General features: G+C 42.4%; 4 protein-coding genes across 4 annotated transcripts; all 4 read left to right on the plus strand.

Moving 5' to 3' along the window:
* Positions 1 to 4,567: 4,567 nt before the first annotated feature.
* On the plus strand, positions 4,568 to 6,032 carry LOC125277670 (trace amine-associated receptor 13c-like). The gene has a single exon (XM_048206133.1). The coding sequence runs from the start codon at positions 4,587 to 4,589 to the stop codon at positions 5,577 to 5,579; it is 993 nt and encodes a 330-aa protein (XP_048062090.1). The 5' UTR covers positions 4,568 to 4,586; the 3' UTR covers positions 5,580 to 6,032.
* A 19,999-nt stretch (positions 6,033 to 26,031) lies between these two features.
* Positions 26,032 to 28,080, plus strand: LOC125277671 (trace amine-associated receptor 13c-like). Its single transcript, XM_048206134.1, has one exon. The coding sequence runs from the start codon at positions 26,114 to 26,116 to the stop codon at positions 27,101 to 27,103; it is 990 nt and encodes a 329-aa protein (XP_048062091.1). The 5' UTR covers positions 26,032 to 26,113; the 3' UTR covers positions 27,104 to 28,080.
* Positions 28,081 to 44,582: 16,502 nt separating this feature from the next.
* LOC125277672 (trace amine-associated receptor 13c-like) lies at positions 44,583 to 46,733 on the plus strand. Its single transcript, XM_048206135.1, has one exon. The coding sequence runs from the start codon at positions 44,660 to 44,662 to the stop codon at positions 45,653 to 45,655; it is 996 nt and encodes a 331-aa protein (XP_048062092.1). The 5' UTR covers positions 44,583 to 44,659; the 3' UTR covers positions 45,656 to 46,733.
* A 15,136-nt stretch (positions 46,734 to 61,869) lies between these two features.
* LOC125277576 (trace amine-associated receptor 13c-like) lies at positions 61,870 to 64,146 on the plus strand. Its single transcript, XM_048206054.1, has one exon. It carries the CDS (start codon positions 62,442 to 62,444, stop codon positions 63,441 to 63,443), a length of 1,002 nt encoding a protein of 333 aa, XP_048062011.1. The 5' UTR covers positions 61,870 to 62,441; the 3' UTR covers positions 63,444 to 64,146.
* Positions 64,147 to 72,089: the final 7,943 nt, after the last annotated feature.

Raw genomic sequence — 72,089 nt, forward strand, 5'->3', positions numbered from 1 at the left:
ACAAAGATAGAAGTGTCATTGATAGAGCTGACAATAAATCATTTGTTGCAAGACTTTTCATAGAGTTAAAGTCCAGTTATACTTCAATTTCCACATCTGAACATGTCTCATGCTATTACAAGTGAGGCTCCTGCACTTCCTCCCTTGCACCACCGGAGGGAGCTATCACCTGAATATTGACTTGTGGCAAGGGGGGCGTGGTTTAGCGGAATCTGCAACGGGAGAGAGAGGGAGGAGACGCGCGGTGTCTGAGTGGATTGGACGCAAATGATAAACACCTGTTTTTTGTTTCAGTAATTGGCGTGGAGAGAGTATTTAACGCCAGGAGAAACAGGAGCCTGGGAGAGAGAGAAGGACTACTGGCTGTTTCCCCACTCCTGGATATCTGCTGCTGGAGTGAACTGTGAATTTGCTTTGATTGTTTTGTGCCTATCTGCACGCTGTTTTGTTATTATTTGTTTTTGCTTAAAATAAACAGCCAGTAGTCACCGCTGACCCTGTCCTCTTCCCTCCTTATTTACGAACTTTGTTACACTTCCGTTCGGGCTGTTTGGGGCACCGGCTACCTTTCAGCGGCTGATGGACAGGGTTTTACGGCCCCATGCTGCATATGCGGCTGCCTATCTAGATGATATCATCATATTTAGTAATGACTGGCAGCGGCATATGCAGCATTTGAGGGCGGTCTTGAAGTCGCTGAGGGGAGCCGGGCTCACGGCCAACCCGAAGAAGTGTGCAATTGGGCGCGTGGAAGTAAAGTATCTGGGCTTCCACTTGGGGCATGGACAGGTGCATCCCCAAATTGATAAGACGGCAGCAGTTGCGACCTGTCCACGCCCTAAGACCAAAAAGAGAGAGAGAGAAGGACTACTGGCTGTTTCCCCACTCCTGGATATCTGCTGCTGGAGTGAACTGTGAATTTGCTTTGATTGTTTTGTACCTATCTGCACGCTGTTTTGCTTAAAATAAACAGCCAGTAGTCACCGCTGACCCTGTCCTCTTCCCTCCTTATTTACGAACTTTGTTACATGACTGTTTTCGATTCAGACTTTATTTCCCATAGGCCCTCATTCCTGGAACTGATTGCACGCACCTGCACCACATGACACACTCACACTTCATAAGCAGCACACACACACGCACGTTGCGAAGTCTTGATTTGCTCAGGTGATCATTTCTGAGCGTTTATTGTGGATTGTTATACCTGTGTTGGATTGGACTGTTCCTCGTGTTTGATTCTCTGCTGCCTTCCCTGACCTTTGCCTGTTCCTGGACTTTGTTTGTTTGCCGCCTGCCCTGATCCCTGCTTGTCCCTGTTGGGGGCAGTCGTGACCTAATGGATAGAGAGTCAGACTTGTAACCCAAAGGTCATGGGTTCGAGTCTCAGGTGAGAGGAGTGAATTTCCAGCGCTCTCCCCTCCTTCAATACCACGACCAAGGTGAGATCCTTGAACAAGGCACCGTACCCCCATTTGCTCCCCGGGCGCCGCAGCAATGGCTGCCCACTGCTCCGGGTGTGTGTTCACGGTGTGTGTGTTCACTGCTGTGTGTGTGCACTTGGATGGGTTAAATGCAAAGCACAAACACTTCACTTCACTTCACTTCACTTCACTTCACTTACTGCCTCGTCCTTGCCATTGTTGTGATTGCATCCTTAATAAAACTGTAAATGGATCCTCACTCTGCTGAATCATCATTACAGAAGACTTTGCCAAACAGTGATCCAGCAGCCATTATGCATCTACCAATGGAGTTATCTGCCCAAGCCAACCAGCTCGCGATACACCAACACTAGCTCAACCGGCTGACTTCACTTACTGAGGAGCTCGTCAAGACGCTACAGAGCCTCTGTCTAACACCCACTGAGGCTGCCACTGCTTAAGCGACCACTCCAGCAAGCCATGCAGTCACACCCGCCTCTTTGGTGAACCCGTGGCTCACGTTCCCCGAAAAATTTGGTGGTGACCCAGCTAAATATAAGGTGTTTCTGCTGCAATGTTCTTTTCATCAATCAACAGCCCACTTTGAATCCCACGGACTCAAGCAGAATCTCATTTGTGTGTTCACTGTTGATCGGAAGAGCTTTAGACTGGGCTACTGCTGTGTGGAGAGAGGATGGCTCAACATTCCATTCTTTCCCCCTATTTCTACAACGCTTCAAAGAAGTTTTCGAGCATCATGCTGGAGGTAAGAGTGCGGGTGACCAATTACTCTCTCTATGTCAGGGAAAAAACACTGCAGCAGAATATGCTTTGAATTTTCACACTCTCACGGCACAAACAGAGTGGATTGATGACATGTTAGAACTGCTGTTTAGAAAAGGACTGAATCTTGAAATCCAAGCTGAGCTAGCTTGTTGTGACGAGGGAAGAACACTCAATGAATTCATCGAGCTAACCATACAGGGGTGCGTTTCCCAAAAGCATCCTTAGCCAACTAACATCGCAAGTTCCGTTGTTACTTATATAGTTCAACGATTTGGTGTTTCCTGAAACCACAGTTCAAACGAACATTCGCAAACTGCATCGCAAACTTATGTGGTTGGAACAACAGCTCTCGAGCTGTCGTTAGAAGCATAGTTTCTTGTTTTTATGACACTTGGACTTAATAAATCATTATCTTGAGCAAAATAAGCAAGTAGACATTAAGTACAATGTATATCTTTTATTTCGAATATATACAAATGTCATTCATATATTTTAGTTTGTCAAGAGATTTAAAGTACCGTTTTTGAAGAGTGCGCATGTGCGTACGTGCTATAGTACGTCAGAACAAGCATTTGATGTAATCTGGAAATAAAGCAAAATAACTTAGGAAAATGAGAATTAGTCCTCTAATGCCATGTCTGTAATTTATAGCAGAAATTCTAGCAATAATTCGATCTCAAACGGATTCATTTAAAGAAGTTATTACTCCACCACCTGCATGACGTCATTCACCAACGTGGTTGAACGACAGGTTTGCGACAATGGGAGGATTATGGGAATTGGAGTCCGGAATGAACGGGAACGTGTCAGAATGTCCCCCTCCCGGAAGGCGCGTCCTCGTGCCGTGGATGGTACAATCGAGGAGGGGGGGTGGGTGCCCTGGAGACCTACTGGCAGGTGTTGCTGGATATGCAGATGGGTATGGAGGTCTCCAGGGCAGGTCCAGGAACTCTAGGCACCATGGCGGGTCAGGAACCTCGGGTAGCCACGGCGGGTCAGGAGCCTCGGGCAGCCACAGTGGGTCAGGAACCTCGGGTAGCCACGACGGGTCAGGAGCCTCGGGCAGCCACGGCAGGTCAGGTGGCTCGGGCGGCCACAGCAATTCAGGGGCCATTGGTGACCATGGCAGTTCGGGGTCCATAGATGGCCCTAGCGGGCCTCTAAACCCATCCACAGGTACCCCACCCACAGGTACCCCACCCACAAGTTCCCCAGCCACCAGTTCCCCACCCACAGGTATATGCCCCCCCCCCCCCCCCTAAAAAAAAATTTTTTGTCACAGTTCCAGTCATTCCCGGACTCCATTTCCCATAATCCTCCCTGGCAATCACCTGCACTCACTCCACCAATCAGTAATCACCACACCCAGCTGCCGCTCATTACCAGGACTATATAAGCTGCTCTCAACCTCAACAGCATGGGCGAGGTCTTGTACTACTACAGTTTGCATTTCTGAGCATTTCTTATTGTGATTGTCTGCCTGTTATTGACTCAGTCTGTTATCCGTATTCGATTCTCTGCTGCTTGCCCATTGGACTATTTGCTTGTGATTGATATCTGCCTGCCCTGACTTACTGCCTGTTATACGACCATGATTCTGTCTATTCCCTGTTATACCTGTTTGCCACTGTTTGACCATTGCCTGTGTGACCACGAGATCTGCTCAATAAAGCATGCGGATGGATCCCACGTCATGTCCCGTGTCGTTACACGTGACTAGCTAGTTGATTTGTTCAACAATGCATTGTACTATGGTAGTTCAGCAGCGAGTTACATCGTTGTTTGGGAAATGCACCCCAGATAGATTATGTGATACCGCCTCTGCCTCATTCTTGCCATTGTTGTGTTTGCTTCCTCAATAAAACTGCAAATGGATCCTCACTCTGCTGAATTGTCATTACACATGTGCAGTTGTGTCCGTACATCTTCTCAAGTATATTCAACCCCAGATGGCAGAGTTCGACACATTTATATTCGACACAGATACATTTGTTGTCTCTTCTATCTTTCTTGTGCATGCACTGTTGTACACGCACCGGTGCACGGATACGGACGGCCAAAGTATACTCGCTCAGTGAACTTATATAGTCTTGTACTGGGATAATATTTTTTAAAAATCCAACTTCAATCTTTAATTGGTATCATGTATATAGCAATATAAAAGATTTCATGTGAAGTCTTTTACGAAAGGTTTATTAGAATATAGATCAGATTAGATCTGAGAGGTCTATGAATATTGAACTAGTGGGTAGGCTGATAGCTGAATATTCAAACATCATGGTAAAATGAGGTGGTTGCTGAGCTTCCATGGGTATAAAACTGAGTCATATTAGGGGCAAGCATTCTCACATAGAGTCTACTCTCCAGGATAGATTTATCATGGAAATGTCTAACTGGGGAGTGCCAAACGCAAATTATAAAACCATCCAATACTGCTTTATGAACAACAATTTGTCTTGTATCAGAAGTATCCGACCTGAAGCGGAGAACATTATTGTCTACATTTTCGTGGCTGTAACATCAGTGTTCACCGTATTTCTGAACCTGTTGGTGATCATCTCCATCTCGCACTTCAAGCAGCTCCACACTCCCACAAATGTGCTGATCCTCTCTCTGGCAGTGGCTGATCTGATTGTAGGACTGATTCTCATGCCAGTGCAGGGAATGAAACTGATTGAGTCATGCTGGTACTTTGGAGAAATATTTTGCTCTATATTTCTTCTTATTTTTTATGTGGTTGTCACAGCATCTCTTGGTAATTTGATTATTATATCTGTGGATCGATACATTGCTGTGAATGATCCTTTGCGATATCCAATGAAGGTCAATAATATCAGAGCTGTTTTTACCATTGTGGTAAACTGGTTATTCTCCTTCTTATATTCATTGTATTTTTTGTATGATGTTTTACTGTATCCTGAGAGGAACCACACATGTACTGGAGAATGCATACTTGTTATTACACTGGAAAATTTACTAATAGATGTTTTTCTTTGTTTAGTGGCACCTTGTTGTGTAATTATTCCTTTATATGTGAAAATCTGCTTTGTAGCAAAACGGCATTTAAATTCAGTCATGGAAAAAAAGGCCAGATCAGAAAAAAAGGCTGCAAGAACCTTGGGGATTGTAGTACTGGTTTATCTTCTTTTTTGGATGCCATACTATTTATATTCTCTTTCTGGTGGGCATGATGAAAATGACACTCTTATAATTAAAGTAATGGATTGGATTGTGTGCATGAATTCCTGTATGAACCCACTTATATATGCAATGTTTTATCGATGGTTCAGACTGTCAGCAAAATACATTTTGACACAGAAAATATTTGAACCTTCATCGGCATACTTAAATCTGTTCCCAGAAGAGACATGATCACTTACACTCACATGCAAATGTAAATGAAATAATGTGTCTCCAAATGAAATAGAGTTCTGGTTTTAAGCACCTCCTTATAGAACATTAGATGGCATGTAACAGCTTGTGCACTTTATTGATGCATGGCCATGGTAACTGTACACTTACAGTAAAACAATTGAGGCAAATTTCCCAACATGAGCTTAAATGATTGATGAAGGACAAGAGTGATGTTTAATCATTATAATGACAATTATTATTAAGCTCTTCAGATCTCCTGTTTTCTTCCTGTTTTTTGCCTTATAAAATGAACCAATTAACCAGTATGCCATTCAATTAGTAATACACTCATTTTGTATTTCTACATGTACATTTTTAAAATGCATTTACTTAAGTTTAAAAAATGCAAGGCACTAATTTATAATATTTAATTTCAAACGTGCAGAATTTTTGATTATGACCTTTGATATGTAGTGCATTCAGTTCCTGAATAATAAAAATATATTTTGGAATAATATTTTCAGTTTAATTTTATACATTTATGAGGGGAAAGATGTTATGATTCATTAACAGTCAAACAATCCCAACTGTGTTTAGGCTCACAGCTTTCATTGATGTGTCGGGTCCTCACAATAGAAGCAGTACTGACCATTTTTGCAGGAATAAGAGGGAACCCAGTGTGCCTGTAGCTTTCTTTATTTCTGTTTTGATGAGTGGCAGAAAAAAGTAAGGCCTGTGGCACATATGGCTATCTAATCTGCTCCATATTACACACCGAATCAAGCTGTGATATGAGGTCAACATATATATTATAAATGCAGAGGGCACTTTCACAGGTCAAAACGGCACTTCTTACATCATTCCATATGATGCCCCTCCCCACTGACAAAATCATTTGTCTGTGGATGAGTATGAAACAAGGACTGGTGCGATGTTGTCCTGCTCCACTTCACAGATGATGGGTGAAAAGAGAATTTTAGAATGACATGAAAGAAATTTCTAAAACTATATTCAACAGGAAGAACAGCTCGTTGCACACGTCATACGTCATCAGTGTTGGGGGAAGTTACTTTTAAAAATAAAATGCATTACAATTAGGGGTGTAACAATACATCGATATAGATCGATACATCAATCTAATGTCTAATGATACAATGCATCTGTAACGAAGCGGGACTCAGGCAGGATACAAATGCTCAGAATTGTCACAGGAGTAAACAAGACCCCTCGCCATGTGGTAGTGTGTGAGTGAGTCTTAAATAGTGCAGAGAATGTGCTTAGTTGTATGTGGCAATTGGTGATTGGTGTAGAGTGTGCATGTGACTGGCAGGGAGGATTATGGGAATTGGAGTCCGGAATGAACGGGAACGTGTCAGAATGTCCCCCTCCCGGAAGGCGCGTCCTCGTGCCGTGGATGGTACAATCGGGGAGGGGGGGTGGGTGCCCTGGAGACCTACTGGCAGGTGATGCTGGATATGCAGATGGGTATGGAGGTCTCCAGGGCAGGTCCAGGAACTCTAGGCACCATGGCAGGTCAGGAACCTCGGGTAGCCACGGCGGGTCAGGAGCCTCGGGCAGCCACGGTGGGTCAGGAGCCTCGGGCAGCCACGGTGGGTCAGGAACCTCGGGTAGCCACGACGGGTCAGGAGCCTTGGGCAGCCACGGCAGGTTGGGAACCTCGGGCAGCCATGGCGGGTCAGGAGAGTCGGGTAGCCATGGCGGGTCAGGAGTGTCGGCCAGCCACGGTGGGTCAGGAGAGTCGGGAAGCCACGGCGGGTCAGGTAGCTTGGGCAGCCACAGCAGGTCAGGTGGCTTGGGCAGCCACGGTAGGTCAGGTGGCTCAGGCGGCCATGGCAGGTCAGGTGGCTTGGGCGGCCATGGCAGGTCAGGTGGCTTGGGCGGCCACAGCAATTCAGGGGCCATTGGTGCCAGCTTGGTTGGTGCCAGCAGGGCAAGGAGCTTGAGCGGCGCTGGCAGGGCACAGAGCTTGGGTTCTGGAGCGGACTCAATGGCTGGAACGACCTCTGGTCACAGACACCGAAGGGGCGGCCATCTTGTCCATTGCATCCAGAGAGCTTGAGTGCGTAGCAACCGGCGAGCTTGAGTGCGTTGCAACTGGCGAGCTTGAGCGCGTTGCAACCGGCGAACTTGCGTGCGAAACATCCAGCGAGCTTGAGTGTGAAGCGGCCAGCAGGCTTGAGTGCGAAGCGTCCGGCGGGCTTGAATGCGAGGCGGCCGGCGGAGGCTTAGGAATGCCAGCCGCAGCCATTACGTGACTAGACGAGGTGTCGCATTCCTCCGCGACACCCACAGTAAACGGAGAGCCAACAGTCAATAAAGCATAATCCAGAAACTAACTTGGAGATGAACGGGGTCCCTCACAAATGAGTTGTGATTTGAGTGGCTGATTAATGCCCTCGCACAGAAAAAGTCTATCAGCGCACAGTCCGGCAAATCTGAATAATAAGCAATGTCCAAATATTCCTCAACATATTCCTCCAGCGATCGTGAGCCCTGCTTGAGCCCTAATAACAATAAAGCAAAGTTCCTACCAGACCAGTGTTCATCAGAAAAGCTGCTGGATCGTTGTTTTGGGTGAGGTCTTCTGTAATGAAGTGGGACTCCGACAGAGATCCATTTGCAAGCTTTATTTAAAGTAAGCGTGGTAGTACAGGCAGGGTCTAAGCAGGGGCAAACAGGAACAGCAAGGGCTAGGCAGAATCATGGTCTGGATACAGGCAGTAGATCAGGGCAGGCAGATATCATTCACAGTCCAGATAACAATAAACAGTCCAAAGGCAGAAGGCAGAGAATCATAAACAGGAAACAGGCAGGATCAATAACAGGCAGGCAGGCAGGCAGGCAGGCAGACAGGCAGACAGGCAGACAGGCAGATAGGCAGACAGGATACAAACCCTCAGAATTGTCACAGGAGTAAACAAGACCTCACCATGAGGTAGTGTGTGAGTGAGTCTTAAATAGTCCAGAGAATGTGCTTAGCTGTATGTGGCAATGGGTGATTGGTGTAGAGTGTGCATGTGACTGGTAGGGAGGATTATGGGAATTAGAGTCCGGAATGAATGGGAACGTGACAGCATTGATGCAATGCATAAAAAATCGATACCTGTGGGCTATTTATAGAGGCACTTTTGTTTTATATGGAGGTAGATTTGTTGCTAAATTCCAAATAAAATTAGATAGATTATATAGATTATGATCCACAAATAAATGTAAAGATATTCACAAAAAATAATTGCATACACAAATGAATAGAATGAGATCCACAAATATATGTTAAGAGTTTCACAATAAAATTATTGAATTCACAAATAAATAAAATGAGATTTGCTAATAAAAACATATTCACTAATATGTTTTCATGTCAAAAATCACCACCTGTACATTTGTGAATTGCTGTCTGTGCATTTGTGGATTGCTACACGCATTTGTGGATCTCTTCCTGCACATTTGTGAATCACCTCACGCATTTGTGGATTCTGAAACAATTCTAACGTCACAACTGTAGACAAATCCACAAATAGGTCGACTCTACCCACCGACTACTCAAGCCAATCAGATCCTCCGGAAAGACCACACTTGGAATTGGGGGCTGGAACAACAATCAGCATTAGACAAGTTAGAATCTCAACTAATTCAGAATTCTACAATGGCATATTTCAATCCAAAGAAGAGATCCACCCTGCTTGTTGATGCAAGTCCGGTTGGTCTTAGTGTGATTCTAAGTCAGCCGAGCACAGACAATCCCGGTGACAAGTAATTGTGTATGCCAATAGAGCGCTCACAGCGGTAGAACGATGCTTGCAAACAGAAAGGGAAAGTGTCCGCTTTCCCTTTCTATCAGTTCCCTTTCTGTCAGTTGCAAACCAAATAATGTCTCTAAACAAGCATGCCGTGTGCGACCATTCAGATTCTGATGAAGAATTCATCCCACCATCTCCTCATCCTCTGCGTCGTAGTACGCATATTCAGTGCCGCCACTCCTCATGGGCTCAGAGGACTTCGGATAAAATTATCAGCACTCTTAAAGCTGTTGGTATACCTGTCAGCCAAGGATTATCTAGAGAAGATCTGCTTCTCATGGCCCAAAACACCCTGGGTAGTCCACCTCTTACTGGTGGTACTGCTGCATCAACTTCAGCACTGTCAGGCCAGACCAAACAAGCTGGTAAGAAGAGGTGTGCCAAGTCGTCTTCTCCTCATCCAGCCAAAAGATCTATGCAGTCTGCATGGATATCATCTCCTCTGATTGTCTCCGAACCTGTGGATATAAATTCTTAGCTCATCCAGGTTGTTCAAAGCCTTTCAGACACCGTCAAAGGTTTAGAATCGAATGTGATGAAATTCGAAAATTCCTTCGCTAACTTTAACCTTTCAGCTAATCCTCCTATGAACTCTCTGGATCACTGCTGAAAAAGTAAGAGCTCCTTTTGACTGCAGAGGTCATCCTATTTTAGATTTCAGCAGCATTACCCTATGCAATAATTTAAACAAATCTGTCTGTTCTTTTCCTAAATGTAAATTTGCTAATGTTTGTAGCTTTTGAAAGGATCCACACCCGAAATCAGTCTGCCCACGCCAATACAGGCCCGCAACCCGAGGGAAGGCCCCAATTCAGAAAAAGTTCTAAATAGACACCCATCAACTCCTATTAACGTCCCAGTTCTCTCTAGCTTTCTCTCTTCTCACCCTGATCCTACTTTTATTGATTACTTAATCACAGGTTTGTCTCAAGGGTTTCGGGTGGGCATCATTTCCCATCTTACTACTTCCTATGTGACAAAAAACCTACAATCAGCCTTATCAGATGTGGTTTCAGCTCTGCTAGAGAAAGAAGTAAATAAAGGATATGTTATCAGCCCTTTTGCTTCTCCTCCTTTTTCTCCTTTTCGAATCAATTCCATTGGCGTTGCAACCCGTAAATATTCTGTTAAAAACGCCTCATATTTGACATTCCGCAAGCGTTAACGAACTTATCCCCTTAGCTCCTTTTTCTCTGCATTAGGCTTTAGTCAATAATGCTATCCAGCTAATTAAGTTAGCTGGTCAAGGCGATTGGCTAGCTTAAGCTGACATTACTGATGTATCTAAGCGCGATATGCTTTCTCTGCTCTGTCACCTAAATTTCACAATAAGTATTATTCCAGGACATTTATTTCTTGCCTGTTAACCCTGGCTCACACCATGCCAAAATTAAACGACCCAATTCGGGTAGACGAAGGGTGTTTGTCCGATCTCAGATTTTGGACTCGCTTATTAAACAGTTGGAACGGCATTTTTTTTCTCTACAATGATGTTCCTGATTCGTCTGTAGAATTGCAATTATTCACTGATGCTGCCCCTTCTATTGGCTTTGGGGGGTTCTTTCAAGGGCAATGGTTTGCTGAGAAATGGCCAAATGCATTTCCCAAGCCTGAATTAGGTTCCATCTCGTCCGCTCTTCATGAAATCTATCCTTTAGTGGTAGCCAGTGTTCTTTGGGGCTCGGAGTGGTCACGGAAACGTATTATGATGTTTTGTGATAACGAATCCATGGTTGCTATTATCAACAATGGTAGATCTTCTAGTCTGACGATCATGCCAATTTTGAGACATTGAATTTGGCAATCTGTTGTTCATAATTTTATGATTATGGCCGCACACATTCCTGGTCACTGCAATATCATAGCTGATTCACTTTCTCATTTTCATTTTCAGGCTTTCAGACGGCTCTGTCCTTCAGCCAATCAGGATCCAACACCCTGCCCCCCATTAGCAGAGATAATATTAAATTAGACAAATTGCTTAATTCGGCTAGACATTATATCTCAAAAGGCGTGGCTCCCTCCACACTTAACGCTTATACTTCAGCATGACCTTAATTTCTAATGTTTTTCTTTTCCTATCAGATTCCGTTATTTCCCATTTTGATCTCGACTGTTTGTTCCTTTCTAGTTCACAAAATCGCGATCTAAAAATCTTTTCCATTCGTAGGTTGCTCGCAGGCATTCAATTTTATGCAATGTATTTTAATCCTAATTGTCCACATCTTTTCACCGTACCATTGTCCGATCACCACCTGGGCTGATTGCACACACACCTGATACCCATCACCCGAATTATTTAAGCTCACACACACACTCACTCTTCACGAAGTCTTGTTTTGCCATGGTTGACACTACTGAGCGTTTTTACCTCTTTTCTGTATTCCTGTGCATGACCTTGGACTGTTTATTACCATCGTGTTTGTTTGCTGCCTGCCCTGTGATTTACCTGCCTGTTTACTGGATTACTCTGCCTTGTCTTCTGCCTCCCCTGACCCTTTTCCTGTCCCCGTTTACGATTCATCTTTGCTTTGGACGTTGTTATTGCCGGTATTTGACCCCTGCCTGTATGACTACGATTGTTTATAATAAAGCTGCATATGGATCCCATCGAGTCTGTCGCCTCATTACAACCATCTATTCGCTTGTTACTCAAAAGCATTGCTAATTCTTCCATTAAACCTTCAGATCACTGCCTACCAATCACTTTGTCTATTTTGCAAAGATTAATAATTTCCATCCGCAATGGTCTCTTTTCCCCATATATTAACATTCTGCTAGAAGCTGTGTTTTTATCAGCTTTTTATGGTTTATGCGCCATGGGGAATTTACTTCAGATTCTAAACATTTCAATCCTGCCCGCAGTCTTTCTTTTTCTAATTTATGCTTTTCACCCAGTTTCTTTACTCTTTTCCTGAAGCATTATAAGAATGACTCTCAAGGATCTGGTGTCACTCTAACATTTTCTAAACTTAATAAAATCTTTTGTCCCTTCAACTCCATGATTAAATATCTCAAAGTTCGGCCTAGAACTCCTGATCACACCCCCATTTTTCTCTTATCTAATAGAGTACCCCTCACTAAAGCTTGGTTTAGGTCTCACTTAGCTACTGTCTTAGAAAGCTGCGACCTATCCCCCCTGCTATATATCAGACATTCATTTAGGATCGGGGCAGCCAAACTGCAGCTGAAAGAGGTGTTCCATCATCAACTATCAAGCTCCTGGGCAGATGGTCCTCCTCTGCATTTGAATCATATATAAGACCAGATTCCAAAACCATCCTTGAAGCTCAGCAAGCTCTCAAGTCACGATTAAGGTAATTTCATGCAAATACTGGTGGTGGTGTTATGTTTTCTTATTTTCATCGTGATTCTATTTTCAGCTTCTATAGCCTTTATGAATTTTCTGTGGCTCGTTGTGGCCTTGTCTCATGTGGCCTATCGTGGCCTTGTTTTCATGTGGCCTATCGTGGCCTTGTCTCCATGTGGCTTATCGTGGCCTCGTCTTCATGTGGCCTATCGAGGCTTTGTCCCCATGTGGCCATGTGGAGGATTAGCCTTTGTCTTTGACATCGTCAGATCCAGGAGCCAGTGCTCTTCTGGCAGCTAGCCCCAAAGAGCAGGAAATGGCGGTGGAGGAAGAAGCAGACGAGCCCATCGCTTCCTCCTGGCCTCCCTGCCCAGTGTATGCAGAGTTGCTGGAGGTTATGGACCATGCTTCTGGCAGGCTGCAGCTGCCATGAGGGTGTGTGAGGAAAAAAAACACACGTGGAAGGCTCAACGGATCAGGATCAGGGGCAGGGTTTGTCCCCTGAAGCGGTAGAAGAGCTGTGCCGTACCACAGATCTCCCTCTCCGGGCCACCAAGCAGATGGCATCATCGATTGGAAGATCAATGGTGGCGATGGTGGCCACAGAGAGACATCTGCAGTTAAACCTGGCAGACATCAGGGAGAAAGAGAAAAGCTTTTTCCTCGATGCCCCAGTTTCACCCTCTGAACTGTTTGGCACCTCCGTGGAAATGGTGGTCAAAAATTTCAGAGAGGCGAAGGCGTGCTCTGCAGCGTTTAAAACCTGCATACCACTTTGATCCGGTCCTGGGCCCAGACAACTGGGAGGCCCTGGCCCGTCTCGAGCCGAGGCTCAGAGACAGGGCCAGAGATCCAGCATCGGCACTTGAGCACCTCCTCCCCAGCAGAGTAAGTCGCAAAAGCGATGGGATAATAGGAAGAAGAAGCTGGACTTGAGACAGGTGATTGAGCACAGGCGCCAGCAGCACCAGTGCCACCTCTCTGGCGAGGGCTAAATACACCTGCCCTCGCCCTTCTTCCTCTGCCTGCCGGCGTATGTTTTAACACTCTGGAGTCTGAGGTATCGCCGGTGATACCACCTCAGTTTTTTTCTTACCAGTGTGAAAGAGACTCAAAATACTCCGTCAATGTTGCACATACCATTAAGATTTATACACCATTTTAATCTGTTGAATATCTTCTTTTATTTGTGTACACTCAGAGTAAAAACAAAATGTTGTGCTTTTTGTAAAATAAAGAAAACACACATGATGCATGATCTTTCGTCTCCCTCTGAACGAAATCCAATCTGATAGTTCTCAGAAAATGAACTGTAACTTAGTGAATACTAATCACAAAAAATTTGACTTCTGTCTAAAGAAACATTGAAATGTCAGGTTTTAAATCGTGTAAGTGAAATCGAAAACAAAAATTCTCTTTTTATGTAATCTGTTTATGTAATCTGTATGAAAAGAGACACAAGTCAGACGCCCGTGATTCAGCTCATTATCCTCTATTGAGGCCACGCCCACAGAGGGAGCGCTATTCAGACGCAAATTCTGAGGCAATACATGTATACATCGTCACAATCGTGTATTTATTGTCTTGAAAAGTGTTTATCTGGATGTTATAGCGATCTCTGGCCTCTGTTAGTTCCTGGAATGTCACATGGCCTGTTCTTCTTTAGGAGGCATTTGTGGACTAAATGTGCACAGAGCACCCTCTGGCTGCAAGTATGAATTGAAAACACGGTATCCAGCGCTCACAGTGATGACAATAAATATTGAATAAATATTACTCCTCTGTATAGAAAATTGACATTAACATATGAGAATCCATCAATATTTCTCCAAACGTGCATGCTTTTAAGCATATTAAGAAATTACGGTCAATATAAGATTTTAAGAGTCAAAATGTGAAGCTTGAGTCTTAGATCTTTTTAATGATGTATAGTTTGTCAACTGCACATTAACATTTAGGCTATATAATATAACAAATATAGTAGCCTATATGAAATGCCATAGAGGTAGGAATGTTCAGATGCTTTGCATAAAGGCTGGTTCACACTGTGCGATTTTGGCCACGATTTGGTCGTCTGAGACTAATTTTGCAAATCCTAAAAGATTCCTATAATCCTAGTGTTATTATCACCGTCTGTCCTGTCACTTCCCGGACTACATTCCCCATAATCCTCTCTGCCAATCACCTGCATTCACTCCACCAATCACTTCACTAATCACCACACCCAGCTGCAGCACATTAACAGGACTATAAAGGACTTTCACTCACACCACCTCACCGCGAAGTCTTGTTTTCACTTGTGTTACATTTCTGAGCATTTCCTTGTATCCTGTTTGCCTGTCTGTGATTGATCTTGCCTGATTCCCGTTTACGACCCATTGCTGCCTGCCTCGATCTACTGCCTGTACCCTGGCTACGACTCTGCCTATTCCTTACTGTTCCCGTTTGTTCCTGTTTTGACCCTGCCTGTACGACCATGCTCACTCTAAATAAAAGCTTGCATTTGGATCTTACCTGTGAGTTCCGCCTTCGTTACACCTAGCCTAAAATCCGTTGTCTTTGATCGCTAGTTTGACATGTTCACCGACAGCCGATTAATGACCGTTGCAATCAAAGTTTACCTCTGACAAAATTCTGGCAGTGTCAGAAGATTTGGCGCACAATCCTCCAGTATGACTTCTCCTACGACAAACGTCAAATTGTCTTCATTTTTCAAGACAAGCCATGATCAAAATTAATGATGGAGATGTCCTTCTTAGCCACCATTTCAGTCCCATGTGTAACGCAGCTCACTGTCATCGAATGTGTATGTTTTGATGATGTAAAACTCCGGACAAGTTTTCATGCGCACGTCCGTTTTTAACGCGTCTTGACTGTCGTGCAGTCTGACATAAATGACAGCTGAGATCCCACAGTGTGAAATGAAGATCATGTTTGTACAGTCTGACAAGTAACCATCGTAAAGGACTATTATAAATCGCACAGTGTGAACCCGGCTTTACAGAAATAAATTATATTTTAAAGTATATTGAAATAGAAAATCATTATTTGGTTAGAGACTTGAGACTTCTTTTTAAAAAATGTGTCCAGTCTTTTGACTGGTACTGTAATTTAACATAGGCCTATACAAAATTTTCTTCATATCATGTAAAATAATAAGTGCATGCATGAGATCACAAAAATCATGTTTTTTTTTTTTTTGTCCAGAGTGGACATTAATCCTGTTATCAGCATGGTCACAGAGGGTTTTTTCACAGCCTACCTGACTGAAAGAGCTCATTATTATGCATGTCATTACAGGCCGTTATGCAAATCTTTTGTCTTCTCAGGTGTGAATTACAGGAATATTCATGATGATTCACGCCTCCACGCATATTGTGTTTCTTGACCAAAAATGTCTTCGAAAATTTAAATCCCTCTATTGTTTTATATGAACGAGTAGGCAGGATAATCTTTACATTATTTTGAAGCAAAAACTCTAGTCTACAACCTCCAATACCAAGAAGTCTTGTGAACACAGATTTCATTTTTTTTTTTTTTGTCCTTATTTCAGTGACTTAGGTTTTTTGTTTTTTCAATAACCACGCATAAACGTTATTCCTTCAAAAACATAAACATGTACATACATGTTCCTCACATATTATGGTAGCCTAGTTTGTGCTGAATACAGTGTAATGACACATTTGTCATTAATATGTTTATGAACAACTGAAAAAAGCACAAATGTCAGGGCATGTCCAAACTTCTCCAGGGCCCCAAAAATCCTCAGACCCCAGAGGGTTAACAAAAACTGTTGGTGGATCCAAAATGGTTGATATTCATATTCATGCATTTTTATTCATATTTATGTTAATCGTTTATGACTTATGATTTATCAGTTTTACTTTTGATTTCATATATTTATGTACTTCTACTTTATATATATTAATTTTTATCATATTTTCAAATATTTACTTGTTATTGTACCCTTATGGTTATTCTTATTTTATATTTAAGAGTATGTATGCTTGTTATGTTCAATTGTTCTTCAAGTGTTCCGGTGTGACAGGTCACACTGACACGTTTGTGGTTAGATATTGGTTATAGATATTGAATCTGATCAAAATATGTCTGCTGACATTTAATAGTGTAAGATTTGCAAAATTCCCTAAGGGTTAAAACAACTATTTTTGACACTGGACCAGTTGATGACGTAATGGGTGAAATAATTTAACCTTCTCTGATCAGAACAAAAAACATCAGTTTGAGTGGGTTGGGAATTTCCTTATATGCTTATGGTATAATATGGACTGAGTCGTTGATAATTTAGCTTTTTCCCTCCTTTGCTCTTTGGGCTTCTGCTTCTTCTCTCTTATCTGCAAATGTTTTAATTCTTTTTGATCTTCATCTATTAGATACAATAGTCTGGATTTTACAATACTCTAAATTTATTATTAACTATTGACTACTCCTTTATGATGGTTATTTTAGCTTTTGGTTTTAAGTATTTTCATTATCGATTAAAGTTTGCGTGTGAGGCTAAATTTAATTGTAATGAATAAATAATTTTTCATCAACGTTATCATCAGCCTGGATCTCATTTTCCCAAGTTTATGCATCACTGTTAACATGCTTGGGCACTTTTAACGGTCAGGCTGACGAAGAGATTTTTCTTCTGAAGGCCCGCCTTCTGGCTTGATAGTGAAAAAGGATGCTTTTAGTCTGTTAAAACCATGGATTTCATCCTGCCTAAATAAGCAAGGGGGAAGAGTCTTTGGTCTTCGAGTCGCAGGGAGGTAAGCAAGGTCTATATTCATGTATTCAATATGTTGACCTTGTTTTTTCCTTGTAGTTTTCCTGAGCATGTAGCAGTAAAAGGAAAGGGGTTTTAATGGGTTAAAACTAAAGTATTAGGTTGGCTAGAGCGATTCAGCAGGCCACAAAATGGCCGCCTTTGTTGTATAGAGTAGCTTCTCAGCTAGCATGTTTTGTATAGTATGAGTTAGCACTCGTCACTTCAGTGTGTTTTGTTCAGGTCGGCCTTAACCGGCCGCCTGACATTACTTTGCTTGTGAGCTTCGTTTTCTTTCTCTTTCCATGAGATTTGGAGATGGAGCCCAGACTTATTTATGGTTAGACTAGAGCTAGGTGTGTTTGTTTTAAAACTAACCTTATGTATTGACTATCCTTTGTCAGGTTGTATAGTTCCTAGTTCTGTCCTCCTGAGGGAGTTGTCAGGCCATATGCCCATTTTCCCTTGTTCATGTAGGTTCAATTGTTGAGTTTAACAGCTAAGGTTGTAGACTGTTGTTAGCTTCCCGGGTGCTGTTTTTCTCAGGTGGTAGGCCCTTATCTTTGATAGATAAGTAGATAAGTTATGCAGTGTAGCTAGGTCCAACTCTCTAGAACTCTAGATTTTTAGCCTTCGTCCTCTAGGGCTCAGTACAGATTTGCTAAATCTGTTTTGATGAGAGCATTTATCCTATAATAAGGATGGCATGTATTTCAAAGGATTGTGTTTGCTTTAAAGGTGCCCAAGAACGTTCTTTCACAAGATGTAATATAAGTCTAAGGTGTCTCCTGAATGTGTCTGTGAAGTTTCAGCTCAAAATACCCCATAGATTTTTTTTAATTAATTTTTTTAACTGCCTATTTTGGGGCATCATTAACTGCCATTGGTCATGCCCATCTTTTGAGTAGGCCCTATTAGGCCTCTTGTAGAGTATGGAGCAGAGTTACACTCCTCTTGCTTTTAAGAGTGAAATATGTTTTACGTTTTAAGACTAAGTTTGTCTTCTTCAGACCAGGTCGGCCTCCCTGGTGGCATTGGGGGTGACTTTGTTCCCCTCTAGTGACTGGCCAGGGCTCCTTTAGGTTCCCTGGCCACATTCTCTTTAAGAGACTACTTTTCCTTGGGAAATTTGGTCCCAGAAGCCTTTAAGCGGCCTTGGTAGGCTTTCTGCGGAAGGCCTCTTTGAGGCTCAGCTTGGGCTGTTGGCCGTAAGAAATGCTGTCACTGACAGCCTTGTGCGACCTGAGGGTGAGTTGCTTCTGGCGTTCCTTTGGAGCCAATTCTTATTCTCAGCCATTTCTTGGCATGCACTCCCCTCAAGCATGGCGGCTAGGGTATATCGTTCCTCATAGCGTTAGCAAACGCAGAGCGAGTTCCCTTTAGAAAGGGAACATCTCAGGTTAGGTATGTAACCATAGTTCCCTGAGCAGGGAACGAGACTCTGCAATTCCATGCCATGCTTCGGGCTGCCTGCTGAACAGTCCCTCAAGACAATGAGATACCGACTGCTCCTCCAGGTGCTCCTTACTTCAGAGTCGCACCCCATTACGTCATAGGCTGTCGCCAGCCAATAGGATTGGAGTTTGTTGATATTTGGATTTCAGACACCGAGTCACGTGGAAGTTCCCCATAGCGTTAGCAAACGCGGTGTTGAAAAAGTGAAGCAAATGTCTTTGTTCATTTTAAAATATCTTTAGATATTTGAAGTTCTACAGGGGCCTCGTCTCTCTGCTTGCTGTTTGGTAATAAATATCATTGTTACGTTATCTTGCCTCCCAAGTCTTTCTGGTAGAAATTAAGCTCTAGTGCAAGTTCTGCCGGGAAGACTCAAATGTCACGTCACTTATTAGTTCAGATCTAACCAATCATTATTTAACACTTGGAGTATAAAAGATCGATACATGTCTGAGTTCGCAGATGCTGACGCCAACCTTCACCTCCACCCTCCCCACCACCACCACCACCAGGATGGTCCCTGTCCATACTTCCCAGGGATCGGCTATGCCCCTGCCTTCAGTTTTAGGCAGGAAACACAAAATCTGCAACCCTCAGGACGTGAGCTACGGACGGTGCCTACGCCAAAGAACATTAACCTTTATATTCTGCTAATAAATATCATTGTTATGTTATCTTGCCTCCCGAGTCTTTCTGGTAGAACTATATGGTTCACACTTCACAGTCATTACAGACCACAAACCAATAGAGCTCATTTTCAATAACCCTCAAGCATCCTCACCAGCCAGGCTTGAGGAGACTGGAGACTGAGATTGCAACAATACACGTTCACAGTCCAATACAAACCTGGGAAAGGCAATCCTGCTGATTACATGTCGAGGCATACTGTGGATGGACAACACACACACACACAACTGTTCGGACAATGCAGAAAGCCACATAAACTTCATAATTGACAACACAGTCCCAAAAGCAATAACTTTAGATTAAGTATGACACGAAACAAAGAAAGACTCCGTTCTACAAACAGTGATAAATGAGTTGAGAGGAAAAGTCTGGACACATTTGAAGCAGACCATGTCAGACACAGACCACGCTGAGACATGAGCTCACAGTTAACGCATCACAAGACATTGTCCTTAGAGGGAATAGACTTGTTTTGCCTGCCTCTTTGCATCAAAAAGCCATCCAACTTGCACATGTAAGACACATGGGCATCGTAAAGACTAAACAGCTGGTAAGAGAAAAGGTATGGTTCCCTGGTATCAATGCAGAAGTGGAAAAAAGCTGTGCAAGGATGCATTCCATGTCAAGCGACCACGCTCCAGCATCATACAGAACCCCTTAAGATGTCTGATCTGCCAATGGAGCCATGGTCAGAAGTCTCTGTGGATTTTACCGGTCCTTTTCCTTCTGGTGCTTAGTTGTCGACGATCATTCCATATATCCAGAAGTGGAGATAGTCAAGTCTACAGCAGCTACTGCTGTGATTCCCAAACTGGACAAGATATTTTCGACTTTTGGCATACCCAGTATAGTCAAAACTGATAATGGTCAACCAATCAATATTCACTGTTTTACATATTTCAGTTTGTATCTTGGTTTCAAACACAAGAAGATAACCCTGTACTAGCCTAAAGAATACAGAGAAGTAGAACGGTTCATGAGAACGCTCAAAAAGACAGTCATGACCACAAATGCAGAGGTTAAACCATGGAAGCAGTGCCTGTATATTTTCTTGAGAAATTACAGAGCAACACCACATGGAACCACCCAAAAACCGCCAGCAGAACTACTGTTCGGAAGAAAGATCAACACCACATTTCCTCTTAATATCTACAGAACAAGCCAAAATTGACCTCAGCAACACTGATCACATTGCAAAGCAACGAATGGAAAAAATATGCAGATCTTAGGAACAGAGCGAAAGAACCCAGCATCAAGGCAGGTGATGTTGTACTATGCTGACAACCATCAACAGGAAAGTTGACGACTCCATATGAGATAAAACCCTACAAAGTAATCAATGTCAAAGGGTCAATGGTGACAGCAAGAAGATGCATTACGAGAAATTCCTCATTTTTTAAAAGACTCCCATCTCATCTCACAGTCAAGCAGAGCGAAACCTCTGATGACGAAAATGACATCAAAGGACAAGCTCATTTTCAGGCATGTCTCAGAACAATATCCCACAAAGCACACATGTTTTCAGTTTAGACATGTTAAAAATGATAGCCTGAGGTAACAAGGACCGAAATCTCAGTTTTGGTTTTTCATTTTGTCTCTATACAGAATATGGTCTATAGTTTTATTTTTGGCATGTAATTACATCTCCATTTTCGAAAAAGGGAGGGATATAGTGTTCACCTATAATTCTTGTTCCATGTTTTCTTGTCATCATCTGATTCTGATGTAAGCACGTAGGGGAATGAGAAAAAGATACCTGTACGTCTTTAGACATGTGTTACAAGTAAACTGCCAACTCTTTTGTGTCTGTGTAACCAAACAAAGAAGATATACACTAAGTAATGTAATAAGCTATTTTTTAGGGAAAAACATAAGATTGTAATCAGGGCTTGTGTCAGGATCACCATCTGTTCCTGTTACAATCCTGTCAGTTCCCGGACTACATTACCCATAATCCTCTCTGCCATTCACCTGCACTCAATCCACCAATCACTACACTAATCATCACACCCAGCTGCCACGCATTACCAGGACTATAAAGGACTTTCACACACACCACCTCACCGCGAAGTCTTGTTTTCCCTGTGATGCAATTCCGAGCGATTATACCCTGTCTGATTGTCTGTCACCGTACCTCTTGTCTTTCGTTTATGATCCTGTGCCGCCTGTCCTGACCATTGCTTTGTATACTGTTCTGTGATTGATATCCGCCAGCCCTGACCCTCTGCTTGTTCCTGGCTACGATTCTGCCTGTCCCTCGCTGTTCCTGTTTGCCCCTGTTCGACCCAGCCTGTATGACTACGCTCACTATTAATAAAGCTTTGCATTTGGATCCCTACCCGAGTCCAGCCTTCGTTACAGAAGAGTGTTCCTGTCATTACCACCATGAATCCAACCGCCCAGTTGATCGGTCTCCGTCAAGGAGATAGATGCATTGAGGATTATGTAACGGACTTTATTGAAGTGGCGCATTTGACCTGCTTTACCGAGGAGTGTCTCATGATATTCTTCCGCGGTGGACTATCAGGCCCGCTCAGTGCCATCATGCCGTTACATGATCGCGATGGGACTTTAGAACAGTATATTGAACAGGCTTTGCAACTGAGTGGATCCGCCTTTACTGTGGGTGTCGCGGAGGAACACGACAGTTCGCTGTGTCACGTAATGGCTGCCGCTCAGGAGAGCACTCACAAAATGGCGGCCACTACAACATCACATCACGTCTTCACTGATCGCCCAGAGCCACGTCCTGTCTCCGTTGATCGCCCAGAGCAACGTCACGTCTCCGCTGATCGCCCAGAGCAATGTCCCGTCTCCGCTGATCGCCCAGAGCCACGTCACGTCTCCGCTGATTGCCCAGAGCCACGTCACGTCTCCGCTGATCGCCCAGAGCCACGTCACGCCTTCGCTGATCGCCCAGAGCATCGTCCCGTCTCCGCTGATCGCCCAGAGCCACGTCACGCCTTCGCTGATCGCCCAGAGCATCGTCCCGTCTCCGCTGATCGCCCAGAGCCACGTCACGTCTCCGCTGATCACCCAGAGCAACGTCACGTCTCTGGATCAGTCAGAAAGCAGCTAGGATTGCGTTCCAGTGTGGCTGATCCACCGCTGATTTCAGCGCGAGCGGCTGGTATTCCCAAGCATCAGCCGGCCGTTTCGCACTCAAGCCAGTCGGCCGCTTCGCTCTCAAGTCCGGTGGCCGCTTCGCTCTCAAGTCCGGTGGCCGCTTCGCTCTCAAGTCCGGTGGCCGCTTCGCTCTCAAGTCCGGTGGCCGCTTCGCACTCAAGTCAACCGGCCGCTTCGCACTCAAGCCCGGCGGCCGCTTCGCTCTCAACTTCGTCTGTTTCAACGCTCTCAACTTCGTCTGTTTCAACGCTCTCAACTTCGTCTGTTTCAACGCTCTCAACTTCGTCTGTTTCAGCGCTCTCAAATTCTTCGGTTGCAACGCACTCAAAGTCGCCGATGGTAACGCACTCAAATTCACCGATTGCAACGCACTCAAGCGCCCTGGACGCGATGGACAAGATGGCTGCTTTGCCAGTGCCTATGGGCAAGATGGCCGCCCCTTCGGTGCTCACGGAGGTAGGGGGCGTTCCAACCATTGAGTCCGCTCCAGAACCCGCTTCAGCCAGTGAGTCTGCTCCAGAACCCGCTTCAGCCAGTGAGTCTGCTCCAGAAACCACTCCAGTCGGTGAACCATCGCCTCACTCTCGGAGGAGGAGGAGGAGGAGGAGGAAGAAAGCGTCCTCCTCTCCTCAAGACGCAGACGCCCTTCAAGAGGCCGCTGTGGGCCTGGGGACCATTCCAGAGGTCTCTCCTTCTCCGCCCAAGCGTCTTGCCCTGCCGGCGCCACCTGAGCTCCTCGCCCTGCCAGCGCCACCTGAGCTCCTCGCCCTGCCGGCGCCACTTGTATTCCTCACCCTGCCAGCGCCGCCCAATCGCTTTGCTCTGCCAGCACCACCCAAGCACTTTGCCCTGCCAGCGCCGCCCAAACGCCTTGCCCTGCCGGCGTTATCCAAGCTCCTTGCCCATCAACCCGCTACGTACTCCGTTGATCTCCCCAAGAACTTTTTTGGGGGGGGCAGTATACCTAGGGGTGGGGAGTTTGTGGGTGGGAACCCTGCACGGCCGCGGTCATCAGCGGCCTCCGAACTGCCTGTGGCTCCTGACCAGCCGTGGCGGCCCAAGCCACCTGACCTGCCGTGGCTGCCCAAGCCACCTGACCTGCCGTGGTTGCCCGAACTACCTGACCTGCCGTGGTTGCCCGAACTACCTGACCTGCCGTGGTTGCCCGAACCACCTGACCTGCTGTGGCTGCCTGAGCCACCTGACCTGCTGTGGCTGCCTGAGCCACCTGACCCGCTGTGGTCGCCAGAGACTCTTGACCTGCCGTGGCTGCCCATAGCACCTGACCCGCCATGGCCACCTGTGGCACCTGACCCGCCGTGGCTGCCCGAGGCACCTGACCCTCCGTGGCTGCCCAGGCTACCTGACCCACCATGGCTATCTTGGAACTTGCATTGGAGACCCTGCTCCCGTCCAGACTCCAATGCACCCACCCCCCCCTCCCTATTCGTGCCATTTACGGCGCGAGGACGCGCCTTCCGGGAGGGGGACATTCTGTCAGGATCACCATCTGTTCCTGTTACAATCCTGTCAGTTCCCAGACTACATTACCCATAATCCTCTCTGCCATTCACCTGCACTCAATCCACCAATCACTACACTAATCATCACACCCAGCTGCCACGCATTACCAGGACTATAAAGGACTTTCACACACACCACTTCACCGCGAAGTCTTGTTTTCCCTGTGATGCAATTCCGAGTGATTATACCCTGTCTGATTGTCTGTCACCGTACCTCTTGTCTTTCGTTTATGATCCTGTGCCGCCTGTCCTGACCATTGCTTTGTATACTGTTCTGTGATTGATATCCGCCAGCCCTGACCCTCTGCTTGTTCCTGACTACGATTCTGCCTGTCCCTCGCTGTTCCTGTTTGCCCCTGTTCGACCCAGCCTGTATGACTACGCTCACTATTAATAAAGCTTTGCATTTGGATCCCTACCCGAGTCCAGCCTTCGTTACAGCTTGACATTAACACCCGCCAACCCGCCAAATGCGGGTAGATTTCAGTTGTGGCGGGTAAGACAGCCACTCCCACTAGCCACTTTGGCGGGTTGAATATAATTTCAGTTTACAGCCAAATGATCGTCAAAGATCGTCGTAGCACAAAATTACAATCCAATCACACAATTCATTATTTACGTGCAGTTAGTGAAGGAGGGATAGGCGGAATTGCGCTGAATGACACACAACAGAAGGCCTCTCTCGCGTGATCAGTTCTCCTCGCGCCTGAATAGTCAAATACACGTGCACACAGATGTCTAAATGTCTATCGTGTGGAGTATCTCACGTGAATACAGTCGGTTATGGCTTAAGTGGATGTAAACAGGTGAGTAATAACTGAATATGCGTCAGTTACGTCCATGCATTCAGCAGCCCAATTAAATAGGCCTACCTGTCTGTCATTAATGTTAATCAAACAACAAAAGATGTTAAATAAATGTAGGATATATGTTAAATATATGTAGGCTATAGTGTATCTGAAAAAAGATTATTTTTAATTTACTATTGTTTTTGTAATTAGCTTCTTTGTTCTTTTATATAGCCTTACACAAATAACTTATAAAATTTCTCATATTAGCCCATGCTCATATTGTCCACCTCTTGCCCACCTGTACATACCAGCTGATATACAATGTAGTCTTGATTTGGGTGGTCAATCTGCATTTAAAAACTTTTAAAGGGTTTTAAATCTTCTAAATCAAGTAAAATGACTCAAAATAAAGTAATTTAAGCATAACAAAGTCAACTTTAATCATATAAAATGTAATTTACCAACATCAAAATTGTGGCCAGTGAAAAGGCTGAGTGGCTAGTAACTTTGGAAAACCACTAGCCACAGTGGCTGGTGAGCAAAAAAGTTGTATTGTTGATTGTAATGCATTACTTTTAATCTTCCCCAGCACTGGTTGTATTTACCTTCCTGTTTCGTTAACAACAAAAAACAAAGATAGATGTGTCATTAATAGATCTGACAGTAAATAATCTGTTGCAAGATGTTTTCAGAGTTACATCAATCAGTGTACCAGCTGTCACTTTGCGGAATGGAAACAGTGCTTCTAATGTGTCGGTATACTGATATAATCTTATACTGGGAATGGATTTAAATATTAAAAATAATAATAATCCAACTTCCATCTTTAATTAGTATTGTATAAAAGCTCTCATGTACAGTCTTTTATGAAAGGTTTTTTAGAATATAGATCAGATTAGATCTGATAAGTCTATGAATATTGAACTAGTGGGTGGGTTGACAGCTGAATATTAAATCATCACAGTAAAATGAGGTGGTCACTGGGTTTCCGTAAGTATAAAACTGAGCTATATTAGTGGCAAGCATCCTCACACAGAGCCTGCTCTCCAAGATAGATCAGCCATAGAAATGTCTAACTGGGGAGTAACAAACACAGATAATCAAACCCTCCAATATTGCTTTCCAAACAACAATTTGTCTTGTACCAGAAGTCTCCGACCTGAAGCGGAATACATTTTTGTGTACATTTTCATTGCTGTAACATCAGTGTTCACCGTGTTTCTGAACCTGTTGGTGATCATCTCCATCTCGCACTTCAAACAGCTTCACACTCCCACCAATGTGCTGATCCTCTCTCTGGCAGTGGCTGATCTGATTGCAGGACTGATTCTCATGCCAGTGCAGGGAATGAAACTGATTGAGTCATGCTGGTACTTTGGAGAAATATTTTGCTCTATATTTCCTCTTATTCTTTATGTGGTTCTCATAGCATCTCTTGGTAATATGATTATTATATCTGTGGATCGATACATTGCTGTGAATGACCCTTTGCGATATCCAATGAAGGTCAATAATAACAGAGTTGTTGTTTCAATTGTTGTGAACTGGTTATTCTCCTTCTTATATAATGTTTATATGTTGTATGAGTATTTATTGTATCCAGAGAGAAACCACACATGTATTGGAGAATGCATAATTTCTTTTACATTGGAAAATATAATACTAGATCATTTTGTTTGTTTAGTGGCACCTTGCTGTATAATTATTCCTTTATATGTGAAAATCTGCTTTGTAGCAAACTATCAAGCAAAGCATTTAAATTCAGTCACAGACAAAAAGGCCAGATCAGAAAAAAAGGCTGCAAGAACCTTAGGGATTGTAGTACTGGTTTATCTTCTTTGCTGGATGCCATACTATTTCACTTCTCTTTCTGTTGAGTATGAGAAAAATGACTCTCTTATAATTAATGTAATGGACTGGATTGTGTGCATGAATTCCTGTATGAATCCACTTATATATGCAATGTTTTATCGATGGTTCAGACTGTCAGCAAAATACATTTTGACAAAGAAAATATTTGAACCTTCATCAGCATACATAAATCTGTTCCTTAAATAGAAATGATCACACTCTCATGCAAATGTAAATGAGATAATGTGTCTTCATTTGAAATAAAACTTCTTTATAGAAAATTAGATGGCATGTAACAGCTGTGGGGTTTTTTTATTTATTTTTATTATGATCACATTTGTGAGTGACACTATCTGCTCCATTGGCTCTGTTTGAATGAAAAAGAACAGCAAAACTGTAGGATTGATGCTTGGAAGAAAGATGTTAAAAGAAAATGTAACATATTGGTCACGCTAAGGTAGTTATTACAAAGAAAATCTTTAGTTTAAATTAAAGAAATGCACTTTATTAGAAGAAAGCAAGGTATGATATATTTTGATGCATGGCCATGGTAACTGCACTTACAGTAAAACATCTGAGACAAATTTCACAACATGTGCTTAAATTGATGATGGACAAGAGTGATGTTTAATCATTATAATGACAATTATTATTGAGCTCTTCATATCTCCTGATTTCTGCCTTTTTTTGCCTTATAAAAAAGAATGAACCAATTAACCAGTATGACATTCAATTAGTAATACACTGATTTTGTATTTCTACAGTGTGTTAAGCTTGTACAGTTTTAAAATGCATTTACTTCAAGTTTAAGTTTACAATATGTATGGCATTAATTTAAAGTATATTTAATTTTAAACTTGCATAAATTTGCAGAAACTTGCATAAATATAGTTTACTTTGATGTGTAATGCATTCAGTTCCTGAATAATAAAAATATATATTGGAATAATATTTTCAGTTTTATTTTATAAATTTATTAGGGGAAAGATGTTATGATTCATTAACAGTGTCAAACAATCCAAAATGTGACCCACAAAATGAATTATGAAGACTAAGTTTCACAAGATGGCTGATCAGGATTGTGTGGAGGATTACCTGGAACTCTATCATGAGGCGTGCTGGATAATAAAGGCAAGCCTACAAACTTCAAAGAATCCGGCAAGATCTTTAGTATGCATTGTCAGTTGGCCCTCCACTATAGAATCCACAAGAAGAGAGGGGGAAGCATAAAGCCCCACCACATCTTTACACTTGAGGGCCAAATCTCCCCAATCTCACACTTGCATGGGCTCATGTTGAAGTATATCTCTTGACCAAAATAAACATTAGAATAGATTGGGTAAAATGTGTCTGGGTATTGTAAATTACCTGAGGGATGTTGTACTATCCAGCCGATTAGGAGGGGCTCAAGGAGTACTGTATGGACAAGTTATGCATAAAAGTGAGTAAGAGTGTTCCTGATCTAATTGAATACACAGTGGCTGTGCCTGAAACAGCCTACTCAATGAGTAAGTACTTAATTTCAATAAGTACTTACTTAACAAGCCTAAAAGAGTAGATACTAATCTCATTGAGTATGAATGCGATCCGGACATCATCCACCATGTTGACTTTATCATGTGACCTACGTTTTCACAAGCGAAAACACTTAAAAGATATGAATGTCAGGTTTAATTCATCTATCTGTAAATATCTTGATATTGACTAAACTTGCTCATTTTTTTGTCTTGTTGATGAAACAGCTACCCCTTTATTTTGTGATTGTAGTATAATGTAACGTGGCCTCAAAAAATCAAACAACAATCTGGATCTATATGCAAATAAAAGATGTTTAATAGCTCCAAAAATGAGAGGCATCCATCACTTGACCATGATATTAAACATGAAGTATAGGCTCAAGGCATCCATAATCACATGAAAGGCACACATACAAATCAATGATCCACACAAAGCAAGATCTAGAACATGATTAAATAGGCCTACCTGACATAAGAAACAACTGGAACTAATTAACAAAAACTACAGTGACCATGACAAGAACTACAACAGAACATTAACATTAACAAATTACAAAATAAAAGACATGACAAAACAGAATCCTGACATATAACCAAAAAAATTTGGGGATAATTTGTTTTTATATTTTTAACCCTACTAATGTGACCCACAGTTTTATCCTTAAAGATATTATTTTATTTATAATGAAAATCCAAAATCGTGATCTCTTGAATATGTTGTTAATTTCTTTATTTTATATGCAAACATTTCATCCACAAGCAAAAGTGGCTTAAATCTCCTGTTTTCCTCCTTTTCTTGCTGAATTTAACTGTTGTTTCAACACTCAGGCTTATTGTTACAATACAGACAAGTCGTAGACTGGAGAATACAGTTAATGGTAGTTTACTGAACACACAGCAGAGTAAACAGAAGTGCAGGTGAGTTGAATGATGATCTTTATGTGAATGGTGAGTGAATGGTGAATGATACTGTCCTTTGTGTTTGTAGAGTTGAAGATCCTGGGCGATGGTTGAGCAATGGAACACTGAAGGCGTTAGACGACTCACACACACACGGGGAACACAGGAGAAGTCTTGAAGATGCTGGAGACAGGTAAGTCGAGCGACTGGAGTCCTTGAGGTAAGCATGGAGGTAAGTCCTTAATGCAAACGAGACCGGACGGTAACTGAGTGTGTGTGAGTGTCTTTTATGTGGTCACTGATTGGCGTGCTGATTGCGTGCAGGTGCGTGTGATCAGTATTCGGGTGAGGGAGTGCACTGTGATTGGACAGTGGTGGAGCCTGGCATGTCTGTGACAGTACAGACCCCCCCCCCACACACACGGCCCGCTCCTGAGGGCCGAGGACCCCGACGTTGTGGTGGTCATCCTCTTCCATGTGGGGCAGGTCTGTTGGGATGAGTAGCGTGGAAGGTGTCCAGCAGGTTGGGATCAAGTATGTTGTATGTTGTGGGTCCCCCATGAGCGCTCCTCAGGACCATAGCCCTCCGAGTCCACCAGATGTTCCAGCTGACCACCATGGCGCCGGGAGTCCAGGATCTCGCGAACCTCGTAGGAGTTTCAGGAGTGATACATGAAATGTTGGATGAATACGGTACTGAGGGGGTAACTTAAGTTGATACGTGACTGGGTTGATCTGCTTGACGATGGTGAATGGGCCAATGAACCTGAGACTCAGCTTCCGGCAAGGCAGACGCAGTCTGAAGTCTCTGGTTGACAGCCAGACCTTCTGTCCTGGTTGGTATGCTGGAGCATTGGAATGGTGAAGGTCGGCTGTCATTCTGCGTCTGCGCAGGGCCCGTTGCAGCTGATGATGTGCAGAGTCCCAGACCCTCGCACTCTACGTCCGACGGTTCCCCTGACCAGGGGAACAAAGGGGGTTGGTAACCGAGTACGCACTGGAATGGAGTCCAGTGGAAGGTTGTCGCAGGGAGTTCTGCGCATACTCGACCCAGCTCAGGAACTGGTTCCAAGAGTCCTGGTGGCCGTGACAGAAGGTACGGAGGAAGCGATCTTCCTCTCCGTCTGCCCGTTCAACTGGTATCCAGATGATAGGCTGACGGTCACACCTAGGAGAGAGAAGAATTTTTCGGAGGCATTAGAGGGGGGTATGGTCTCCTCTGACCAGGTGATGGGGCTGAAAATGAGCTTCTCTGGAAGGATAGTTTCAGGTTTTTCTGGATTTTCCTCAGGGGTATATAGACGAGATAAGGCGTCGACCTTGATATTCCTAGAACCTGGACGATAGGAGATAGTGAAGTTAAAGCAGGTGAAGAATAACGCCCAGCGTGCTTGTCTTAGATTCAGTCTCTTCACTACTCTTAGATACTCCACGTTCTTATGGTCTGTGAGTACCAGGAAGAGATGTTTAGCACCCTCCAGCCAATGCCTCCACTCTTCCAGGGCCAACTTGATGGTGAGAAGTTCCGTTTTGCCGATGTCATAGTTGACCTCCGCCAGGTTGAGCTTGCGGGAGAAGAAGGGATTCCTGGGATTCCCCTGCTGCTGTGAAAGGACTGCTCCTACACCGGTGGTCGAGGCATTGACCTCTACGATGAAGGGTTTGTCAGGGTCTGAATGGAGGAGTAGAGGAGCGGTGGTGAATGCTTCTTTCAAGATGTTAAATGCGTTGGTGGCAGCAGGTGTCCAGGACAGAGACTTGGGCTTATTACGGAGGAGGCTTGTAAGTGGGCTGGAGATGGTGCTGTAATCTTGTATGAAACGTCAATAGAAGTTGGTGAAACCCAGGAATCGTTGGAGTTCTTTGACTGTGGAGGGAGTTGGCCAGTTCCAGATGGCTTCCACCTTCCTCTCGTCCATTCGGATGCCACTGCTGTCGATGTTGTATCCAAGGAACTGCACTGAGGGTTGATGGACGGAGCATTTCTCTGCTTTCAGGAAGAGCTGGAATTCCCTCAGGCGTTTCAGGACCTCTGCAACGTGGTGGTGATGTTCGGCCATACTCCGGGAGTATAACAGAATGTCATCAATATACACCAAGATGTATATTTCTCCAACTTGTGGAGAAACTCCCAGAGCACCTCATGTATGAAGTCCTTCAATAAGGACGGGGCATTGACCAGGCCATACAGCATGATGAGATATTCATAGTGTCCAGTAGGGGTCATGAAGGCGGTCTTCCACTCACATATCCGGATGAGGTTATAGGCGCTGCAGAGGTCCAACTTCATGAAGACAGTGGCACCACGGAGATTTTCTAGCGCTGCTGGGACAAGAGGAAGGGGATATCTGAACTTGACGGTGATGTTGTTCAATGACCAGTAATCTATACATAGCCGCAAGCCTCTGTCCTTTTTTGCCACAAAGAAGAAGCTTAAAGCAGCAGGGGAAGTAGATGGACGAATGTAACCTTGTGCCAGAGCCTCCTTGATGTACTCTTCCATGGCCTTCTCCTCCAGGATTGACAGGGGATAGATCTTTCCCCTGGGCACTGACTCACCTGGAAGCAGATCGATGGTGCAGTCCCATGGCCGGTGTGGAGGCAGCTTGGATGCTCTCTTCGGGAAGAAGACGTCACTGAAGGGGGCGTAACAAGGTGGTATATACACTGAACGTTTCTCTACAGGACTCTCAATGGATGTGGTGCAGACCAAGAGATGTTCAGTGCATGGAGAAGATGGTACAGGAATTGCAGAAAAACAGCTCAGGAAACAGGTATCGCCCCACTTCAGGATCTGACCGGTTTTCCACTAGATGACTGGGTTGTGCTGCTCCAACTATGGGTGCCCTAGGATCATGTCAGTGGTGGATTCCTTCAGAACCAGCAGATGTAGTTTTTCCACATGAAGGATGCCAACTTGAAGTTGAATGGGGCAGATGCTCCGACGTACTTGTCTTCTACTGAGTTTATCAGTTTATCAGTTATTGAGTGAATCTGGTAGGTGGATGGCATAGCCGAGGTCTTGAGCTTGAGCTGACGACAGAGGGTGCCAGAGATGAAGTTGCCTGCTGACCCAGAATCGAGGAGTGCAGTGACTGGAATGGAAACATCAGCAGCAGTAAGGTTTACAACAGTGGTGAGTGGTTTCATCTTATTAATAGAGGGAAGGATGGAACGAGGAGGACGAATTGGGCATGTGGAGATCACATGCCCCAGAGAACCACAGTAAATGCACAGATTCTGGGTCAGCCACCTCTGCCGTTCAGTGGGCGTCAGTCTTGTGCTGTCCAGTTGCATGGGTTTGTGGGCTGGTTCTGGAGGGCTGATGGACTCTGGTCGGCAGAGGGAGGTGGTAAACTGTGGCTGGCCCTGGTGCTCTTTGAGACATGACTGCATACGAGTGGTGAAACGGATGGAGAGTTGGATGAAGCATTCCAGGCCGATGGTATCCTCGCATGCAGCGAGATGCACCCGCACTCGAAGGTCCAATCCTTGCCGGTAGGTGGTTAGTAGAGCTTGTTCATTCCATCCGCTTGTGGCAGCTAGAGTTCTGAATTTAAGAGCATATTCATTCACAGTCATTGTGCCTTGTTTTAAATGATACAATTTCTCACCAATAAATGAATCCCAGGCTGGTTTTCCAAAAACTTCTCTGAAGTGGGATACGAAGCTGGAATAAGACTGGATGACAGCGTTATTTTGAGACCAAATAGATTCGGCCCATTGTAAAGCTTTGCCGCTTAACTTTTGAATTATGAAAGCTACCTTTGACTGTTCAGTGGGAAATAAGTGCGGTTACATCTCAATGCGAACATTGCAGGAGAAATCTTTTGCAATACTCCTCCGAACCAGAGTAGGGTGCCGGTTTGGCCATGGGACTGGCGTACACCGGAGGTGAAGGAGTGATGGCGGTGGTGATGGAGGTGATCACTGGTTGTGATGATGGTGGATTGGTGGTGAGTGCTCAGCACAAAGCGTTAACGAGCTCTTGAAACAGATCCGGGTGACTCATGCTGGTGTTCATCCGGTCATCTGTTACAACACAGACAAGTCAGAGACTGGAGAATACAGTTAATGGTAGTTTATTAACACACAGCAGAGTAAACAGAAGTGCAGGTGAGTTGAATGATGATCTTTACATGAATGGTGAGTGAATGGTGAATGATACTGTCCTTTGTGTTTGTAGAGTTGAAGATCCTGGGCAATGGTTGAGCGATGGAACACTAAAGACGTTAGACGACTCACACACACACATGGAACACAGGAGAAGACTTGAAGACGCTGGAGACAGGTAAGTCGAGCGACTGGAGCATGGAGGTAAGTCCTTAATGCAAATGAGACCGGATGGTGACCGACAGAACAACGAATAGGAATCTCACTAGAGAGGCCAATCTGCTTTGAGTGTAACTAACATGAGCCAATGCACATTTTGCATGCAATCATATGCAGCAGCTGCTCACCTCACAGTGCGGGTATTTAATGAGCGGCAAGTGCATTGCATCTTCAGCTTTTCTTCAGCTGTTCCTGTCTCTCTGCAAGCAAGTGTCTAAAAAGATGAGTCAGCTCTTCAGGACGAACTCTCTCTTTAGAGCGGGCATACAGCACAGAAGCGGGGTCGAAGACCTCTCTTCTCTTTTGCTATGAGCAAAAAACTGTTCTTCAGCTTAAAAAAGTCTGTTTTTATGGCCGGTAAAGGTGTGCTTTGAGCGCTAAAAGGCCATTCTGACAGCTGGTAAGAGTGAGCGCCTTCAAAGAGAGGAAAGCACATGACAGGCTGCACACAATCCCTGTCTGTGTTGCTGCGGCTGTTCCCCTGCGTGCTTCTGCACTTTTAAGAGCAAATCCCTGAAAGAGCTTATACAAGTAGAGCTTCTGTCTTTTTAAAGATGACATTCTACTTGTGTGTTTCTGGATGTGGTCGTTACCTGGCACTGAGGGATGGTCACAATCGCTGCATCACGTGTCTGAGCTTAAAGCATGCTGAGGCAGCGTTCGTGGATGAGTCATGTACCCACTGTGGGAAGATGACCATCTCAGAGTTGCGATCGAGGGGCGGAGTCCCAGTGCTGCTGCTTCATTCCAATCCTCCTCAGAGGGTTGCTGCGGGTAGCGGCACTGGTGATCTGAGGATTACAGTGAGCACACTTCCTTCGGGGAACCAACCCCCTAGGAACCCTCACTCCTCCTGCACTCCGCAGCCAGTAGAGCTGCTGGGGAAGCACGGTGGGCCATCTCAAAGGTGTGCACCATCCATATCCTTCAGAGCTCCCGACAATGACTGGATGCCGATAACTGCATTGGATGGTGAGGCAGATTTTTCTGGAGATGACGAGTCGGCGCAGTTGCCTCCTTCGGGAACATTAACTGTGCCCGATTCAGATCTGGAGATGATGGCTATGCTTTCCCGGGCCGCCAACAGGGTCGGGCTCGTGTGGAATCCTCCACTGTGTCCAGAGCCCTCGAGGTTGGACAATTGGTATCTCAGGGTGGCGTGTACTGGTTTTCAGCCACCCACCCCAGTTCCTTTCTTCCCGGAAGGGCATGAAGAACTCACCGGTACATGGATGGCCCCTTTTACTGCCCAAAACCGTTCTGGTGGGTCCTCCTCCCTCACACCCTTGATGGCAGTGCGACAAAGGGTTTTACGCGCATCCCCCCTGTGGTAACAGGCTGATGCAATGAAACTGTGCCCTAAATCTACCTGGCGGGGGGAGCCATCTCTCCCTTCCGGGGCCTGTAAGCACTCGTCGGATCTTACTGGCAGGGCTTACTAGGCCTACGGGGAAGCCGCTTCTGCCTTACACGCTATGGTGTTGTTGCAGGTCCATCAGGCCAAGGCACCATCAGCCACATCCTGCCGCGGTGGTCAGCTGCTGAATCCACCTATCCGCCACCGGCAGCACCTCACTCTGCTCGTCGCAGAGGGCGCCGCCCTGTAGCTTCCCCCGCTCCAGTGCCACAGCAGCAGGCTCTATCCAAGTGGTGCCGTGGAACCGGTCGCAAGCGGGGTGCCCAGCCTGTCCAGGCCCCCGCCAAGAAGGGTAGTAAAGCCAAGAGCAAGTGGCCTTTGGACTGGCGACCTGGAGATGGATGGGACTGCTCTTCAGGTGATGGTGACCACACAACTCCTTCCCCCGGAGGAGGGCCAGGTGGTAAATCCTGTGTTTCGTTTTGTTTCTGTTCAAGGGCGTGCTTGGATGGAGGCTGCTGCTGTGGCACGGGTGCAGGGGCAGCCACAGGGGGGGCGCCCTCAGTACCAAAATTTTCAAAAGCTGCGTCCCTGCATTCCACCTCGCTGCCCCACTGCGGGTACGCCTACAGTCCTTTTGATCCCGCGTATACAGTCTCTGCAAGCCTGGTTAGCACTCCCCAGTCCATCTCGCTGGCTCAGTCGGACCATCAGTCTCGGCTATGCGATTCAGTTTGCCCCCCCCCCCACACACACACACACACAAAAATAATCTATTGTTTCATTGAAGGAAAAGAATTGAAAGTGGGGGAGAAATCACAATATGAAATAAATGTTTTTCTCAAAAACACGTTGGCCACAATTATTGGCACCCCTAGAATTTTTTATGAGTAAAATATCTCTGAAGTATATTCCCATTCATATTTACATTTTTTTAGCAAACCAGGGTGTTCATGTACATGAAAGTGTCCAGCCATGACTTCATGTTCCACAGGAGTATAAACATGGCTAAAGCATTGAAAATCCCCATTTCCACTACCAGGGCAATAATTAAGAAGTTCCAATCAACTAAAGATGTTACAAATCTGCCTGGAAGAGGACGTGTGTCTAAATCGTCCTAATGCGCGATGAGGAGGAAAGTTTGAGTGGCCAAAGACTCTCCAAGGATCACAGCTGGAGAATTGCAGAGGTTAATTGAGTCTTGAGTCTCAGAAAGCCAAAAAAAAAAAAAAAAAAAAAATCAAAGAGCACCTATATCCCCACAAGTTGCTCAGGAGGATTTCAAGAAAAATCCTCTGCTCTCATCCAGAGACAATCTCCAGCATATTCAGTTGTCAGAAAAGACTGAAACTTCAAATGGGACCGGCTTCTATGGTCAGATGAAACAAACAAAAAAAAAACTTTTTGGCAGAAAACCCACCAGATGGATTTGGTGCACACAGGGATAAAAAGTACCCCATGCCCACAGTTAAATATATTGCTAGATCTTTAATGTTGTGGGCCTATTTTTCTGCTGGAGGTCCTGGACATTTTGTTCAGATTCATGGTATCATGGATTCTATCAAATACCAACAGATTAAAAACCTGACTGCTTCTGCTAGAAATCCAATAATGGGCCATGGTTGGATCTTCCATCAGGACAATGATACAAAACAAACATCAAAACCAACACAAAAATGTGTCACTAAGCACAAAATGAAGCTTCTGCCATGGTCAGAAGCATCCCAGTTCCCTGACCTGAACCCTAAAGAAAATGAATGGAGTGAACTGAAGAAAAGAAGCACCAATATGGAGCTGGGAATCTGAAGGATCTGGAGAGATTCTGCATGAAGGAATGGTCTCTGATTTCTTGTCAGGTGTTCTCCAAACTCATCAGGCATTATAGGTGAAGACCCCCCCCCCCACACCCACACACACACTTTCAATTCTTTTCCTTCAATGAAAGGTTAGATTTTTGCTTATTTTATGAATTAAAGATCAAACGGACAAACAATGCATTATTGTTTTTATAGTCATATTTGATCATATTTACCAAAGGTGCCAGTAATTCTGACCACCACTGTATTTGCTCTTATCAGCCAATCTTGGTTGTATCTCTCTATTAGTGTTACTGGATCTTAGCAGTGTGTATTTGATACTATCGACCACAACGTTCTTTTAAATACACTTGAAAACTATGTTGGCATTAGTGGAATATCATTGGCATGGTTCAAACTTATTTGACTGTTACCAATTTGTAGCAGTAAATGAAGAGGTGTCATACTGATCACAAGTTCAGTGTGGAGTACCGCAAGGTTAAGTACTAGGACCGTTGTTTTTCACCATGTACATGCTACCCTTGGGAGATATCTGGCGGAAGCACTGGCTAGTTTTCACTATTATGCAGAAATTGCATTCTGGTGAACTGATTCAGTCATGGAAACTGGTCTGTGCTCGCTTCCATGGAAGATGGCAGTTCTACTGATGTCAGTACTGAACTGGGTACCGTCCTCTTGCACCCTCACCTCATACTCCTCATAGGTGTCTTAAGTTGATTAACATACCTCTTAAAGTGTGCTCGGAGATCATGAGGTAATTTATCTAGGAGGTGGGAGACATGAGACCCACAAGTCAGTGCTGTACATCCAGGACTTTCTAACTGGTCCAGCATTCCAACCAGGAATTTTTCAACCTTTGGTGTGAAAAGCCTGAATGCTCTGGTGTCACCACTTCTTATGCTAGGTCCATCCATCAGGACAGCAATGTGTTGAAGTGCAAGTTGAAAGGGTTGCCCATAGAGTTCTGTTAGAGCCTGCATGGAATAACTGTAGGAGTCAGCAATGAGCAATGCTTCCTAAAGCTTCAAGTGGTCCATCAATATCTGGAACTTAAAGCGCTCTCTAGTGTCGGCGGGCAGGAGATTGTCAAGAGCTACCTTTAACCTGGCTAACTCACATGGATCCTCTGTTGTGAAATTAGGAATGGTAGGGGTTGGACCATGATAAGTGTTCTCTTGACTGAGTGGCGATGAAGAACGATAAGGCATGAAGTGGCTACCATCACCTTGAGTGATGGTAGCGTTCATCAGCACAGTCTGCCCTCTGGGGTGTTGTTGCATGCTCTGCCGATGACGAAGTTGATCTGGATTGCTTGGAACTCACTCTCATCCTCTGAAGCTTGGAATTTTTAAATTAATCATAACTAACATTTCTTTTTCCTTGTAGGAATAACATTTATATGCTTTTGAAACCTAAATATCCTCAAACCTTGCATGGGCCTAAGTCAGTGTGTGTCTAAATCATGTCCAAATATAAGAAAAGGGGAAATTAAACTTAGGGACAGCTAGACAACCATCTAAATATAATAGCCCTATGATATTGAGTAAACAATGAACTAATAAACACATGATTTGGGCAGATCTTGCTACGTAGTAACATGAGGGTTTGACATATGAAGAACCAATCATATTGTAAAATGCTTTCATGCTCCTGTCCTATATAAACTGTTGTATTCTTCTTGCTGGTGGGCCATGATTAAAGCATATTCTAATGCATAGTCTGGAGTCTGTTTGGCACTAGAGATCTTACTTCTATGCTCAAGTGATAGTGTTTAGTGGAGGAGCACTAAAGAGCTTATTACCAGGTGATACTGCCCAAAACAGGCCGAGACGTCGGCCGACTTGAACAGGTATTGAATTACGCTTAGTAGAGTATAAATTTATAGATTCATAGGTGTAAGGTGCGTAGGGAAAATCTACCACAGTGATCTCATCTATTCTATCACGTTGATGTTCTGCATGCAAATTATCCTCACTGTGTTTCATTGACTTTTCACTTATTTAATGTGGATCTTTTTGATTTCTTGTTGATGTTACTCAGTCCTCCATATTGTGCACCAAGTGTCTGGGTGAAAGAAATAGTTGAGATGGAGACACTGACCTTGGATTGTGAGCTGCCGAGTGTTCTCTGAGGTCACGTCTGAGTTGATGGTTCTCCTCTTCCAGATCTTTCAGGTGCATCTGCAGTGCTTCAGGAGAGAGGTGTGTATTTCCCTCATAGGCAGGGAAGTGACCAATGCCAGCATCCAGGGTGTTGTGAGACTGTAATGGACCTCCTATAGCCCCTATTAGCTGTTCTCCTTTGTTGGAGTGGTCTGAGGGTGTTTGTGCTGATCGTTGCTGTGGTACATAATCCACCTCATAATCTTCAAGGTACTTTGGCATCTGCATTCAGCTATGGGAGCGAACTATAGCATCACTAATCTTCTCACTATGTATGGACATTATATTAATTCAGAAGTTGCCCACTCTGGCTCGAAGGACCATGTAAAGCTCTTCATCTCTTAGGTGCTAATTAATACCTGGTTGCAACCACCAAAGATTTTCTGATCGGAACAATTAAAGTAAACAATTACAGTATGTAACATGCCCCACACATCGTAATAAAACTCTTGATCTGTGCTACGGCTCCATTAAAGGCGCATATACGTCCAAGGCGGGGCCAGCGCTGGGCGCCTCTGACCACAACTCTGTCCACCTCTTACCCGCCTACACCTCGGTGCTGAGGAGGGAGAAGCCTGTCAGAAAACAGGTGAAGGTCTGGACTGAGGATAGCTCTTCAGCGCTACAAGCCTGCTTCGAGTGCACAGACTGGACAGTGTTTCAGGACTCCTGTTCTGATATTGATGAACTTATTGACGTTGTCTGCAGTTACATCTCTTTTTGCAAAGACTCTGTTCTTCCAAATAGGGAAGTCAAGGTGTATCCAAACAACAAACAGTGGATCTCTAAGGACATTGAAGAATTGCTAATCAAACGAAAAACTGTTTTTTATGAAGGTGATGTGAATGCAGAAAGGGCTGTGAGAAAAGGGCTGAAATTAAAAAAGCTAAATTAAGGTAGTTAATTATGACATTAACTATTACACATATACAAAGAACTGTATGAACATACTAATCACTGGTCCTCAGTTTTGTACAGCATTGAAAGTGTAACGGGTACCGTGGCAACGGCACCGTGGTGAACAGATTGACTCCTGTAAAACAGGAGAGAAACGAGGAGACAGTGTATCAGGTTCGAGCTCTCTGCAGTAATTTATTTTAAGAATTTTCTTCAGCAACCATCTCTATTGTTAAGAGTCATTTTATGTTTCACATATTACATATTTAGTGTCTAATTTTTTGCATTGCAATGAATTTTCACTGTCCATGTCAATACAAAATCCATAATAAAATAAACCTCTTAGTACCAAATGCATGTTCACTTACTCTTCGTGCTTGTATTTTACACTATTTATCAAAATGAAATGTAAAGACAATGGTAATATTCACCAGCTATTTTTAAGATACTTAGAAACTTCCATTCACAGTATTTTATCAGTATCATGTCAATACAGTACTGCAAAATCAGGCTCAGAACTAATAAAGTGCTTCAAATATAACTTTAAACTTCATTTTAAACTGTAACTATTTTTGTCTACACTCATTGAGCAAAAAACATTTCTAACCGATGGTGGGGAACTAACATCCAGTGAGCTAAACATATCTGTTAACATTGCAAGCTCAAAAAAATATCTTCATGTGCATATATACATGGGAAAGTGCGTGTGTCGAGCTAACTTGCTCTCTAACGTAATGTGCACGTTGTCAGTCGACCATTACTCTGCTGGACTTTGCCATCTCATCTCAAACTCGTTTCAAACAAAATCAGAAACAGACCCTAACGAAAATTATTTCACTAAACAGTCCACTCATATCTCACATACATTTCAGCCGGGCTAAATCCTAGCTCTGAGTTATTTTTGTACATTTACCCACCTGTAAAACAGGAGAGAAACGAGGAGACAGTGTATCAGGTTCGAGCTCTCTGCAGTAATGAGGAACTCACAACTCACACAGCTACAGTAAACCTGTCACCCGACCCTGCCCCTGCTGGCCCGGAGCAAACACTACACCATTAACTTTGAAGTAGGAAAATCACATAAAAATAAAACCCCTGAGATACTTGTTTAAAAAAAAAAAAAAAAAAAATACAATAACTTGTGTTCAAATAAAAGACAATTGTGAATATTCTTAAAACACAAATACGACACTTTTGTGGTCGTCACAAAAGCATATTTTTGAAAAACGTCAGCTAGTTCATTGTTGAAGAGTAATTAGATGGTGAAGTGAAATTACTTATAGTTAAAGAAAGCTATCATGAGATTTGTAATGTTTGGAGTGGATGTGGTGCCACTTTATATTAAGTGGCCTTAACTACTAAGTACTCACATCAAAAAATAAGTACAATGTACTTATTGGGTTCATATTGAATTGCAAAACACTTTTGCTGCTATTGAGGTGGAATACGGGTAAGGTTAGGGAAAGCTTTGGTGGTATGGGTAGGTTTAAGGGTAGGGGTAAGGTGTAAGGGATGGGTCAACAGTGTAATTATAAATGTAATTACAGAAATTAATTACAGATGTAATTACATGCAGGTGTTTTTAAGATATAAGTACAATGTAAAAACATGTATGTACACAATAAGTGCATTGTATCAAATGATTAATTTAAATGTAAGTACATAGTAGTTAGAACCACTTAATATAAAGTGGGTCCATGGATGTCGTAACAGTTTATTAATAAAAAAGCGTAGATCTTAATTACCTTCATGCTGTGTATGGAAATACAACCCAGAAAACAGAATGCAACGAGCGATCCATAAGGTCTATATAATCACAGGTATACCGCTTAGGCATGAAATCATTAAAATCATCAGAAAAATTGCTTGGAAGAGACTGAAAGCGACGGATAAATTGGCCATCGAGGAAAAGAGAGCTGGGTTTTTGTTCATCTTCATGGGAAACAGGAGTTTAAATCACTTAACTGGATGGAAGTGGCCGGGCTGGGGTGTGTGGATGCCTAGCTGAGGACGGGAGGAGCGGGTTTTTTTTGAATGGCTGTGCCTGAACAAATTTGCTGAAGGACGACGGGCTCAAATCCCCTTGTTGACTGTCTATATGAGGATCTTCAGAAATTAATCCAGTTATTAGCATGCCTCACTTTACGTCAGATACACATTTTGCATGTGGCAATTATCATGCCTGGAATCTAGAAAGCACATCAAAATTGAAATGAGATTGACCATGCTCTTGGTTTCCACAGGCAGTCTGAGATCATTAGGTAATTTCCACTGGTCGGCTGCATTGCATCCATGCAGGCCAGGGCAAACTAAATGTTTTCAGATGCCTTGCATTTAATGTCATTAAAAACAAACTGTAGTAATTATGTAGCATTAGTAGCATTATTATTATTGTTATAAAAAAAAAAAAATATATATATATATATATATATATATATATATATATATATATATATATATATATATATACATTTTGTTATAGAGCTACAGTATTGTAACACATGGTCCATAAAGGAAGATGAGGAACACAGTATATGATAGAGTAGCGTTTACTGGTGGTACACATAGAGAAGGCTTACATCCAACAACATAACTTGACACACCAACAGTGACTGACGATGAACAGAGAACAGGCAGGAACTTAAATACACAGATGATGATTACTAAACAGGAACAGCTGACAAGACTTAACATACACGTGACAAGTATATGCTGCACATTTATTATGTATGTGATTTCTGAATGGTAGCTGTTAGAACTGGCACCCTTTACTAGTTTTCGGCCTTCTGTGATTATATTCTAAATCAGAATTGGACAATTGGAAATTTGTTGAGGGTCGAGGCACAGCTGCTGACTCTCCAAAGCAGAGTGAGAGCTACACTGGATCAAGGTGGAGCTGGAGGGACGAGGGAGCCTATTGGAGCCATCCACGACAAAAGATACCTGAAGCTGGGCAATAAAGACTTTGTAATGGATTTAACCAGTGAAGACTATAAGCTGGGCTTAACCAGCGACTATTGGACTTATCCAGTGATGACTTAGGCGATATGGAATTGGATGGGACCAGCGGTGACTGCAGTAAAGCAAACATCTCCTCATCCAGCTCACCACAAAATAACTTCTCAATAACCAAGCTCTGTGTATGTACTTCAACAATTGGAGTGTGGGCAGGGCTCCAATTACTTCCAACAAACTCCACCAAAATGCCTTCAACAATGTATTTTGTTGCCCGCTCGCACACCTGGACAGACTCCACGTTAGCTTCAGGCGCCAAGATGAAGAAGCCTCTGGCTAACGCACTGGCTCAAACTTTGTTGCAGGCTTGGGATCCAATACAGTGGTGGGCTCTGGCTTTTCCACAGACAGCAGGGCTGATGGCTGGCAATGTCCTCATCAATGATGTAGATGATGAAAGGTGAGTTGCACTGCATCAGCACCCACTCCACATATTTGGTGAAGCTCCCTCGAGGACCATCCACAGGCAGGTGTGCCTTCGACCGCTCATTGAGGCTGGTGTTGTAGAAAACACATAGGGAGCTAGATAAAGAAAGTCCTTCATGTGATCCTCGAGGGAGCGATCCCCCTGCTCCAGCAGGAGGAGTTAGACAGCAGGGATTTTCATATTTTAAATTTGCCATAAAAACCATATCAAGTGGTCTTGTGTTCTGTCAGGGTTGTATTAAAATCCAGTGAATGATGTGTGATGCAGATCAAAACGAGAACTAGACTTTAATTAACAGAGAACTCGAGAACTATATACAAACCAATGTAATGTTAACACATGAACTGAGGAAGACTGAAGGCTGAGGAACTGAGGAAGATTAAAGGGATGACCAAGGAACAGGTGAGACACTAATCAGGGACCATGGCAACTAATGAAATATATATATATATAGAACTCAGGCAAATACAGACAAAGAAAACTAAGACTAAAAACTAAATAAGACAGAGAATCTGAACATAACTGTGATAGTAATAACCTTTAATATTAAGAGAACTTTTGTATGGTGTACATTGCTCAAGGGGTCAGGAAATATTCTAAGTACTTCAGATATAATATTATTCTAAATGTCTTTTTAAAAGGAAATTAAGGTGTGAATTATACAGGCTATGTTGTTGAATGCATTATTGCTTTAAACATTTGTGAGGCCTGGAAGAGAGCAAGCATCAGCCATGTGAGAATGCAATTACATTACATAAAAAGTAACTAAGTAATGTAATAGAAACACAATACTGTAACACATTACTTTTAAGAGTAACCTTCCGCAACACTGGTTGTATTTACCTTCCTGTCTCTTCAACAACAACAAAAAACAATCGTCAACTCAGATTCTGGATTAACAAAGATAGAAGTGTCACAGATAGAGCTGACAGTAAATCATCTGTTGCAAGACGTTTCACAGAGTTACATCACTCAGTGAACCAGCTGTGATTTTGCAGAATAGATACAATGCTTCAAATGTGTCGGTATTCTAATATAGTCTTATACTGGGATAATATTTTTTTTTTTAAATCCATCTTCCATCTTCAATTGTTATTATGAATATAACAATATAAAAGCTTTCAGGTACAGTCTTTTATGAAAGGTTTATTAGAATATAGATCAGATTAGATCTAAGCTGTCTATGAATATTGAACTTGCAGGTAGGCTGACAGCTGAATATTCAAACATCATATTAAAATGAGGTGGTCGCTGAGCTTCTGTAAGTATAAAACTGAGTCATATTAGGGGCAAGCATCCTCACACAGAGTCTGCACTCCAAGACAGATCTAGCAAGGAAATGTCTAACTGGGGAGTGACAAGCAAGGACAATCAAACAATCCAATATTGCTTTCCAAACAACAATTTGTCTTGTACCAGAAGTATCCGACCTGAAGCAGAGTTCATTGCTGTGTACATTTTCATTGCTGTAACATCAGTGTTCACCGTGTTTCTGAATCTGTTGGTGATCATCTCCATCTCGCACTTCAAGCAGCTCCACACTCCCACCAATGTGCTGATCCTCTCTCTGGCAGTGGCTGATCTGATCGCAGGACTGATTCTCATGCCAGTGCAGGGAATGAAACTGATTGAGCCATGCTGGTACTTTGGAGAAATATTTTGCTCAATGTTTCTTCTTATTCTTTATGTGGTTGTCACAGCATCTCTTGGTAATTTGATTATTATATCTGTGGATCGATACATTGCTGTGAATGACCCTTTGCGATATCCAATGAAGGTCAATAATATCAGAGTTGTTGTTTCTATTGTTGTAAACTGGATATTCTCCTTCATATATAATTTTTATCTGTTGTATGAGTTTTTACTGTATCCAGAGAGGAACCACACATGTATTGGAGAATGCATAATTTCCGTTAAGCTGGAAAATATAATACTAGATGCTCTGGTTTGTTTAGTGGCACCTTGTTGGGTAATTATTCCTTTATATGTGAAAATCTGCTTTGTAGCAAAACGGCAAGCGAAGCATTTAAATTCAGTCACAGACAAAAAGGCAAAATCAGAAAAAAAGGCTGCAAGAACCTTAGGGATTGTAGTACTGGTTTATCTTCTTTGCTGGATGCCATACTATTTAATTAGTCTTTCTCTTGGGCATGATGAAAATGACGTTCTTATAGTTAATGTAATGTATTGGATTGTATGCATAAATTCCTGTATGAATCCACTTATATATGCAATGTTTTATCGATGGTTCAGACTGTCAGCAAAATACATTTTGACACTGAAAATATTTGAACCTTCATCAGCATACTTAAATCTGTTCCCAGAAGAGAAATGATCACTTGCACTCTCATGCAAATGTAAATGAGATATTGTGTCTTCAAATGAAATAGAGTTCTTGTTTTAAGCACCTCTTTATAGAACATTAGGAGGAGAATTATGGTGTCTAACATGTATATTGTGATCATATTTGTGAGTGACACTATCTGCTCCATTTGCTCTGTCTGAAAATTTAAGAACAGCAAAACTGTAGTAATGATGCTTGGAAGATAGATGTAAAAAGAAAATTGAATATTTGTCACACTAAAGTAGTTATTACAAAGATAATCTTTAGTTTAAATGAAAGAAATTTACTTTATTAGAAGAAAGGTACAATATATTTTGATGCATAGCCATGGTAACTGTACACTTACAGTAAAACAATTGAGACAAATTTCACAACATGAGCTGAAATGATTGATGATGGGCAGGAGTGATGTTTGATCATTATAATGGAAATTATTATTAAGCTCTTCATATCTCCTGTTTTCTGCCTGTTTTTATCTTACAAATAAGAATGAACCAATTAACCAGTATGACATTCAATTAGTAATACACTCATTCTGTATTTCTACAGCGTGTTAAGCATTTACATTTTTAAAATGCATTTATTTCAAAGCTTACAATATGCATGGCATTAATTTAAAGTATATTTAATTTCGAACTTTCAGAAGTTTTTCATAAATACAGTTTCCTTTGATATGTAGTGCATTCAGTTCCTGAATAATAAAAAAATATATTTTGGAATAATACTTTCAGTTTCATTTTATACATTTATGAGGGGAAAGATGTTATGATTCAGTCAAACAATCCCAACTGTGTTTAGGCTAACAGCTCTCATTGATGTGTCGGGTCCTCACAATAGAAGAAGTACTGACCATTTTTGCAGGAATATGAGGGAACCCAGTGTGCCTGTAGCTTTCTTTATTTCTGTTTTGATGAGTGGCAGAAAAAAGTAAGGCCTATGGCATGTATGGCATATCTCATCTGCTCCAAATTACACACCAAATCAAGCTGTGATATGAGGTCAAACATATATATTGAAAATGCGGAGGGTGCTGTCATGGGTTGCAAGAGCACTCAATTTCCTACTTAGATCATTCCATATTACCATCTATTATGTTTTAGATGCAGTGTGAGTATACAGTACACAGTTTTACTGTCTAAAGCAGTGCTTCTAAAACCTGTCCTGGAGGGCCTGTCCTGCAGATTGTCAAACATACACCTGAATCTGCTCTTCAGGAATACTTGAAATTTCCAGGCAGGTGTATTAGAGCAGGTTGGAGTTAAATTCCGTGGGACATATAACTGTATGAGGTGGCAAAATGGGCCTTTAACCTCACTCTCAGGGTAAAAGACAACCAGTATTGAAACAAATGCTATTGAAACAAATAGCCAAAGTAATAAGTCTAGCATAATACAATCTACATTAATACTTGTTCAAAAAAAAAAAAAAAAAAAAAAAACTTCAGCAAAGTTATAAAAACTATATTAGATCAAATTAGTCCAGAATCAACTTTGTGTTGCTGTGATCACATCAAGGATCAGCTAAATTTCCAAATGTGAGTGAAACACTGATTTTTTTCTGAAAAAAAAAAAAAAAAATGTATAAAAGCTGTTATTGGGGTGGTACCCTTTAAAAATGATACTAATACCAATTAGGTATTACATCCCGAATTTCGGAAATGTTGGGACGTTTCTGAAATTTGAATAAAATGAAAACTAAAATACTTTCAAATCACATGAGCCAATATTTTATTCGCAATAGAACACAGATAACATAAATGTTTAAATGGAGAAATTTAAAAAAAATTTATGCACAAAATGAGCTCATTTCAAATTTGATGCCTGCTGTAGGTCTCAAAATAGTTGGGACAGGGGCATGTTTACCATGGTGTAGCATCTCCTCTTCTTTTCAAAAGTTTGAAGACATCTGGGCATCGAGGTTATGAGTTTCTGGAGTTTTGGTGTTGGAATTTGGTCCCATTTTTGCATGAAATAGGTTTCCAGCTGCTGAAGAGTTTGTGGTCATCTTTGACATATTTTTTGTTTAATGATGTGCCAAATGTTCTCTATAGGTGAAATATCTGGACTGCATGCAGGCTATTTCAGCACCTGGACTCTTCTACGACGAAGCCATGCTTTTGTAATAGCTGCAGTATGTGGTTTTGCATTGTCCTGCTGAAATACACAAGGCCTTCACTGAAATAGACGTCATCTGGAGGGGAGCATATGTTGCTCCAAAACCTTTATTTAGCTTTCAGCATTCATAATGCCTTCCAAAACATGCAAGCTGCCCATACCGTATGCACTTATGCACCCCCATACCAACAGAGATGCTGGCTTTTGAACTGAACGCTGATAACACGCTGGAAGGTCTCGACGCAACACAACGGCGCTTCTGGACCATGTTCACATATGGCTTCCTTTTTGCATGATAGAGCTTTTGTTTACCAACAGAGATTGTGTTTACCAACAGTGGTTTCTGGAAGTATTCCTGGGCCAATTTAGTAATGTGATTGACACATTTATGCCGATGAGTGATGCAGTGTCGTCTGAGGGCGTGAATTCGGGTTTTAATATGTACACAATGTCACCCATGACCAGCACCCAAATCTCACAATGAGGACTCTGGCTCTATAAAAGAGGTTCTGTTTGATTTCTGGGCTTTAGGCAGTGGAGATAAACCCATCATGCAAGGCCTAAGAAGTGAATTCAATCCTACCATGAAGATCACATTCCCATCACCTGAGAAAAAGAGTCTGAAAAATGAAGGCAAGTCAACAAACTGCGAAGACTCTAACAAGATCTTCAGTACGTATTGTCAGTCGGCCCTCCATTCTAGAATCCACAAGAAGAGAGGGGGAGCATAAAGCCCCACCACGTCTTTACACTTGAGGGCCCAATGCATGGACTCATATCTCTTGACCAAAATAAACATCAGGATGGATTGGGTAAAATGTGTCAGGGTATTGTAAATTACCTGAAGGATGTGTTGTACTATCCAAACCACTAGGGGGACTCAAGGAGTACTGTATAGACAAGTTACGCATAGAAGTGAGTAAGAGTATTCCTTATGTAAACTAACTGAATACAGAATACTGAATACTAACTGTTCTCTGGGGCTCTTCAATAAATCTCAAGAGATGATTAATGCCTCCTTGTAAATGCATACTAGACATGGTGTCAGAAGTGTAAAAACAAGAGAAGAGCAATATGTCAAAATTTAATCCGCCAGAAAGTTTGAACTTTGATCGTCCAGCAGGGTGGCCAGGTTTGCGTGCTACAGGTCTGCAACAAAACGTCTCAGGTTACGTATGTAACCGTGGTTCCCTGAGAACCAGGGAACGAGACTCTGCGTTTGAATACACAATGGGGAACGTCACACGTGACCCGGTGTCTGAAAGCAAACGATCCAACAACTCCAATCCCTATTGGCCGGCGACAGCCTATGACGTAATATGGCGCGACCCAGAAGTATAAAGGAGCGCCTGGAGAAACAGTCAGTATCTATCGTCTTGAGGGACTGTTCTGCAGGCAGGCAACCCGAAGCATGGCAAGGAAACGCAGAGTCTCGTTCCCTGGTTCTCAGGGAATCACAGTTTCATACATAACCTGAGACATTCCCTTTTGAAAGGGAACTCTCTCTGCGTTTGAATATGCAATGGGGAACAATATACCCACGCCGCCATGCTTGAGGAGAGTGCATGCCAAATAATATGGCTGACAAACGTTGAGCAGTTTCGAAGGAAACGCTTAGCAACTCACCCTCGGGTCACACCAGGCTGTCAGTGACAGCATTCCCTTTGGCCAACAGCCCAAGCTGAGCCTCAAGAAGGCCTTCCGCAGAAGGCCTACCAAGGCCGCTAAAGGCATCTGGAACCAACTTCTCCAAAGAGAAAGTGGTCCCTTTAAGGGAATGTGGCCAGAGAACAGAAAGGAACCCCAGCCAGTCACTAGAGGGGAACGAAGTCACCCCCAGTGCCACCAGAGAGGCCAACCTGGTCTGTCATAGGACAAACTTAGTCTTGGCCAACCCTGTCTGAGTACAGAATCTCCATAACTCATTCTTCAGAGAAGGGAGCAGGTAAGACTGACTGCAGAATGGTAGGAGCAACTCAGACCCACGCGTAGAGACGGGCATCCTGGAGAGCAGAACTCAGTTGAGTGCTATGAACCCTCGCATTGAGGGGAGTATAATCCACTCATCCTAGGATCTACTCAGCGCTTAATTAACGCACTGAGGAGGCTGTGTGCTAAACACCTGATCATACAGGGGAGCACAAACCAACCTAGGGCTGAATCTTAGGAGGAGGCCAGATTAAGGCCTACCACCATGATCAGCTTAGGGAGCTAAGCACTATTATGTGCATAACCCAAGGGGAAGTACAAAGCTCACTTAACAGGTAGACCATGCAATGGGCACATACTCATGGAGGCCGAAGAGGGGCCTACAGCGTGATAGTAGCTATATGTGAAACAGAAGTATATGCAGAAAGTGGCCTAGAGGGGCCACCCTGAACACCTGTCTTGCTGGGGCAGACAGACAACATTAATGGCAGCATAAGAGGCTGCAAAGTGCCCGCATGACAGTCCACCTAACACAATCCAATGAGCAGTGTACTCAGTAAAAGCACCTTTTACTCTTTAAAGCAAGAGGAGTACAGCATATTCCAACATGTGTTAAGGAAGGCCTGGATGGGCCTATAACCTTAACAGACACGTGGCATCAGCTCGTGGCAGTGTTTTAGGCACCAAGACCGATAAATAACTGAACAATAGGTGGTTAGATTTATCACTTGGGCCTCTGGCCAACCAGAAGTGTATACAGATAATTCTCAAAGAGAAATATACACAAACATACACTAGTATGTTCAAAAAGGCGGCCCATAAGGCCTAGCAACCTGTAAGACATACGGCGTAAGTCTAGTGGCCATTTCTAGGAGCACAATAGATCCACCGTAGGCACTAGGTGGCTATTCAGCTCAACTAGAGTAGGAATCAGACTCAGGGAGGCAAATGTAGTTTAAACCAAACCTCAGTAAGGTTTCACCACAACATTCACCCTGAGGGGCCAGCCACTCAAAAGTTCTCGGTAAAAGCACCCTATTACTCTCACAGCGAGAGGAGTACATGACTGAACTCCACATGCTACACCAGAGGCTGAAGTAGGCCTACCTTAGTAAACACATGGTATCAGCAAGTGGCTACCATAACCATACCAACCAGTAGGCCATGTATTCAGAGATTTTTCCAAAGAGGGAATACATAAAACACTGCCATACATCGTGAACAGGCCTGTTTAGGGCTTATCTGTCAGCGATGGGGTATGGCCAATGGTGGAATGGCTTCCCAGACATCCTGCCAGCAAGTCAGCTAAAAAAGGAGGCCTTGAGGGGCCTACCATTTCAGCAGCAAGCGGCGTTCAGCCTGTTTGCAGAATAAAAACACAAACTGTGCCAACATGTAAACTAAAAAGGAGGCCTTATTAGGACCTACACTAGTAAACACATGGCATCAGCCAGTCCAGGACCATACCAACCAACCGCCCAATGCATTCAGTGGAAAACCTTTCATGCATAATACTGAGAGAAGGAATGCATATTATGCCACCATACTCCACGAGAGGCCTGCTTAAAACCTACTAAATGGAGGTGGGGCATGGCCGATGGTGGTATTGGATTCACAAGCATCCTGCCAGCATGTCAGCTAAAAAGGAGGCCTTATAGGGCCTCCAAGTTCAGCAACAAGTGGCGTTCGACCCGTTTATCCATAAACTGTGCCAACATGTAAACTAAAAAGAGGCCTTATTAGGGCCCACCCTAGTAAACACGTGGCATCAGCCAGTCCAAGACCATATCAACCATCAGGCCATGCATTCAGTGGAAACTGCACACACTACTGAGATGAGGAATGCATATTACGTCGCCACATTCCACGAGAGGCCTGCTTAAGGCTTACTCAACAGAGGTGGGGCGTGGCTGATAGTGGTATGGGTTCTTGGATTCCCAGGCATCCTGCCAACAAGTCAGCTAAAAAAGGAGGCCTTGTGGGGCGTACAATCTCAGCAACAAGTGGTGTTCAGCCTGTTTGCAGAATAAAACACAAACTGTGCCAACATGTGAGCTAGAAAGGAGGCCTGTTGGGGCCTACCGTTCCAATGACATGTGGCATCAGCTCATGAAATAAAGGGAACCAAGCTACAGGGGACCAGCTCTAACCCAACAATAGCTGTGGGAAGCTAACTGCAACCTGAGCTAGGCTACACATTCCAACAGGCAATGTACCCTAAATCACATGTGACTAAAGGGAACCAAACAATGCCAACATTGTCTGAGGGAGGCCTAAAATGGCCTACCGCCTCAAACGGACATGTAGCAAAAGCCTGTGGCAGTGTAAACTATGTGAGCAAACAATGATCAGCTTACAGCACTTGTTAGAAATACAATTGCTAACTAGAAGGAGGCTAATTAACCATAAGAGCCTACAATCAAAGTTATATGCAATATAGCTGTTAACAAGATCACAAAAAGGGAGCTAGTAGAAACCAGCTTTTCTCAAAAACTACCCTGAGTATGCAATCCAACAGGTGATGCACTCAATAACACCAATAAACCTACTAATGGGGAATATTAGGTCACCACTGTCTCCAATAGCGGCTACATGAAAAAGCCTGCTATTATGAGAACAGGTGCTAACCTGTGGCAGCATAAGTAAGCTCACATAAAATGTAGGGCAAAAGTCTAGAACTTCAAAGCAAACACAACGCTTTGATGCATATGCTATTTTCAAAGAGGAAAATAATTTTCTCCATACAGATTCTCAAATCTGTACTGAGCCATAGAGGACGGATTCTAAACACTAGCAATGTCAACTCAAACTTGATTAAAGTAAACAAGTAGCTCAGAGGAAAAAACACATTTTCCATAGCATAAAAGTTCTAGAAAGTGGGACCTAGCACACACAGCATGACTTACAACCTAGCTGTCAAACTCAACAATTGCACCTACATAGCAGGGGATAATGGGCATACGGCCTAACAACTCCCTCAGGAGGAGGCCAGAACTAGGAAATATACAACCTGACAAGGGAAGTATATTTAGGGTTATATGTAAATAACACACCTAACCTAGCTCTAGCCTGGCCACTAAGCTATGGGCCTTCTCACAGGCCACAAGCCTAGTGAAACCTGGGCTTCACCTCCAAATCTCATGGATAAGAGAAAGAAAGTGAAGCTCACAAGCAAACAATGTCAGGCGGCCGATTAAGGCCGACCTAAACATACATAATAACTGATGTGACGAGTGCTAACTCAAACTACTCTTTTTTCTTTAAAACAGCAGATGAGAAGCTACTCTAAACAACAGGTGGCTAAGAGGTGGCCATTTTGTGGCCTGCACAATATATATTCTAGCCAGCCTGTCAACTTCAGTTTGCCCAAAACCCCCCTACTTTTCTGACTACATGCTCAGAAAACTATACAGGAAAACAAGGTCTTATTTTAAAACACATAAAATAGACCCTCCTGCGGCTCAAAGACCAAAGACTCCTAATACTCCTTTTTACATGAAAGGATGGAATCTAAGGTTCTTTTATGCCTAAAAGATCCTCTCATTATCAAACCGAAAATGTGGGCCGACATAAATAATCACTATGGGCCCGGCCATCAGTCTGACCATAAGAAGCATCTGAGCATGATATATGTCTATATATATATATATATATATATATATATACACGTGCATAGTATATACACAGCAGCTAGAGGAGCGCTCGCTGCCGGACGCGATGATGTCAAACACGGTCGTCATTGTCATCCAACTCATCCTCGTCAGCCCCGGGGAGTCGAGAATACAACTTTCTCAAACTTCCCAACGAGCTCACCTGCTATGATTGCACGTGCTATGATTGCAGCCGTCATTTTGCCTCAGCACAGACGGGGCCAGAATCACCAGGCACAGATGCGGACACCTCTTCCCTCGAGAAGAGTGCCGAACGAGAACGTAAACAAAGACAAGCACACAGACAGCGCCCTCAAGCACTGTCTATGCGCGCTCCTCTCCAGACAGAAAATGCCCAGAAATGTGTATATCAAGTGTCAAACCCTGGGACACGGATGAACACACTCTCTTGAACGTTTGTAAGGCATATTAACACTCTGAGGTCTGAAAACGCGCCGGTGCGTTTTGCAGGGTTTTTTTCACATTGCAGCAAAACAGACTTAAAATACTCCATCATTTTTTGTCATAGAGACATAGGTAATATATCAATTGAAACTATAGAATATCTTCTTTTATTTGTGTACACTCAGAGTAAAAACACAATGTTGTGCTTTTTGTAAAATAAAGAAAACTAACATGATGCGTGATTTCTCCTCTCCCTCTGAACGAAGTCCAATCTGATAGTTCTCAGAAAATGAACTGTAACTTAGTGAATACTAATCACAGAAAAATTAAACTTATGTCTAAAAAAACGTTAAGATGTCAGGTTTTAAATCATGTAAGTCAAATCGAAAACAAACCTTCTGTGTTTATGTAATCTGTATGAAAAGAGAGCCATGTCAGAAGTCCGTGATTCAGCTCATTATCTGCTAATGCGGCCACGCCCACGGAGCCAGCGCTATTCAGACGCAAATTCAGAGGCAATACATGCATTCATCGTCTCAATCGTGTATTTATTGTCTTGAAAAGTGTTTATCTGGATGTAAAAGTGATGGTTAGGGAGCTCTAGAAGACATGCAGTTAGTTCCTGTTTTCTTTTCTTCTATAGATGAATTTTAGATGAGTTTTTGTTTCTTTAGCGCCCTCCGGCTGCAGTATGAATTGGAAACTCCATTCATGGAATAGCCTCTTCTTCTTTTAGATGAATTTGTGGACTAAAAATGCACAGAGAGCGCCCTCCGACTTCAAGGATTAATTGAAAACACCAGCGTTCATAGTAATGACAATTAATATTAAATAACTCCTCTGTATAGAAAATTGACATAAGCATATGAGAATCCAATATTTCTCCAAATGTGCATGCTTTTAAACTAAAAGCCTATATTCAGACTCTTTGCATCACAGAAATACATTATATTTTAAAGTATAATATAAAACCATTACTTTATATTGTAGTAATATTTTTCTGTATGTTTCATATATCATGATGAGCTTGAGACATCACAGAAGGTTTTTTTCACAGCCTACCTGACTGAAATGCCTCATTAATATGCAAGTCATTTCAGCTCATTACTATCCAATTCTTTTGTCTTCTCAGGTGAGAATGGCCCATTTTTTCAGTGGTGATTCACGCCTCTACGCATACTGTGTTTCTTGGCAAAAAGTGTCTTACAAAAACTAAATCAATATATTGTTTTATATGAAGGAGTAGGCAGCATAATTTTTACATAATTTTGAAGCAAAAACTCTAGTTTACAACCTCCAATACCCTAAAGTATTGTGAACACAGATTTACTATACTTTTTTTGGCCTTATTTCAGTGACTTAAGTTTTTAGTTTTTTCAGTAACCACGCATAAACATTATTCCTTCAAAAACACAAACATGTACATACATGTTCCTCACATATTATTGTAGCCTAGTTTGTGCTGAATACAGTGTAATGACACTTTTGTCATTTATATGTTTATGAACAACTGAAAAAAGCACAAATGTCAGGGCATGTCAAAACTTCTCCAGGCCCCAAATCAGCCTCAGACTCCAGAGGGTTAAAGAATCCCTTACTGGAGTCGACATAGTCGCGATCAGACAGAACAGACCCAAAAGACGAAGAGATACTGACTGTTTCTCAAGGCGCTCCTTTATACTTCCGGGTTGCGCCATATTACGTCATAGGCTGTCGCCGGCCAATAGGGATTGAAGTTGTTGTATAGTTTGCTTTCAGACACCGGGTCACGTGTGACGTTCCCCATTGCGCATTCAAACACAGAGCGAGTTCCCTTTCGAAAGGGAACTGAGCAAAAAAGATAAAGAGTTACAGATTAGCACTTTAATATATTATATAGGCATCGCAACAGAACATTTTCGAATCGTTCACCTTCTCGGCAAAGGAAAGTGCAGAGGATTATGAGATGTTTCTTGGAAAATTTGCAAAAAGAGAACATGATACACACAGGCATGTTTCCACCAGAGAGTGCAGAGGCCCGGAGAAAAGGCTAAATGCTACATCAGAGCCCTCTAGGAACTCAGTGAGAACTGTGAATTTGGTGCAAGTCGAAACGAACATATAAGAGACAGACTTGTAGTCGGAATTTAGGATAAAGAGCTTTCTAAAGAATGCAGCTAATGATAGCACTTACCCTGGAAATGGCGATGCATATGCACCAGTTCTGTTTTTTCTGTAAGTAGAATAGGGAATGCGTAGAACATACAGCGTAAGCTTTTTGAAGAATACAGAAGTGCAGTTTTGGCGGAAGCACGTGCAAGGCGATCATGTGTTTTTATAAAGCATATACAGTTATATTTTTTTTGAAAATGAACGATTGTTTTGCTAGATAAGGCACTTATTCCTTATTCCTTAGACTCTGGTATCATTTAAAGCCCTTTGAAGCTGCATTGAAACTGTAATTTTGACCTTCAACTGTTTGGAAGCCATTGAAGTCCACTATAAGGTGAATAATCCTGGAATGTTTTCATCAAAAACCTTAATTTCTTTTTGACTGAAGAAAGGAAGATATGAACATTTCGGATGACATGGGGGTGAGTAAATTATCAGGATTTTTTTTTTTTTTTTAAAGTGAACTAATACTTTAAATAACAAATCAAATATTGTCTATTTCAGTTGCCTCAAAATAGTAATGTGCCAACAATGCACCTGAACACACCTTGTTTTCAGATCAGCACATCCATGAGTGCACAAATGGGAGCAAATTTGCTATTTAAACAGCATGGCACAGGATGTGAAAATGATAACTGCATTGGGCTGAAATTAGCAAAAAAACACTTGTGTCGCGCCTGGCCTGCCTGGAATTGCGCCGGGTGTATGATAGGGCCCCACGTATGATAGTCTAGGTGCACGTACCTGTTACAAAGTCCAAGTAACTGGTCCTGAATATAATCCACCGTTTTCTAAAATGTGGACACCTACTGTAACACCTTGGGTGCCAGTGGTGTTTCCCAAACTGAGACCACCTTCTGTTTATTTTTAAGCATGAACTGAAACTGAAATTGCAGTAACACATACTAATTGTTCCTATGGTCTGTGAAAGAACTGGTAAAAGACTATGAACTGTTGCACACTGTAACTGGCCTAATTCTTGCTACTATCCAATCTGCGTTGTGTAGGAAAAGACACTTTGTGATGGCTTAGACCAGGGGTGTCATACTCATTTTAGGTTGAGGGCCAGATGGGAAAAAATACTTTGCAAGAAAAAAAACACACTGCTCTTTAAAAACTGCATTTGTTTTTTACTGCAAAAACACTTTATTCGATTTTTAAAATAAAGTTTGATTCAATTTTAATTTTTATTATTTGTTGTTTATTTATTCTCTAACAGAAAACAAAAAATATGTGTAGCCTGATGGCTTCCTGGCCGTGTGCTACCTCCAACATCCTGGGGAAGACAGATGTGAAAAACACAAAATCATTTTGACGGATGTAGTACCCATGTAGTACCGTGTTTCCCCTTAAAAAAGAAGATAATCATTGAGGAGAATGTGGACCAGATGCTTAAGGACCATATCATTGAGCCCTCTTTTTCCCCTTGGGCATCACCTGTCATCCTGTTTCCTAAACCGGATGGAACATACAGATTTTGCGTCGATTACAGAAAACTTAACAGCAAGACAATACCAGACGCTTATCCCATGCCCCTTGTACATGATATCCTGGAGTCCATGGAAGGAGCTGTGTGGTTCAGTACCCTGGATCTCCAGTCCGGCTATTGGCAGGTGGAGATGGAGGATAGCAGCAAAGCCTTCATTACCACCAAGGGGCTATACCAATTCCGGTCTATGCCATTTGGGCTCAGGAACTCCGCAGCCACCTTTCAGAGACTGATGGAGAAGGTGTTGGCAGAGCTTAGAGGGCAGTTTTGTTTTGTGTACACTGACGATATAATTGTCTTCTCCAGATCCTTACCAGAACACACATCTCAACTAAACTTGATATGTCAAAGACTCACCTGGGCCAATCTTACTCTCAATATGAAAAAGTGCCATTTCTTCAAAAGACAGCTGAAATTCCTGGGCCATATTGTCTCCAAGAAGGGAGTTAAGGTCGACACTGAAAAAAGTAAAGCTGTCGTTCAGTATCCTCCACCCAGAAACCTAAAGGCACTCCAGCGTTTTCTTGGTTTAGCTGGCTGGTATCACAAATTCATACCTCATTTCGCAGACATCACAGCCAGCGATGTGGCATTGGTATGCCAGCAAACACCTGAGGGAGAGAGAGTAATATCTCATGCTTCACGAACGCTTCACAGAGCAGAACTTAATTACTCCACGTCTGAAAAAGAATGTTTGGCAGTGGTTTGGACAGTGGAAAAATGGAAACATTATCTGGAGGGAAGACGTTTTGATGTGTTTACCGACCATGCTGCTTTGGCCTGCGTATTTAAGTGCCCCAAGACCAACTCCCGTCTGACACGTTGGACCCTCCGATTGCAGCAGTTTGACTTTCAAGTCCACCATCGGAAGGGCTGCTTGATCTAGGGACCTGACGCACTGTCTAGAGCCCCTGGAACTGTAAAGGAAGAGAAAGCACCATGTCTGGCAGTGACAACAGCTAAACATTCTTCAGACATTCCGCACTCACTGGCTGAAATAGCACAGGCCCAGGAGAGCGACAAAACGGTCAGTCGTCTGAAAGCAGAACCTAAAACCAGGAGAGTAAAAGACCAGCAAATTACCTTTAAAGAACATCAGGGGGTATTATATCGACAAGTTCCAATGAAGAATGGGAACAAATTCCAGATGGTTGTCCCACGAGCCTTGATACCTGGATTTCTGCATTACTTCCACGACAATCCGTTGGGTGGACATCTGGGAAGACTAAAGACCTTGCTGAGGCTGTTGGAAGTGGCTTGTGGCTTGGTGGCCATCGGTGCATGCTGACGTCTGGAATTATGTCAAGGGATGTGAAACCTGTCAAAAATGCAAACACGACAATGCTAAACCCAGTGGTCTGCTGCAATCAACACAAGTCACAGAGCCTGGTCAAATCATTGGGGTTGACCTTATGGGACCAGTCCCATGCAGCAAGAAACAGAACACCTACCTGCTAGTAATGGTGGATTACTATTCTAAATGGGTAGAATTGTTCCCCCTACGTTACAGCAAAACACAAAAAATTGTGAGAATACTCAGAGAGGAGATTTTCATCCGATGGGGGGTCCCGAAGTATCTTGTGTCTGACCAGGGTTCTCAATTTACTTGCAACGTGCTATCTGAATTATGTAACACCTGGGGAAGCATCCAGAAACTCACCAGTAGTTATCATCCACAAACAAATCTGACAGAGAGAATAAACAGGACATTAAAAACAATGATAGCATCATACGTGGGGCAATACCATCAGTTGTGGGATCACCTGTTACCTGAGTTCTGCTTTGCAATCAACTCACCCTACAAAGAGACCACGGGTAGAGGCTGAATTGAATTGATGTTGGGCCGTTGACTTCAGGGACCCCTGGAAAGACTCATCCACAAAGCCCCTGCACCGAACCAAACATTGTATAATCTCGTCGAAAGACAATCTATGATAACAGAGGAATTAAGCGCAGAATGGAAGTACAAAAAGCCAGACAAGCGAGGTATTATAACTACCGGGGGAAAGATGCGCAGTTTCAACCGGGTGACCTCGTCTGGATGAGAACTCATCCCTTCTTGTCAGCCACAAACAAATACTCTGCCAAGCTAGCGCCCAAGTTGGAGGGTCCAGCAAAGATAATAAAAAGAATTGGGCCAATAAATTACACCGTTAGTTGGGGCAATAGATAATGTTAATGTGGTAAACCTGAAATGCTGGTATGGTCGCTCTCCTCCGACGCCGACGTTTTTTTTTTTTTGGAGTTTACTGGCACCTTGCTTGTGGAGTTTTGCCTGTGTGTTTTTTTGGACTTTGGACTGCTTTCCATTGAGGATTTTTAACAGTTTCGTTTGTCACGTTGGATCTTGGACATTCATTCATTCATTCATGGACATTCCCCGGTGAGAACGATTCAATTTCATACATAATATAGTCGAACTTTCACACTCGCATACACTTTTTTAAACTAGTTTTCTGGTTGTATTGTGGTGCAATATTTTTCTAAATTGTATAATACACTTGGGTGTTTGAAACAAATTTTTGTCTCAGTCATTTTTTATTTATATTTTTCTTGTGGAATGAGCGTCTCCCTCATTTTGGTGTACTCTCCATTCGGAGTGTTACAACCCAAGCCTTCTTAAATGCTGTGGGAAAGGTACCAGTGTGAAGAGAGGTGTTGATGATATGAGTGAGTGCAGGTACAACTGAAGAAAAAATGGTGTGAAGGATATGAGTGGGTATAGGATCAAGCAGACAGGTGGTAGGGTGAGTGGAAAGGATGAGTTTGGAGACTTCTGCTTCCGAGAGCGGAGAGAAGGAGGGAGGAATGTATGTGTTAGCTGTTAAGATGTGCAAGTTGATTTGTGGTGTCGAGAATTGGCTGCTGATGGTTGTGATTTGTGAAGAATGTGGCAAAATCGTCAGCTGTTAGGGTTGATGAAGGAGGGGGAGGAGGGAAGAGAAGAGAAGGTTTTGAGAAGCATGCAAGAGTCAGAAGAAATGTTAATTTTGTTGTAGTAGTAAGTCATTTTAGCAGTAGAGACTTTAGCAGTGAAGGAAGAGAGGAGGGATTGATACACACCATGGTAAGTGGGATCTTTCGATTTGTGCCACTTCCTCTCTGCAGCTGTGTTTAGAACGATGCACGCGGAGAACATCAGATAACCAGGGAGCAGATGACATGGGCTGGCCTGGATGAAAGGGTGCAAAAGTTGTCTAAGCAAGATGTTATAGTGGAGAAAAGAGTGTCAGTTGCACTCTTAGTATCTAGTGATGAGAGCTGACTAGAGGGAGGAATTGTGGATGAGACCAAAGAGGATATGGGGGAGGGTGAGTGTAAGTTATGCTGAGAGTTGACCTGTGGAAGAGTGTGTTGTGTCCTGAGCCAGGTTAAGCTTAAGAGTGTAGAGGAAGTGGTCTGAGGTGTGCAGTGGAGTGACCAGCGTACGGTTAGTGGAGCGTAGTGTGTGTAAATGAGGTCAAATTAGTTACCTGATTTGTGAGTAGATACTCACTTGAGATCAAACGAGGCAAGCAGAGGTTTTTGGAGGTGGTTGTTGAAGTCTCCAAGAACTACCAGAGGAGTACCATCCTCAGAGAAGGATAAGAGTAGCACATCCAACTCCTACCTGACCTGGGGGACTATAAACAAATACAAAATGAATTTTAAAAGGACTGGTGATAGTAATTGCAAGCGATTCAAATGAGCTATTGTCACACAGAGATGGTGAAGGTAATTAGTTATTTTTAAGGCAAAAAGACAATATTAAATAGCATTACTTGTAACCTTTACCACTGGTTATATTTACCTTCCTGTCTCTTCAACAACAACAAAAACAATCATCAACTCAGATTATCAATTAACAAAGATAGAAGTGTCATAAAGAGAGCTGACAGTAAATCATCTGTTGCAAGACGTTTCACAGAGTTACATCAATCAGTGAATAGTGTGTCGGTATACTAATATACTTATACTGAGATAATATTTTTTAGAAATCCAACTTCTAGAAGAAATTCGACTTCTGGTCGCAGCCACGCCTGTGCCCTCAAGATGGCTGCCGCCATGGCTCTGCATCTTTTGCTCACCAAGGATCCAGTCCCTGACCTCAGTCCAGTGATGGTTCCCATCCCTTACCAGAGTCCAGAGGCAACTATCTCCTTCGTCCCGAGTAAAGAGGCGACTTTCACCGTGGCTTCAGCCCCTGACACGAGTCCAGAGAGGGCTCCAGTTCTCGTTCCAAGTCCAGAGAGGGCTCCAGTCCCCAAGTCAACCCCAGACTCCGCTCCAGTCCCTGAGTCAGTTCCAGACTCCGCTCCAGTCCCTGAGTCCACTACAGACCCCGCTCCAGCCCAGAGACCCATAGCTTCTCCCGTTATATACCCGTGGCCCCCCGAACTGCCTGACCTGCCATGGCCCCCGAACTGCCCGATCCACCATGGCGCCGCTCTGGAGAATCCTTATCCCCGGAGCCACGCCCTTACCAACCTCCAGAGTGCCCATGCCCCCGGGATGGGGGAGTGATGTCAGTGTTCTCTGTGTTTCCCTGGTCACATGTTCTTTGTTCTCAGTTTTTCCACCCTTGTCTGTTCCCTTAGTTCCCTTAGTCTGATTGAGTTCGATTTGTCCCAGCCGTCTCTTGTTAATTAGCCTTGTTTACCCCTTTGTCTGACGTATATATTCCGTGTTCTCCCTCAGTCTTTGTCGGTTGTCGTCATTGTATAACATCAGTGTTGTGCTATATGTATTCATCTCCTGCGTTTTGTCATAAAAGTCCTTGTCTTGGAATCTCCATTATCCGCGTGTGTTTCCCTAAACCATGCAGTGTGACAATATAACCATATAAAAGATTTCAGGTACAGTCTTTTATGAAAGCTTCATTAGAATTACAGATCAGATCTGATGGGTCTATGAATATTGAACTAGTGGGTGGGTTGACAGCTGAATATTCAAACATCACAGTAAAATGAGGTGGTAACTGAGTTTCCGTAAGTATAAAACTGAGTCATATTATTGGCAGGCATTCTCAAACAGAGTCTGCTCTCCAAAATAGATCTATCATGGAAATGTCTAACTGGGGAGTGACAAACGCAGATAATCAAACCATTCAATACTGCTTTCCAAACAACAATTTGTCTTGTTCCAAGAGTTTCCGACCTGAAGCGGAGTACATTGCTGTGTACATTTTCATTGCTGTAACATCAGTGTTCACCGTGTTTCTGAACCTGTTGGTGATCATCTCCATCTCGCACTTCAAACAGCTCCACACTCCCACCAATGTGCTGATCCTCTCTCTGGCAGTGGCTGATCTGATTGTAGGACTGATTCTCATGCCAGTGCAGGGAATGAAACTGATTGAGCCATGCTGGTACTTTGGAGAAATATTTTGCTTAATATTTCCTCTTATTCTTTATGTGGTTCTCACAGCATCTCTTGGTAATATGATTATTATATCTGTGGATCGATACATTGCTGTGAATGACCCTTTGCGATATCCAATGAAAGTCAATAATAACAGAGCTGTTGTTTCTATTGTTGTAAACTGGTTATTGTCCTTCATATATAATTTTTATCTGTTGTATGAGTTTTTACTGTATCCAGAGAGGAACCACACATGTGTTGGAGAATGCATACTTTCTGTAAAGTTTGAAAATGTAATGCTAGATGCTTTTGTTTGTTTAGTGGCACCTTGTTTAATAATTATTCCTTTATATGTGAAAATCTGCTTTGTAGCAAACTATCAAGCTAAGCATTTAAATTCAGTCACAGAGAAAAAGGCCAAATCAGAAAAAAAGGCTGCAAGAACCTTAGGGATTGTAGTACTGGTTTATCTTCTTTGCTGGATGCCATACTATTTAACTTCTCTTTCTGTTGGGCATGATGAAAATGACTCACTGTTAATTAATGTAATGGATTGGATTGTGTGCATGAATTCCTGTATGAACCCACTTATATATGCAATGTTTTATCGATGGTTCAGACTGTCAGCTAAATACATTTTGACAAAGAAAATATTTGAACCTTCATCTGCATACTTAAATCTGTTCCCAGAGGAAAAATGATAATTTACACTCTCATGCAAATGTAAATGAGATAATGTGTCACCAAATGAAAGAGTTCTTGTTTTAAGCACCTCTTTATAGAAGATTAGATGGCATGTAACAGCTGTTTTGTTTGTTTGTTTGTTTTATATAAAAAATATGGTGTCTAACATGTATATTGTGATCATATTTGTGAGTGACACTATCTGCTCCATTTGCTCTGTTTGAAAATGTAAGAACAGCAAAATTGTAGTAATAGATATGTTAAAAGTAATATGTTACTTAGAAGAAAGTAAGGTACAATATATTTTGATGCATAGCCATGGTAACTGTGCACTTACAGTAAAACAATTGAGACAAATTTCACAACATGAGCTTAAATGATTGATGATGGGCAGGAGTGATGTTTAATCATTATAATGACAATTATAAAGTTCTTCATAGTTCCTGTTTTCTGCCTGTTTTTGCCTTTTAAACAAAATGAGCCAACTAACCAGCATGACATTTAATTAGTAATGCACTTATTGCAGTGTGTTAAGCATTTACACTAAAAAGGCATTTACTTCACAATATACAGTTTACAATATACATTGCATTGACATGAAGAATATTCAATTGCCAACTTGCAGAAATTTTCCATAAATATTCTTTGTTTTGAAATGTAATGCATTCTGTTCCTGAATATATATATATATATTACTATGTTACTATATTTATAAATTTATGAGGGGAAAGATTTTATGATTCATTAACAGTGTCAAATAATACCAACTGTGTTTAGGCTAACAGCTCTCAGTAATGTGTCGGGTCCTCACAATAGAAGCAGTACTGACAATTTTTGCAGGAATAAGAGGGAACCCAGTGTGCCTGTAGCTTTCTTTATTTCTGTTTTGATGAGTGGCAGAAAAAAGTAAGGCATATTTAGGACATATGGCATACCTAATCTGCTCCTGTTAGACACCAAATCAAGCTGTGATATGAGGTCAACCATATATTGTAAATGCGGAGGGCACTTTCACGGGTCACAACAACACTCAAACTACTTAACCATATTCCCCTCTATTAGATGCAGTGTAAGTATACGGTACACAGTTTTATTGTCTAGAGCAGTTCTTCTCAATCCTGCTCCTGCAGACTGTGAAAAACTGAACTCACCAAAATGGCTGTGCCCACTTATACAGGAGTGTCCAATTCACTTCAACTAAGTAATAAAAAATATATATTTGATCAAATTAGTCCAGAATACACGTTGTGTTGCTCCGATCACATCAAGGGTCAGCTAAATTTTCGTAGTGAAACACTGAATTTTTGCACTCTCCGAAAAAAAAAGTACAAAAGCTGTTACTGGGGCAGTACTCTTTTCAAAATGTTACTAATACCATTTAGGTACAAATATGTACACTTTAGGGACCAATACCTTTGTGTTACTAATATGCACCCTTTAGGGGCAAGTAAGGTCCAAAGATTTACCTTTTGAAAGGGTATCACCCTAGCTTTTTTTTACCTTTTTTTCTGAGAGTGTGTGCCATCTAATGTGTCTTTTACCCCTGTGCACCTTTAGCCCCTTTGTACCCTACAGTACAGTATACAAAATGTACAATTGCAAAATCCAAATGTAAGAGACCTTGAGAGCTTGATTAGCTGGTTCATGTGTTTGATTAGGTTTGGAGCTAAACTCTCCAGAACAGTGGGTTCCCAGAAGCTGGGTTAAATAAGGGGTTGACCGACCTCAAATTTTTGACTCGACCAAAAAGCCAAAAAGTCGAGTCATTGTCATCAATTAATCACTGATGACGTCATTAGTAAAAACACAAGAGATGGGAATGCTTTGCCACATGCCCCAATTTGCAACTAGAGGCTAAAGCTTGTGAACAAACTTTGATGTTGTTTTGAGAAGCCTGAACCTCGAGCCGAAACTCGAACTCTGGTCGCCTTGTGCAGAGCTCCGGCATTTGACAGAACTCTGCCCACAAGGCTATTGCTCCTAAAACAGCTAATTTTCTTTAGTTATTTTGTCTATGGGTCATTACATTTCTTACAGTTTTCTGCTTATTCTAAATTAAAACCTGAATTAGAATTCAGGTGATTGGGACTGAGTGGGTGGAGCTGAGATGTCTGGTGTTGAGGGTGTAACTGATTCTGTGACAGTAGCACAGTAAGATTACATTACGAGAGAGCGATTGCATGAGTGAAATAACTGTGCAATTTTCTCTCTACTAGTGAAGCTGTGAGTTTTAATTCAAAAACAAAAGAATATATGCTGGCACTTTTAAATTTATAAGCTATTGTTTTTATAAATCACAGAAAAGCACTGACAGTAATTTTCTGCGCTCCTGAATGTTTCTGTGCGCACAATCTGCATGTGATGCGCGATCTACTGTCTGTATGTGTGTGCATGTTACAATGTAGCAGCACATTAGTATAGAACAGCGATTAACTTACCTGAACAATAAACTGTTTAAGACATGCATTCACCAATCAAAATTGGTATAACTCTCGGAGTATGCATTAATTTGTCATTTTAACCAATGGAAACAGAGCGTAAAAGTGGATTTCAAAGATTTCTACATCTATGGGATTTTTGGGAGTTTTGTAATCATTTCTAAGAAAACCAGAACAGTAGTCAGAACAGTATGAAGGTCTGCAAGGTGCCTCTGTCGTTAGCGTCAAAATCACATGATCAGCAACTAGTCGACATCAAGCTTAAAGCGTCATGGCAGAGCATTAAAGTTGACAAGTCGACTAGTCTGTGCAACCCCTAGTTCGAATACCTCTCCTGTAGATCACTACATCATTAAGGTATGCAGCAGACCACTCCTCACAGTGCATTAACGTCTGGAAGGTAGCAGTTTCTCCATGTAGTCCAAGTGTAGGACCATGAACTGAAAGAGTCCTAGCAGTGTCTTAAAGGAATCAATCAACGGGCAACTGCCAGTACCCCTTACCCAGCTCCAATGTAGTGATGCATTAGGACTGTTCTATCCTCTCCATCAGTTCTGGGCATAGGGTAGGCATCAAACTTGGACTATCATCAAAGTTCGACAGTGGTTGCAGATCCATCTTAGCTTGGGCCATGTTGCACTGGGAAATATCTATTAATTTTTTTTGGTTTGACCCTCCTATACAGAATCATTACCCTCCATCCTCCCGGGGTCATAACAGTAACTTGTGTCCTTCCGTGCAGGATACACTGAAATTTTGTGTCCTGGATGCTAACAAAAGAAACAATGGAAACAATGGTTAGAAAGTCAGACTGATGGCTCAAGGTTGCAGGTTCGATTCTTAATACCGGCAGGAAATGACTGAGGTGGAAAGGCATCTAACCCCCAGTCACTCCACGTGCGCCACAGCAAAATGGCTGCCCACTGCTCCGGCTGTGTGTGTCCACAGTTTGCAGTGTATGTGTATTCACTACTCACTACTCCTAATGTGTGTGCCCCCTAACATAGGGCTGCACAATATATCATTTTAGCATCGAAATCATGATGTGCGCATCCACGATAGTCACATCGCAGAATGTGCAATTTCAAGTATAGGGACTGTTAATCTGTACGGACCAGACAACATGGTTCAAAACGCACGTGATTCTCGGATTAATTGCAAAGTTTGACCATCATACAATGAAAGTTTATCATTTGAACATGTTTTAGGTTCTGTCAGTTTAAACATTCCGATTCTAAATCATTTGAGTGCACAAAGACATGAAAGAGAACTCTATTCTGAACGTGTGGCTATTTTCTGTACATGCACCCACACACACAAACAGAGCCGCGTAGATGCACGTGAACACTGAATGCCGTTCTCTTCCGTGTCTATTTGTGCCTGAATGAACACATACGTGCAAAAAAAAAGTCAAAAGTCAAAATGCACGTAAAACACTGAGTATCCTAAACATGATTGCTTATTACTTAGGTGAACTAAACAATTGAGAAAGAAAACCGAATGTGTAACATTATTGTGGATCTGCACATTCGGTCTTAAGATGACAGCAGCCTAATATTCCTGCTGCTTTCTGTGTCATGAATGTTAATCAAACAACAAAAGACAAATATAAATATCACTTTTGTAGTTTTAACACAGATTAATTATATTTAATTTATACAGTAAAAACTATGCAGTGTTATTTTACATTTGATTATTCAATTTCTGTACCTGAATACTGTTAGATTACCTGAAAAATATAAAGCACAATTTATTTCATTTGTATCTTTGTTCTTTTATATTTATTATCTATGCTTGTAATTTTTCATTCTTTTCTATGCATATTCACTCAACTACAAAATCACCCCAATCCTATAATGATTAAATCTTTCCAAATAGAGCTATTCAAGTCATTGGTGAATTTTTTTTCATATCGCAATATATATTGCTGAAAAACAAAACATAGCAATGTCAGTTTTTTCCAATATCGTGCAGCCCTAATTTGGATGGGTTAAATGCAGAGGACAAATTCTGTCTTACCATACTTGGCCTTCACATGTCAAGAAAGAAAAGAAAAGAAGAAAAAGCATGCTGGCTTTCAGTATTCTACCAAAATTCCTAGAGATCTGGGATCTGTGGGTCAATTAGTGGAGAAACTGTTAAAAAGTTCTTAAAGGATGCATGGCAATAACCAGCAATCCCAAGGAGTCAGTGCAACTCACGTTTACAAGGATTGAGAGGCTTCAGGATCTCATCCACTTTTGCATTGATAGATCTTACATAATCTTCATTAATCAGATTATCACAGCTTTTGCAAACTCACACTTGGCCAGGTGTAAAGTTACCAAGGCTTTTGTCAGCCAGACAGACACAGTTAGAAAGTTAATGTGGTGGATATAGCCAATCTGTTACTGTTAAATAATTTCTTATTTCTTGGGCTTCACTTTTGACTTTCTTTGTGTCTTGGGCTTTTTCCATTGTGCACATCATGTACCTTACCTAGACAAAACAAGAAGTGGTAGTGCTTGGACACACTGACACTCTCACACGCAACCAGAAGTTGAAGACACACACACATTTACACACATACATTTCTTACTTGTTACTATATTTCTTGAAATGCCATACATGGTGAGGTTTGATTCTTAAGTTGTATGATTGGATGCTCAAGCCATCCTGGAGATTGTTGTCTGTAAATATGACCTTTCTTCCTGAATAAATCTGAGAATGCTTTGTACCACACTTGATCTGTGACTGCTTGGTCATTCTCCCGACATCTCGCGCTGCTGCTGCCACACATCACAGGGGTTGAGGCATGAACTTCTGCCTTCATAATTGCCCTTCTTGTAGGGTTCACCCTATATGGATGCTGTTTAACCAGGAATATTCACCCACATCAATATCATGGCATATGATTGTGGTTCTACCTGGTACATCAGAGAACAGAATAGAACTGGTATCAAACAATGCAATATCATCTTCCCCTCAGAGAGAGATAAGAGGGCAAAACACTGACCCCTGGTTTCACAGACAAGACTTAAGCCTAGTCCAAGACTAAAATGCAGTAGTGTTTTTTAATGTCACATTTATAAAAGCTACTTAATTGCCCTAATTGTACTAAGGCCTAATCCTGACTTAATCTAAGCCCTGTTTGTGAAACTGGGCCTTAATATCTCCAAATCACTTAATATTCAATGTGATCAAGGATGAGATTGGAGGGACTAAAACTAAAGATTCTTAGACTGACTTTGTTAAAGTGAACATTAACAAACAGGAGCAAAGCATAGTCTTGATTGTTTGGAGAAACCGTTCTAGTGCTTCTTAACAGTCATTCTTAACAGTGAATGACTTTCCTGAGCTAAATGTAACCTGACATATTGTTTTATTGATGTATTTCTATGGCTGAAACACAGCATTTTCCTCAACACCTCAGTAATACTTGATCCTAGCAGTTTTGTGAATAGGTTTAAAATCCTTGAGAAGTTCCTAGCTAGGAACTACACTGCCCTCCAAAAGTTTAGAAACACCTCTGGCAAAGTGTGGTTTTGGATGATATCAGCATAAATCCTTAGAGTAACTTGATATTATCATTGAAGACCAGCAATATTAATTTTCATTTTGATTACATAATAATGGCAATATATACATGTCAAAGTCAGACATGCCCCTTTGCCAGCTGTGATGCTGGTTACTGGTTTAAACTTGGCACAGGTTTGTAAAAGATTAATAGCTTCAACAATTGATTGCCAATTAAGTTTAGAATACAATGAACCAGTCAGAACCCAGTTTAGGTCAGATAGCTGCTAATGCTGGATATTTTGATGAATCGAAAATTTTATGTTTTTTTCTATGTACAAACTGTTTATATAATAAAATATGTTTTCGTAGTTTGTGTTGTCCCTTCTCAGTGCAAAATTATCAAAAATGAAAAAGGATTCATGCCAATATTGTCAAAACCCCACTTTTCTAGGGCGTTTCCAAACTTTTTGAAGGCAGTGTATTTAGAGAATTCGTAGTGAATTCAGCCCCTGATCATCAGTGTCCTCTTGGCTTTCTTATGATGTAATGATTCTGTGTTCAATCCTTTTGAGACCAATCAGCACTTTTAACTGAACCAAGCTGTTTATATGACAAAATCTTTAACTCTCCAGGGAGTCTATTAGCACATGAAAACATTTATCATCAGTAATGATGTCCCATTAAACATGATGTTGAAGCCTAGCAATTAAAGGTGTTAGATGCATGAACTTGTGCTGACGCAACCAGAGCTGTTGTAGCTTACATCCATTCCCCTTGGATGAAGGTTACTCATCATTACCCTAAACACTTTACTGTTTTTGTAGAAAACAGATATAATGCTTTTGTTGTGTGCAGTGAAAAGAGTGGCAAATGGAAATAAACAATGCATGAATGTGAATGATCAGTGGATGCAAGGTTGTCTGTAGACACTTTGTTTGCACTTATATGGTTTGTTAGTTACAAGAACCATTCAGTAAAATTAATTCACAGAATATTTACACTGATTGCTGCAATACTGGCATGCAATAAAGCAGTGGTTCCCAACCACGTTCCTAGAGGCCCCCCAACACTACATATTTTGTATCTCTCCTTTGTCTGACACACCAATTTCACATCTTGGAGTCTCTGCTAATGAGCTGATGAGTTGAATCAGGTGTGTTTGATTAAGGAGAAACGCAAAATGTGCAGTGTTGGGGGGCCTCCAGGAATGTGGTTGGGAACCACTGCAATAAAGCACCAGTTATGTCTGTCTAATTAATAACTTTAACAACCTGCACAGCAAGTTTACTTGGTTACAAAAAATTATTACGCATGTCGGGTTAGGCATATAGTACAGTAGCGTTTTGGGCGATCGAAGTTTGAGTCCCGAATCAAGATCCTTTCCCAATCCTGTTCCCCTGTCTGCTCCAATTGCTTGTCTGCTCTACACTGTTCTGTCCAATGAAGGCCAAAAATAAATCTTAAAAAATACACATGAATGTTAGTAATAAATAAAATGTGAACAATTATAAATTACACTGTAGTATAAAACAAGTAACATGTAGTAATTTTTTGTATTCTTAAATATTTTTCTTCTGAATGCATTGCAGAGATAGATATTTCCATTATATCTTGCCAGCTAAGTTTTTAGCATGTTTTAAGACACACAAAGTATAATTGTTTTGGTTTAGTACCTGACATAGAAAGGGAAATGCACCCTGTAATTTTTGTTAAGTGATAAAATGCCTGTTATCACAAATTATACACCAAAATAGTTAATTCGGACAAGTAACAGGTAAAATTGTGACAGGGTCTGAATTATAACCACATTCAAAGTACACAGTAAAGAGTTGAAGTAGGAGAATTGTTATGTATTTCAAGTAAAATCTTTTGCTACAGTAAATGTGCTTTTCATTGCACATGCAACACTGAGACTACTGCTCACCACCACATTAGTTAAAAAAGGGTAACTCATTGACTTCATCATTAATTCTTAAGACATACACTGATGAGCCAAAACATTATGACCACCTGCCTAATATGCTGTTGGCCTCCATGTGCTACCAAAACAGCTCTGACTAACTGGGGCATGGACTCTACAAGACCCCTGAAGGTGTCCTATGGTTTCTGGCACCAAGACGTTAGCAGCAGAACCTTCAAGTCCTGTAGGTTGCAAGATGAAGCCGCCGTGGATCAAACTTGTTGATCAAGAACATCTCACTAATGCTCAGTTGGATTGAGATTTGGGGAATTTGGAAGCCAGGGCAACACCTTGAACTCTTGACCCTCTGGGGTCTGAGGCTAATTTGGGGCCCTGGAGAAGTTTTGACATGCCCTGACATTTGTGCTTTTTTCAGTTACTTATAAATACATTAATGACAAAAGTCTCACTACACTGTATTAAAGGTGCCATCGAATTGAAAATTGAATTTACCTCGGCATAGTTGAATAACAAGAGTTCAGTACATGGAAATGACATACAGTGAGTCTCAAACTCCATTGTTTCCTCCTTCTTTTATAAATCTCATTTGTTTAAAAGACCTCCGAAGAACAGGCGAATCTCAACATAACACCGACTGTTACGTAACAGTCGGGATCATTAATATGTACGCCCCAATATTTGCATATGCCAGCCCATGATCGAGGCATTACACAAGGGAAGCCAGTATTAACGTCTGGATCTGTGCACAGCTGAATCATCAGACTGGATAAGCAAGCAAGAACAATAGCGAAAAATGGCAGATGGAG

The sequence above is a fragment of the Megalobrama amblycephala genome, linkage group LG10, assembly GCF_018812025.1.
Source record: "Megalobrama amblycephala isolate DHTTF-2021 linkage group LG10, ASM1881202v1, whole genome shotgun sequence".
Classification (NCBI taxonomy): domain Eukaryota; kingdom Metazoa; phylum Chordata; class Actinopteri; order Cypriniformes; family Xenocyprididae; genus Megalobrama; species Megalobrama amblycephala.

Bases quoted from the DNA above. Each gene is read 5' to 3' on its own strand.
- LOC125277576 (XM_048206054.1), top strand. From the start codon at position 62,442: ATGGAAATGTCTAACTGGGGAGTGACAAACGCAGATAATCAAACCATT.
- LOC125277671 (XM_048206134.1), top strand. From the start codon at position 26,114: ATGTCTAACTGGGGAGTAACAAACACAGATAATCAAACCCTCCAATAT.
- LOC125277672 (XM_048206135.1), top strand. From the start codon at position 44,660: ATGTCTAACTGGGGAGTGACAAGCAAGGACAATCAAACAATCCAATAT.
- LOC125277670 (XM_048206133.1), top strand. From the start codon at position 4,587: ATGGAAATGTCTAACTGGGGAGTGCCAAACGCAAATTATAAAACCATC.